Here is a 72,089-nt window from a genome sequence, read left to right on the forward strand (position 1 = left end):
GTCTTTGTATGATTGTGTTTTTGTGAAACCCCCTTACACACATTTGTGGCATTTAAAACCCTACTGTTTCCGAATAACCATGTAGTGTTTTTGTGCAAGATTTCTGAGTTTTGTTTTGTTTGTTTTTTTAAAAAAAGATCACTACTGCACCCAGAAAATAGCCACATATTTTTAATGCAAAATTGCTGTTTTTGCACAGCTCTCATCCCTGACACAAACAGTCATTGATTGATCTTTGGGTGCACCAGGAGAGATTGGTTTTTCACTGCCAGAACAGCTACTTCAGTCCTTTCCAGAAGTAAATTTTAGTCCAATCTAATCTACTTATTGTAGTTACTGGTTGTCACAGTTCTTTGGCACTCCTTCTGTAGCTTCTCAGGCAGGTGAGGATGGATCCCAACAGGAAGAAAAATGAAAAAAGTATTTTCATGTTGGCACTAGACTCTTAAGCATGGAATTCCTTATACAAAGTCAAATAATTGATCCATCTAGCTCAATATGGTCAGTACAGACTGGATATGGCAATTCTCCAGGGTGTCAGAGAGATTTACCAGAACTATCTGGGTATGCAGAGACTGAATCTTGGCCTTTCTGCTTGCCCAGCATGTGCTTTACCTCTAAGCCATGGCTCCCACAAGTCCAAACCTGTACATGGTTGCCCCAGAAACACAGTACATGGCAACAGGAGCTTGGAAAGCCTTGGAAAGAGGATTTTCCTTCTCCACACTATTGCTGCATCACATTTTGTCTGAAATCTCTATCATAACTCATGTTTAAAGGTAGGCCTAAAGATACAGCAGGCAAGCCAGCAAAAGAACTTTTACTTATGTTAAAGCTGGTACACGAGAGTAGGTTGTTCCTATAATGCAGTTGGTCTTCAGCCCAGAAATAAAAACCTGATGTGTGCAATCTCAATGATCTACCAACTGGTGCCCTTGCAATCCATTGCCATTAATGACATAGCATGGGTGCAATAGAGCAGAATTTTCCTGCTGTCTCCAAGCCACCAGGACAGCTGTGGGAAACATATTCCCAATACCTAGAGGTGATATCAAAGAAGCTGGCAGTGGAGACTGCAATAGCAAAATGGCTTTGTTGGCTCCAAAAAGCATGATGTGTTTGCATAGGCCATAATCACTGTCTATTCCAAACGTGATTAAAAACATTTTATGACACCCACACAGAAGTAGAGCACTGAGCGCATTTAACAGATTGTGATTTAAAAGATTATTATGCAAGCTCAGTGCGTTCCTACTGTGAAGGCTTAGGTATAGTATCTCATGGGGCCAAATGTTGCATTCCTACTGAAAAAGCCATGGGAAAGAAAAATAAGCTCTATATTTTCCACATAGGCAACTGCGCCAGAGCCTTTACTGTAATCTGAAAGATTCTGAACACAGCATGGCTGCAGTGCATGTCCTTAAAAGCACTCTAGAGTTTGCAAAAGGAAACAATGAGATACTTCAAATCCATTCCAGTTTCCAAATGCTTCATCACCACTGGAGTATTTGGAAATGGAGTAAGACATAGATGAATATATCTACTCAACAAATCAACTGGTTCTTGATCTCTGATTTGTGGAGCTAAGAGAGGAAGAATTTCCTTCAAAGTCCTATAACACCTGGTGTTCCATGATGTGGAGGGGGCAGTTCTTTTCTTTTCTTTTTTTTAAAATGATTTGTGTTTTTAACTGGTTTTAATTTTTTTTATATAGGTTAATTTCATTTTTCATTTCTGCATGCTGTAAATTTGTAGGTATGATCGTTTTAACTATTGAAAGCCACCCTGAATCCCAAACTGAGGTAAAAGGTAGGATGGAAATGATGGTGGTGGTGGTGGTGGTGACGATACTTTAAAAAACAGTGGAGTATTACCAGTGGCATCGCTGAAGTTGGTATCACCTGGTATGGGGATGTATGTGAACTGCCTTGCCCTCTCTCCTCCCTGGTGGCTGAGGAGGATGGCACTGCAGAGATCCCATTTAGGGTATGGTGCGGCTGCTGGACAACCAGGAAAGTGAGGCAACACCCTTTCTCACTCGCCCAGTAGTTGTGTCAGTCCTTCCAGATGCACTGCCTGACCAGGTAAAACCCCCATCTGGGGCATCACCTGGTATAGTCTGAACCCTCAGCACCTCCTAATGATGCCTGTGAGTATTAGGCATAAGCTGAAAAGATCTTTCATCAGCTACTTAATTACAAATGTGTAACTAAGGCGCTGTATAGACGGGCCGTACAGGGCACCGTCGTTACGTGCGAGGGGCGGTGCTTCCAGATGCAACTCACCCCTCGCACGTGACGAGGGCACCAAAATGGCAGTGCCCTGTACATACGGGCACCACCATTTTGATGTGATGGACATCTAGCATCCGCATGTTCTGGTATCATTGTGACACTGCTAGTGCGCCATTGGCGCACTGCAGCATCACAACCACATCACAGAAAGAATCTGCTTTTTGCGGGGGGGGGGGGGGGTTGCTGCGCAAGGTTGCCGTGCGGTTTGTCCACTTTTTGGGTGGTCTGTATCCCGCCCAGGTAACATTTACTGGCCAGACCCCCTGGTCCATCTTAACAGCCAGCAGCCACATCAAGTGAAATAAATGTGTTATAATAAATAATAAATAGTAAATAAAACTTTTATTTATAGCCTGCTTTTTACCATAAGACAATCAGAGCGGCTTATAGTATAAAAACACCCAATATACAATACAATATATCATAACACCCCCTTAAAAACTGTTCAACTGTCTGCTGGGCCACAAGGAAGACAATACTTCCCTCCGTCCCATCACCCAGTGAGGCTGTGACAATGACTTGTGATGGGAGTCCAGTTTCTGATTGTTGCAGCCTTGCTTACTGGTGGGTGTATTCCACAGTAGTAACACAACCCACTTCTCCTGCTTACTGCTGTAGAGAACTGAGCTCAGATGTACCTCAGTAATATCTAGGAGCAGAAATGCTCATAGTGTCATTGCTGTTCAGTCAAGAAACTGCTTCTATAGCAGCTGCAGCTATTTCTAATAGGTAAAAAAGCATCTTACCCTGGAAATATAGAACCACTGGCATGGCCAATCCTCACAAGAGGCAGTTCACAGCTGCAGTATCTTTCTTTATTGTTACATGAAACATGGGCCGCATGGTTTCCTAACCTCAAATATGTCTTTGCTTTGCTATGTCTGAGTAAGATCAAGAGGACATCTTGGATCTTGACTGTGCTAGAGCAGATCAACTCCATCATGCTTTTCCAGTTAAAAGGTTACTTTTTTTTTACTTTGCTCCCTACCCAGATCCTGGAAATATTGCTTATTTCAGCTACAAATCCCAGAACCACAAGTCAGCATGACCACTGTTCTCTCCTCATTTAGAACTATTGTTTTTACAATGTTGTTTTTATAAATATTAGTGCCCTACAGGAAGACTTCATTTATTTGCCCAAACATGAGAATTTGAAGGAGCACCATTTTTTTCGATTGTTTTAATTGCTTTCATGTTCTTGCCAAGATTTTACTTTTTAAAAAGAAGGAAATAGTTTCCATCCACAGAAAAGAAGGTAATTATACTTTAAGGCCTAAGAAAGCATATGCGGATTACCACACAGGGAGAGGATGTCCTTGTCCCATCCCTGTCATGCCCTTCCCACATGATCACGATAAGATTTTCAGATGACGTCACACTTATCCCGTCCTTCTCCCATCCCTGAAGTGGCATGGCCCTGTCAGTTTGCATTAACTGAAACTCTCATTACTACAATGATGAGTGCCACTGAAGGAAGAGGGACAGGATAAGGGCGGACACTATAAGGATGGGGTAAGGATGGGAGCGATCCCTCCTGCCTCAGATGATAATCTCCTATGAATGAGTGGGACTGCTTTTTTGAAGCATTTGTTGCAATGTACAGTCGGCCCTTCTTATACACGGACTTCTTATACACGGATTCAAGCATACACGGTTTGAAAATGTTCAAAAAAGTATAAATTTCAAATATCAAACCTTGATTTTTCATTTTTTATAAGGGACACCATTTTGCTATGCATTATATATAATAAGACTTGAGCATACACGGATTTTGTTATACACGGAGGATCTTGGAACCAAACCCCAGCGTATAACAAGGGTCCACTGTACTGCCATTTCGGAATTATGAAAACCCTAAGGTGAACATATCACAAGATTTTCTTGGCAAGATTTGTTCAGAGTGGGTTTGCCTTTGCCTTCTTCCATTTAAAGCATTATCTCCACATTATATTTTTAAATATATTTCTTGGATGCTCTTCCAGTGAAGGAAGATAAATGGCCTAAGGATACATGTTCTGTGTTTATTCAGAAAATGTAATCCTTTGTGTATATTCAGCAGAACTTAAAGATCTCAGAAGATGGCTAGTGCAAAACACAGATACTCATACATGAAATATACATTAATGTAGTAATATTTTTAACTTTAATACTTGAGCTCTTCTCACTTCTGGATCATGGACAAATCATTATGCAAAACAGTAGCTAACGTATCATACAATAAGTGAACTGTTGATTACCCGCACTAGTGTAAGCCATGCATACACCAGTGTATTTGCTTCTGGGGCACTATATAAAACCCCTTGTCCCAATACAATACCTTCATACACATTAGCCTTTGTTGCTCCATGCAACTTCAGCTCTGCTACACTCCTCACTGAAAATGGATACAGAAGTGTCCCTTTTGGGAGCATCTGGTTGCCTTTGAGCACCCATTCGAGAAGAGGCAGCCTTACATTGGCCATAGAAGTTGTTCTTTCTTCCCTGGATGCATAAGGGCAGCTAGAACAAGTCCAGATGCATCCCTGAAGCCAAACAATAGCTTTTGGAGGTGAACCTGCACCCAGGAGCCTCCCTCCGCAGTGGCTGTTCCACATCTGTGATCACCAGGTACACAGAATTCTTCTCCTTTCTTATCCTAAATAGTTTGTGGCTTTTCTTCCCTCAGAACTATTTCTCTAGCCCTTGGTCCTCCCACTTACTATAGTTTCTTTATTAAGTGTTTTTAATATTATTGGTAACATGTTTTTGATGTTTTTACTTTATAATCACTTCAAGCTATTCCTTTGTAAACAAGAAGAACATAACTTTTATTTACAGAAATAACCTATGACGGTATCTCTTTTGGTAGTTTGTTCTCAAAGCTTGTGGTTACAATGTGTACATCACTTAACTTGTTATAAATTGACTTTATTCCAGTTCACTCAATAACTTCAGTTACACTTCAACTGTGTTTTAGTTCTTTAAACACACCTTCCACTAAAGCTCATTCATTAGGAGTATAAATAAAACTGTTGCTTTATTCATAAGTTACAGTTCGACAAAATAATGTGGATATGAACGTTTCTTAACTGGCTCTCCACTTCTCAAACAACGTATTACTTTAAACTAATCTTCTTATATGGGAATCTGAATCCCATTCAGGCTGCACTCCAAAGAAGAAGAAAACTCCAAAGGATATCTATGAGTGTGTGATGCAAACACTGAAGAGATTATCACACAGAAAAAGGACATCCTTGTCCCATCCATTCCACATGATCATGGGAAGGACTTTCACACAACATCGCTCTTATCTGGACATTGTCCTATCCGAGAAGCATGGGTGATAGCAATCACTTGAAATACTTCCATATGATGTCGTGTTGATCCTGTCACTGTCCCATACTTGAAGTGGAATTCTCCAGGCATTTTGTATTAATGAGAGTTCATATTAATACAATTTCACTTCAATGACAGAATAATGAAAGGATCCGCACTACGCAGTCATGGATGGGATAACAATGGGAGAGAGATCCTGAACCTGTCCTGTCCACGTATGATACTCTCCAGTGTGACAAATGCCCATCATATTCAACTGTGAAGAAGTGTGTGCCAACTTTCAATATGAAGATTTTGAAAATGAAGATGCAGCAAGATCTGGGAGGCCTTCAACAGGGTCCTGAAACTGTTGAACATGTTCATGATCTGATTTTGACAGACTGGCAAATCTCACCTAAAATAATTGCTGAGACACTAGTGATATCCCAGGAATGCATTGAGTTAATAATCCAGGAACACTTGGCTATGCAGAAGCTGTCAGCCAAGGGGATGCCAAAATGTTGAATGCTGACCAGAAATGATATTGAGTTGATTCTGTGTCATTTTGAGTGATCTAGTGATAATTTTTGGAATGACCCATTATTTTTTATGAAACATAATAATTAATAATAATAATAATAATAATTTGTTTTATTTATATACTGCTATTCCAAAGCTCATAGCGGTGAACAGCAAGTAAGCTAATTAGCAAGTAAGCTAATTTGCCCCCAACAGTCTGGGTACTCATTTTAGCGACCTCGGAAGGATGCAAGCCTGAGTCGAGCTTGGGCCCTTTTGCTGGTCTCGCAACCTTGTGGTTTTGAGTGAATGGCTGCAGTACAGGCATCACTATGATCCAGAGATCAAACAACAGTCCTTGCAAGTGGTGGCACTCAGCAGAAACAGTCATGTCCACAGTTTTTGGGGATAAGGAAGATGTGTTGATGAAGGGCCAAACAGTTAATGCAGAATACTACTCTAATTTGCTGTGCCAATTAAAGGAGGCATGAAAGGAAAAACAGAGAGAAGCTACAGAAATCTGTTCTCTTTTTTTCAGGACAGGGCTAGCAAGATGATGGATGCTTTGAAGAATTTCAGGTTTGAGTGCATAAACTATTCACCCTAATCACAAGATTTTGCTCCATCTGACTATTTCCTGCTTCCTAACCTTAACAACAGTTTGAAAGGAAGGATATTTTTTTAATTCAGGGGAGATAGCAACAGCAGGGCAGTATTTCAATGATCAGGCAGCATTTTTAGCTTAGTTTTGTTTTGTTTTTGTTTTTTGAAAGTTTAAAGAAACTTGACAACAATGTACCAAATGTGTCAAACTTTGCAGTGAATATGTAGAATAGTATGTAAATTTCATGTTTCTGGGTCATTTCTTTCTTGGTCAGGCCGAGAACTTTTCAGCACCCCCTTGTAGACAAATAGGCTTTCTGCCCCTCTGTTTTATTGGCTGATCCTGGCACTTGTATTCTGAAGATGTTTGAATCATTCTCTACAGCTACCCACTTCTACTGGCTTCAGTTTGGAAGGCCCAGCAACCATTATGTACTTTATAACCCAGGGCAAAAGCTTAGGAAGTGAAAACAATAAATGTTTTGAAATGAAAAGATTTGAGTTTTCATTACATTCTGAAGTTTGCTTTATTCAGTGGGAGAATACTCAACTCCCACTAGAAACATATTCATCTTCCTTTAGGACCCATCCGGCTTTGTTAACATGAAAAGCAAGGTGTCAGAAGGTTGTTAGCTCTCTCTGAGAGAAGTGAAAACAAAATAACATTGACCCAGACTAGCTGTGAGCTGAACAGCTGTGGACCGTCTGATGGGAAGAATATGTTCATAGGTCATTCTCCTATGCTCTGTTTCTTTGCAACACAAATATCACTGAGCACACATTTACTTTGTTCAACAAAATTCAAAAGAAAGACTACTGTACCATTTTAAAAGCTTTCATATAGTTTGATTTTATATAAATATTCTGATACTCCAAAACTTCTGAAGTCTCTAGGATGTAATTGAAAAACCTATTCTCCTTAGATTTATTTCTTATGCATGTGTGTATATAAGATATAAATCTATATCTGAGGAGGATAGGTATTCCAATTATATTCTAGTGATTTCAAATGTTTTGAAGTATCAGAATATTTGACTGCATTCTATTTTCTCATAACGCAATTAAAATGTGGACACTGAATAATTTAAGATGAAATAAAATCGTGCCAAGTTGTCAATACGCACATTAAGAATTAAACAATTTTGGTACTCTCAACATTCTTTGGCTTATGCAACAGTAGTACCATATTCAACAAACAGGTGTCAGCAAAATGTGGTAGTCCTGCAACATTTTAAATTAAGGTTACAGTAAAACTTTACCTCAGCCTTTAAGAATCATAGAATCATAGACCTAAAGTTGAATTAATTCATGTCTTCCTCTACAGGCATACACATGCCCTACATAGATTTGTGGGAGACGGTCCTCCTCACTCTACAGTGGTGAGATGAGGAAAAAACCCTACTCAGACCCTCCTACTCAGACTTACTCAGATCACCTAATAGCAGTACTGTTGCTAAACAACCAAAAGACCCTTTTTGACATATCAGATGGCCCAGAAAACATTTTCCCATCTATAAACAAAAGTGACAGGCATCAAAAGAAAGGGGATGAGAGTTTCTAAACTCCATTTCCAAACTTGTTTTTTGTCCCAGGTCATGTGTTGTTGAGAATGGAAGTGTCATGTTGTGATCAATTTATTTTTGTTGGTATGATTGGCAGCTATAATTTATTTGCTCCAGCTCTCCATTGTTATTACAGCTACAATAACACAAGAGAAGGCTATAGAGATGATGCAGCAGATTGGTTGCCTTGGCAACACAATAGACATCACTATGGTATGAAACATTAATGGAATAAGTAAAAGGAGGGGATTCTACCCTGTTTTACGAGAAAATAACATTGTAATAATACCACATTAAATCCACGGAGTGCCTTACTAGTCACATCAATATCATTTGGTCCAATGATTTTGTCAGAGCAAAAACAGACAATGGGATTCATTACTGCATCCATTTCTTCCTGCCATTTTCCAAAATTAGTACATGTAAAAACATTTGAAACTCCAGAACATCAACACTGAAAAGGTCCACATATTTCCACACAAAATTTAAGGCTCGTATCAGGAAAAAGGTACCCTCTAACCTGGAAAGAAAACAACATAATTGAGTTTGGAGGTTTGAATTCTGAGGTAGAAATGATACCTTTCCACAATTGCCCCAATTCCATTGTTTCAGTACTGTACTTCCAGCTCTATCACAAAAAGAAAATGTGGGTCCATACAGTTCAGCAACAATTTTTTTCCATTTTACAAGTCAGTTCTTATGTGTGAAAGCCTCTTCTGCAGTTTCTTACAGCATAAAATAGTATATACATAATACTAAGTCAGAGTATTGGCACTGTTTATCTTATGTCTCAGCAGAGCTGGCATACTAAAATTGAACAGAAATACTTGATCAAAACTCCCAGTTTAGATTTGTTACACATAGAAAATAAATGGACTAATTAGGTAAATAAATCACTGTTCAATTATATAGTTATTAGGTATTCTTGAAGGGTCAGATGCTAATTAGAAAACAACCAGCTTCAGTCCATCCTACACTGGTATTCATTGTGACAGGGAGAAAACTGTTGCTGGCTCATTTTCCATGGGATTCAGTGATCCACCTTAAATTCATTAAAAGTCTACTTGTTTAATAGCCCTTATGAAACATTTCGCCTCCAGGACCTTAAATTACTTTGTATTTCTTAAATAAGCAGCCAAACTAGGCCTTATTTCACAAATGGGAATGCTGTACATATTTTTCAATATCATTTTGTATACATTTTAACTTAATAACACTGATTTTTTCCCCCTTTCAGTTATGGATGCCAGTGTTTGACCCAAAAGCTGTGAGAGTTACTTCAAGTCCAAATGTCACTGTTATCACCACCACCACTAACATCATCTTATTAAAGGTGATGATTTAGGCTGGTTTATACCAGACTTGTTATGCTTTGAGACATTTCTTTCAAGTTACTAAAATGGTCTTTTGCTGCAAACTGTGTTGCTTTTTACAGCAAACTACACTGAGAGTTAGCTCTGTTCATTATATACTGATTGCATGTCCTCAAGCTTAGTTTTCTAATATTGTAAAGCATTGTGGATTCATAATATAGATTATTTTTCTACTGTGTTTTCAATTATAAATTTATTTTAGGGAATTTTTAGTAGTCTGCCCTCCATGTTCACGGGGGTTAGGAGCGCAAGGCCCCTGTGAAAGTAGAAAAAACCTAAATGGGGGGGGGGGGGAGCCCAGAATGGAGGAGAAAAAGAGCAGGCACAGCCTTCCAACCTGCTCCAGTCCTGGGCTTGATTTTTTTTTCCCTCCCACCAAGAGGGGGAAAAGTCCAAGACAGATGAAGAGGAGGAAAAGGAGGAGGAGTGCACACACATCCTTCCAAACTGCTCCCATACTGGGCTTTTTCCCACTTCTGCTGGGTGAAGAGAAAAGCCCAGCACAGGAGAAGGAGCACATGCGAGTGGATTCTTCCAAGCTGCTCCCTGCTAGGAAGAGGAAAAGGCCAAGACAGGAGGAGAAGGAGGAGCATGCATGCACCCTTTGGGGCTGTGCTAGTGGGGAGAGCACAGTGAAACCCACGAATTATCAAATCCACAAATGTTAAACCTGCAAATGTGGAGGACCATCTGTAGTATTATAGGACACAAGCCATTGGAAACTCCTGAGTACATTATATAACATGTTTTCAGGGCCCTACGAAAAACAAGAAGCAAGCTATATAGTGTTTTTAAAACTTCTCCCATTTCTAATCCAGTCAGATTTTTATAAACACAATGAGTTTCCTAGTGGATATCAGTAATGCAAAAGTTAGATTCAGCTCTCACATCAAATTAGGCAATATTTGGAGCATAAGAAAAGAAGTTGTAGACTAATATTAATGAATCTGTTTAAAGTTCCTCTATACACTGGGGATCCTGGTTATCCCCAGTTTTGATTGTTTCCTCACACAGAATAGCTCTATGCATGTATACTGGTATGTAATCAGAATAGAAGCCTCCTTGCTATCCTTCTGCCAGCAAATGAAAGTCTTAAAATCAAAATTTAATGGTAGAAATATAATATAGGCCTTAAAATTCATGAGCCATAACAATTATTCAACACAAGCTGGAAGTGTTGATTGGACTCAAACGGAACTAGATGCACTAGACAGAAAATCCTTAAAAATCGTGACAGTAAACCATTCTTTACACCCATAAGTGATATTAAGTAGATGTATCCACCATCTAATATTGGTGGCCAGGGATTATTACAAGTGAAACAACCTGTTTAAGAAAAGATCTTTGAGTGAACATATCAAGAAAGCAAAGAGAAAATGCTAATAGAGAGAATTTACTAAACATCAAAGAAACAAAAGATGGTTATAAAATGTTGTGAAGGGGAACATATGAATATAATTAGAGAACAGAGCCTTGGAAAAAGAAACTTAGGGATTTGTATTTGTAGCTCAAGAAGAGGCATGTCAGACAAATAGCATTAAGACAAAATATTGTAAAATAACTGATGATGTACTTCTGGTTGGGGAATGGAGGCACGAGGGAGTGTTTCTGAGGGGCTCCGTGCAAACCTCTACAGATTTGGGGTTTTCGATGGATTCAGGGAAGGAGAAAGAGGTCGGGGAAGAACAAAAGAACGAAGAACAATATCGGCGTTTGTTTTGCTTTCTTTCACCACGGAATGGTAGCAGCTGGTGAGGAGAAGACAGAAATGCTAACAGGGGAAGCCAAAGCCCCAAAGTTGACCTTAAAATTTAAGCCTAAACGCCAACGCCTAATTTTTAATGATCTTTTTGTTGTTGATGATGATGATGTGATCACTAGTAAACTGGTGGTCAACGGCATTGAAATCACTTTCTTTTGCTTTGTATTGTGCTTGTATACATAGAGGCTACTCAGAGGAAAAACCTGTGGAACAGAGGATCTGGTCATAGCACTGGACGTTAGAAGCTTTTTGTAAGTGAAGGCTAGTAACAAAAGCTAATTAATGGGATGAGAATGGGACTATTAGTAAGAAATATTTTAACAACAAGGAATCAATTAAAAGAGCTGATAACTTATACAAACCAATAGGATAAGAGACATAGGAGTCTCCTGGAAGAAGAAGGAAAAGAGTACAAAGAGTGGAAGAAAAGAAACATAGAAACAACAGGAAAATTTAGAGAGTGAACAAGTAACTTTTTCCTGGCATCCAATTGTCTCAGAGATGCAGATTATGGTGGGGAGAGGACTAGGAGGAGGAGCCAAAGGTGTGCGCCTCTGGCTCCTTCTCCCCAGCACCATTTTCTGGCTTCCAGCTGTCTTGGAGAGACAGCTGGAAGCCAAGAAAAGGCAGGGAGGAGGAGGAATGGGCACACACTTTCCTGTTTCTCCTTTTTCCTCTCCCATGCCTGGCAAAATGGCATAGGTTCCCCATCACGGATCTACATTCTGCAGTTTCAGGGAAGTACTTTAAGACTTTATTGGGAGGAAAATACTAAAGGAGGTTATTGAAATTAACTCTTTATTTTGAATTAATCATTTATTTCTACGGAATTAACTTTTCTTTACTAAAAATCATTTTCTAGATATGAAATATTACCTGTAAGAGTAAATAAGATAAATTAATTTGGTGCCTTTAAGATTATATCAACTTTTCTTACACTTCATTAACTTATAAATAATAATTTTCATAACATTGGATCTTTCTAATCTTTATATTATTACTACTACTTATAATGAATCAACTCAATATATGAATTTCATACTATAAATTATACAAAAATTGATTGTTTCTTTTTATTGTTAGCTAAATAGATTATTAATTAACTTTTGTAACAAGACATGTTAGATAAAAAAATATCTTTGATTTAGAGCAGGGGTAGGCAACCTTTTTGAGCCGGGGGCCGGGTTGCTGTCCCTCAGACAACTGGGAGGCCGAACTCAAAATGGCGCCCGGAGTGGCGTGGAAGCTGCGGCGGGGGTGGCAATCGGCAGCAGAACCGGGCTGGGGCCGGTCCCAAGGCCTCGACGGGCCGAATCCGGCCCATGGGCCATAGGTTGCCAAACCCTGATTTAGAGTAATCAATTTATAAATTAAGTCTCATTGAATTCTATATTGACTTCACTATTATTTTAGTATAGCTTCTTTCTTTCTCTGTTTCTACTGGTACTTACCCCTTTCTGATTGATTGGTTAATGAAATTTATTTATGATTTGTGAACGTAGCGGACGAAGTGAAGAAATATATTTGTTAATTTTGACTTTTGACTAAATAAATTTTCATAATTCTTAGAGGTATTTCTTAAAGTGCTGGTAAGATTCTAAATATTTGACAAAGATATCAAGTTACTTAATGAGAAGCTTCAAATACTATAAGTAAGTAATCTTAAGTAGAGAATACAGATGAAAGCAGAACTTATCAAATCAGCTTTGGAAGAAAAATTGAAAGAGGACAGGTTACATTACTATTCCTCTGCCTACTTCTCCCTTTTCTTCTCTTTGAGCAACTGGGACCATTCTAAATTAAAATAAATCAAATACAAGCTGATTAAATAAATTAAATTTAAAAAAAATACAAAGCTATTTAAAAACCACTAACTTTACAGAATAAGATGGCTTCCAGGACAAAGAGAACCATTCAGTGGCTGCTATGACACAAAGAAGGAATTCGACAGATGCTACTGCTATTGCTAAAACTCCAGACCCCTCCTCAGATTTTCTTGAAAAATTTAAAAACAAAGAACAAAAAATATTCAAAGAAGAGATGAATCAGGAAATGAAACACAAATTAAAAATGTCTAGAAACTAAAGAAGATATGCATTGAGAACTGATACGTATGGCAAGAAATTAGATAAAATTACCAAAGTCATTGAGGGATTTGACTAAGAAACTATGAAACTGAACACAAAAACAGAAGACTTGGAAAGTTCTACTCAAGATTTACAAGTTGTTCAGAAAAAATAGGAGAATATAATTTTGATACAAGAAATCTATTAAGATGTTTGAAGATGAGAGGAATTCCAGGGGAAATGAATGAAGAATTACATGAAAGAGTTACTCGGGAACTTGCAAATTATGTGGAGATGCCTGAGGAAGAGAAGAGATTACAGAATATTGGGTAAACTCCAAAAAGACTGTTTTAGAAAGATTTTTTAATGTCTTTCTTTTCTGAGTCTAAAAAGTCAATGAGATGATATGTTGACATGGGGCTTGTTATTGAAGGGATGAGGAAAGTCAAATTGAAGAGAAGATTCTGTTTGGGGTTATTTTTCTTTATAACCACCTATTGTATATAACTGAATATTTTGTTTGTTTTACAGTATGTTATTTTAAAATAAAAATATTAAACACTGAAAAAATAAACTAGAAGGTTCTTCTCTTCACAAAACACATCATGAGCAGTTGGGGTGGGGTGAACTAGGAACTTAAGTGTCAACCATCACTTGTGTGTTTCCTACTTACATTGCATTCAGGATAAAATTTGCAGACTTTTATCTATTTATTTGTCAGACCAACTTGGAGATTTTAATATCACCTATCTTTAGATATGACGTGACGAGGACCCAGTTGCAGAGTGTTGTTGTTTTTTTTAAGTTATTCCAAATTTCCCCCTTGCGCTTTTCCTTTGCATAAACAGGATTCCCTTTGGCCCAGTTGTTTGATTATCTAAATGTTTCAGATGTCCTGGGGCAATTTAACCAATACACAGTGCAAAGTTGTGGATGTCAAAATAATATCTGCTGTGGTATATTGAGCTGCCTATTGTCTGTTTCTCATACTAGAATATCACACATTTTACTTTCACTTCAATAAATTCTTCCTATAGACCCATGTACCAATCACCTGCATTTATATCTAGGCTAGATATGCACTTAAAACACCCACATATTTTCAAATGATATTCTTTTCCTTTTCCATTCCCTTTATAACACTAGAATGAACACATTTTGCCTAATTCTGTATGCTTTCCAACATATGAATAAACTCATTTACATTGTCATTTTCTCCCTCTGTCAGCAACTACTCAACTATTTATTCTGTGTTAATCTCATCATTCTCCACTGGCAATTTAAAATAGAGAGCAATGCTCAGATTTCACTTATATTCATCACACTTTTCTTATTCAGTCAGAAATAGCTCTAGAGAAACAGGCACTTCATCCATCAGCAGTTCTCTATTTTCTTCAAAACAAGAAAAGAAATAGAGGGGGAAAGTACATTCAGGACTAGTAGAAAGAGATTACACCTTCAATCTAGCATAATAAATACCTGAACAGAGGGAGAAAAGCTACATAAGAGCAAAAGAAACCAGCTAATGGTGTCTTCTGACGAGTATTGGTTTCACCCAGCTGGAATTTCTTATGCATAATTACTTTGCAAAGTAGATTCTGCTCAGAGGCAAGGGTGCAGTGCATTTGCATGGAGAAAGAGACTGCATAAAATAATATTTCTAGGGAATATTTCTATAATAGCTTTTTTAAATGCAGTTGCGGTGAAACTATATAGGAAATCATTTCACCGCAATTGCTGCACCCATCTCCATTTTATGTGCACTCATACAGGCAAGAGAACTGCCTTCTTTGCTCTAGTCCCAGTGGGCATTAAAGTCTATTGTCCTAGTAATGCCAAGTACAGAATACAAAGACAAAGGCAAGCCAGAATACTGAAACCCTGGCAACCCTGGCGAAACCAATCCCATTAGCCATTATAATTACTATTGCTACATAATACGCCCCTGAGCCAAATTGATCACACAGGGGTGCTTTCCTAACAGCTTTGTCAGTCCTGAGTGCCACATGCTTCAGTGCGGAAATAAAAGGCTGAGCTTTTGTGCAGACTGTTCTTAGCACAGCAGGGACAACACATGCCAAATACCACTTTTCAGCTCTGCTTGACTGAAGGACTAATATTAGCTGAAACAGAAGAAAAACAAACAGTACTAAAACTAATCCAAAAGATTTTAGGCTAACTCAACATTTGGATGCATTATATTTTGTAAGGTAAACTTTTGGTTTGATCAATTCAGAGGCAAATCCCACACTCAGTTCTCCAACCTGTCAACCTGTCATTGTAGTCACTGGAGTTATGACTACATCTTCAGTACCATTAACCCATGAAAGGCAGAAGGTTAAATGAAAGCAAAGTCTCTGCATCCCTCTTATATCCTCAAATCAATCAAAGCTTGTGGTTATTTAACATACAGAAAACATTTAGGCATAGCTGTGTTGGCCATTTAACATATGCAAATTAAATCATAATTCTATTGGCCCTTTAACTTTGCCAGTGTAAGTAGCTGTGGCAGCACCATGGTAGGAGAGGTGAAATGCCCACAGGTGCTATGACGATGAGGGAGAAATAACAAAAACCCTGTCTGCCAGAGGAGAACACTGTCCTAGTTCATGTGTTACTTTGTTAGCTTACTCTGGCAAGACAGACAACTTTAGCTTGCTGATGCTGCTCATACCATCCCCAAAAGTACCTTATACCAGCAAGAATGTCATCACAGTGTAAGCCCAACATGATTCCAGAACATATTTGGTAACTGATGCTACAGAATCTGGCCAATACAGGTTGAGCCTCCCTTAGCCAAAATGCTTGGGACCAACAATGGTTTGGATTTTGGAGATTTTTTTCATATTTTTGAATATTACCGCATACATAATGAGATATCTTGGAGATGGGACCCAAGTCTAAACATGAAATTCATTTATGTTTTATATACACCTTATACACACAGCCTGAAGGTAATTTCAATATACAATATTTTGAATAAATTTGTGCATGAACCAAACTTTGTGTGCACTGAACCATCAGAAAGCAAAAGTACCACTATCTCAGCCACCCATCTGGATGCTTTTGGATTTCTGGATAAGGGAGACTTGATCTGTATAATGTTTAAAGCATCAAAGTAAATATGAGTAAATATGTGGTCTAATTCCTTCTTGTGGTGAATTACAGCATAATTATGTCCCTGGGCAAATTCAGTGGCTTCTATCAAGTGACTTACTGTATCAACTAAAAGATATAATGTCTTTCACTCACATTACAACAGGGGACCACCTAGGGATTTTGGGAAGCTCTGGACAAAGTGATATATACTGAGTCCCCTCTATATGCATGGCTCCCTTTAGGCATATATAGCTGTGAGATTGAAAAAAGGTATGCTCCAAAAAATGGCTGAGAACTACTATTTTAATTTACCCCATTGTCACAGTGCACCCCACATAGTGCTTTTCCAGAAAATTCTGGGCTATTTATATGTCCTGAACTATAAAATGGATAACACCTCATAACTGACAGACAAAAAGATGTAGAGAGTTTTGTGAACATGCTTTTAGCATTCATTGAAAAAAAAGAAAGAAACACCAATAACTTTTTTATTTCTTTGAAGAACTGGAAGAAATTTGAAGGCGTAATTGCCTGTTATGGAATAATCAAAGCTGCCAGATTCCAGATGAGCAGATTCAGGAAGTTTTACTCTGCAGTGTTTAAAGTGCACCAGTTTGTATGGAAGAGGATTCTTCAGATTTGAGAACAGTGGCAGCAATGGCTGACAAGTACACATGAGACAGACAAATCACATCCTTGTCAGTCTCATATATACTTGTCATATATACTTGACTGTCATGCTCTGTTTATAGATCCAAATAGCAATACCAATCCTACAAGGAAAGAAGTAACAATACATATTTATCTCCAATGGCTTTCTCTAACCCACTAAGAAGAACGATATTTGGATCACAAATTTTTTATCGAAATCATAGTCACTCCTCAAAACAGCTATTGGAGAGTCCTCTGATGAGAAAATGTTAAATGTTCCCAAGGATTAGATGATGGGCCTATCTGTTACTTCCTTTTCCTTCTTCCCACCCTGAGGATTTTCACAGAAATGATGCCTAATAGACCATGTTTTTTTTTCCTTTCCTTCCTGAAGGCTATGACCCTTGAGCCAGTTTTAGTTTTTGTGGCCTTGACAAGAAACCCACTTTGCTTCCAAAAGTACCAGAATCTGAATCTGATGAACAACTCTTCCGTAAACAGCTGACACATGTACAGGTATGTACAGAAAAACATGGAGAGGATCCATGGATTCCAGTTACCCTAAAATCAGTGTTAAGTGTGAAAGAACATGTTCACTGATATATGTCTTTACACTTCAAATGACATTCTAACCCTGCACCATTTGCTTTAATAAAACTGAAGTCAATCACAATTACGTTAAAAGATATTTATACAGTCAACCTTCCATTTTTGCGGGGGATCCATTCTGGGGGGGAAAACCCATGAAAATGGAGATTTGCAAGGGGCACGCGCCCACACGTGCGGGAGGGGTGTACACCATGGGGGCACGCCCTGTTGGGGTTAATGGAGGACACTCCTCCATGTATAAGGAAGAACGCGGATCTCAGGTCTGCAAGAAAGGAGGGGCAACTGTAGTATTTTTATCGTATCATTCTCTCTGAGTCCCAGGCAAATAAGAACACCTTACCAACTCAACAATGACTATTACAGTTTAAAAAATTAAAGATTCTAAATGCATTTGTTAAGTTTTGCTATGACAGTTGGTGTGTTTATCACCAAATGAATACATCGTGCTAATCATTTGTTCTGTTTCACAGAAATGAGACAGGTTCTGATAAAGTCAACAAGGATCATCATAAGACATGTCTATTCAAGCTGTTATTAGGTGTGTTATTGTGGCTGAAAGATGTGCGTGCTGTCAAGTAAATGTAATAACCCTAGTGCTTTATTATCTGCAAAAGGCAGAAATTGAAAATGAAAGCTAATGCATTTTTAGTGTTTTGATCAAATTTGGCTCACATAAGCTTTCTGCTATTCAGCTTTTGAAGCCATGACTTCCCCTGAAACATTTGAGGAATAGTCAAAGAACTCTGATGAAATCCTGCACACAACTCAAGGCTGCATCCACACTGCAGAAATAATCCAGGTTGACACCACTTTGACTGCCATGGCTCAATGCTATGGAATTCTGGGAACTGTGGTTTGTTGTGGCACCAGAGCTCTCTGACAGAGAAGGCTAAAGGTGTCCCAAAACTACAATTCCCAGAATTTCATAGCATTGAGCCAATGGTAGTTAAAGTGGTGTAAACCTGGATTATTTCTGCAGTGTGGATGCAGCCTAAGTCACATCAAACTCAGTAGAACTGGTATATCATTTTGCTGTCAGTCAAGTAACTAAAGGTGAATTGCATATCCTAACAACTAACAGCCCATTATTTTTTTCCTATCAAATACTGATGCCATGATAAATACCAAGAGAAAGTATATCATTTCCTGTATTGCTATGTATTTTATATGTATTATCCTACTAGAGAGGCCCCTTCCCCACCACCACTCCCTTTGTGTCGTGTCTTTTTAGATTGTAAGCCTGAGGGCAGGGAACCATCCAATTAAAAAGACTGCATGTACAGCACTGTGTAAATTTACAGCGCTTTATAAATAAAGGTTGATAATAATAATAATAATATCAACTTAGTCTTTCAAACTCACTGTTTATATCTCCGGATATTGCCACACGAGCCTTGTTCTCGCAGCAACTACATCAGTTTCTTAAAAATGGAAACATACTGTATTTAGAGCAGCCATCACCACACAGCTTCCCAACAGTGTGACTGGGACTGCTGCTCCCATCACACTCTCTTTCTGGCTTAAGTCTATGCCCTACCCAGCATGACTTGTTTTCACTTGTTTTCACTCAATTCAAGAGCTCTGCCACTGCAAATTAAGTTTTAAAAAGATAAGAAAAGAAATAGAAAAAAATTAAAGTCTGCTTGGGAATAGTGGGAGGGGAAGAGGAGAGTAGGGGACAGTGACACCATGTGACTGTCAATCTTGTAACTGCCCTGGCATTGACATTTTGCACCTGGGAACTTGCATGACTGGGAGGCCATTGATGGGTTTCCTCCATCATGAAAAGGGATACAGCAGCTATGGGTTGGAGGCAACATTGTGCAATAAGTATCACCAGAACAATTTTTCTTGGTTTAATCACAGTTTAAAGGCCACATTTAGTAATCTCCTCAGTGTCTCTTGATCATTACTGATAACAAGTTAGCTAGGAGAATTCCCCATTTATTTTTACCACAAGCAAGTATTCAAGAAATGAAATCAGAAATATAACCAGAGGGAAGCTTAGCAGCAGCAATTGTAAAAGCCTATCGAGAGAAGATAGCTAGCACTTTTGTATATATGTTTCTCTGGGGCAAACTCCTCTTAGTCCTCATCCACACTGTAGAAATAATCCAGTTTGACACCATTTTCCTAGGAATTGTGGTTTTGTGAGGCATTTAGCTTTCTCTCTCAGAGAGTTCTAATGCCACAACAAACTATAAATCCCAAAATTCCATAACATTTAGCCATGGCAGTTAAAACATGGTCAAACTACATTATTTCTTCAGTGAGGATACAGCCTTGGACAGCAGTTTCACATCATCTCAGCAAACTCCTTGTCTCCTGTAATGGTAATACAGTACTGTTCTTAACACTAGCTCAAACACAGCTTAGGTGTGGTAAGCAATTTGAAGCTCAGAATCAATGTTGTTTCTACTGTACCACAAATCTACCAAGAGTGGGATTAACTTTGCTCAAGAAGTGGTCCAGGCTCCAGAGCCAGGAGCAAAGCAACCCACAAGACATCACTAAGACACATACACACCACTGAGAAAGAGGAGAAGAACTGCAACAAAAGCTTGTTCCTTGTCCCTACTCGCTTGCCCACCTTCTTGTTGTTAACTGCCTTCAAGTCAACTTTGATTTATGGCAACCCTATGAATAAGAAACCTCCAAGACCTCCTATCATCAACAACCCTGCAGAGGTCTTACAGACTCAGGGCCAGGGCAGTAAGGGTGGAGGTAACAACAGTCAAAGCACTTGCATTAATGGCTCTGTAAGCTGGAGGTTTCCTGAGCATCTGACTCTGAGTTTTGGGATGCAGGTTCTGTAAGACTGGCAAGAAGTACCTAAGAAATCATCTTAGATACTTCTGTCTCGCTCATAGAACTTGTCTGTCAAGTTCCATGGCCAGACTCTCATGCAGCTTTACACCAATGGCACAAATGCTTTGGCTGTTTTCACCCCAACCTCATTGCCACAGGCTCTCCATTGCTGCCATCCCCATCCTCTCCCTCCTTTCTGAAAAAGAGAAAGCTGTTCAGACCATTGGTAAGAGTGTGAGCAGGGACAAAGAATTTCAGCTGGAATAGGGCATCTTACCAGCAGCTCCCCAAAATGGCAAGGGCCCTACCGTGGTGGGGCAAAGAGTGGCAAATTTGCCATCTAAGGCAATTATGTTAATGAGACTAATAGTACACCTTCCTAAATCTGGCTCCTTTTGTTTAAAAGCTTCTAATGTGAATATGACAGATGGTATTTTCAAGTTTTTTTGTGTTGGGGGGGAGTAATTGGCTAGGGAGTCTTGCTCTCACACTACAACAGAATGCAGATTGCCAAATGTGCAGTAACAAAAGCGCGAGTGCTGTCCGATAACAAATGGCTTGAAGTCAACAGCTGTAAATCACGACAGAGTCCATGTAGGAGCAGCAAGATATCGGAATCAAAAAACAGTCCAAGGTGATAAATCACAGGGTCATACCTTGCACTAGACACAAGCTGAGGGAGAAACCAAGTTTGCTTCCAAAGCTCCCAACTTTGAAAAATGGCCATCAAAGTGCATTAAGGGACCTGGGTTGCAGCTGGGCTGTACTCAGATGGGAGATTTGGAGACAAAAACCATGCAATAGGACCAGGATGCAGCCCAAATTAGAATTCAGTTCAGAAGCGGTAAGTTGCTTTTTAAAGCAATGTGATAAGGTCCTAACTCTCAAGGTGGGGGCAGCTTAACATGAGGCATGTACTGTAAGTACAGTGCCCTTAAAACAGGTTTAGCAAGCCCTCAGCAGATCATGTCCACATTGTGAAAAGCATCAGAATGTAGAAACCCAACTAGCAAAAGCATAGCTTAAGTTAAACTTTCAATTTTGCAAGGAAGGGCCCAATAAAATTGTCCTTGGCTCATTCCTGGAAAAGGATATTGGAATTGTCCCACAACAGATGAACACCCACAACTCCAGTGGCTGTTTTCAGTAGGCTACCTGTATTAACAGGCCATTCCACAAAGAGAGCTATTTTATGGCCTTCCTTCCCCACTTTAATTTGGGCATTATCATTTATGTCCCACCATCTGCCAAAGCATTCCAGAAGGCATATACATTAAAATATGTATAAAAAATAAACATTGTGCCTAAAACAATAAAGCCACCGATAAAACAAAAACATCAAAGTAACTCAGTCATAGTAGGTAATTAGTTTCAAATGAGATAATAGAAAAAAAGGCTGGATAAATACAATAAAAGGGGTTGCATCTTTTTCTTTTCTTCCAGGCAGACTTCATCTAATAGTTCTGGAGATGGGTCAAAAAAGGAGGGGGCACATTACCATTGAGGGACTGGGACTGTTTATTTCCTAGGTATATAACAGCAAGCACTTTCTCTTCCAAAGTTTACAGGGAAGTGTCTTAGACAATTCGGACACATTCTCAATAGAATTCAGTGACAGACGAAACAATTTCTGGCCAGATAGCACAAAAGCTTCAATTTCTTTGAATTAAGAATTACCTTTTGGGTTCCCCTCTCCTATTTCTCCCCTCTCATTTGTATATGTAAATTAAAGCATGCATCTTACAAGTAAGACAAAATACCACATCCTCCTGCATTCCATTGACAATATCTGGGACACATATGGCCAAGCAACATCACAAATGTGGTCAAGGTAGTTATTAAGGAGTAAGAACACACAAGACAGGCGAGTCTGCAGCATTTTGCTGTCACCTAATGGGAAGCACAAGATTTCTTCTTCCTCTCCTCTTCCTTCTGCTGAATTGCTTCAATACAAACTAGTTTTGCACTTTGCATTTAATCTACAGCTGACAACAAAGGGGGAAAGTGGGATGAGGAGAGAGAAACAGGAACATTTTAAAAGCAGCTGAAACAGTACAGTGACAGAGGTTTAATTGGAACTGTACCTGACAAATCAGTACATTTGGAGGGTATGAATTACTGAATTACAAGCAACTGTTGAATTCCCAATGCTAGACATGCCTCCATAGACTCATAGATAAAATCACAGCGTTGGAAGAGACCACAAGGACCATCAAGTTCAAATGCCTGCCATGCAGGAACACAGAATCAAAGCACCCCAAAGAGATGGCCATCCAGTCTCTGTTTAAAAACCTCCAAAGGACACGCTACTACACACTGAGGGAGTGTGTTCCACTGCCAAACACTTACTTATAGCAATAGCAAGTACATTTCTATACCGCTTATCAGTGCATTTAAGCACTCCCTAAGCAACCACAATGGGTACTCATTTTAGCGACCTACAAAAAGATGCAAGACTGAGTAGACCTTCAATTCATGTAATGAATAATACTAGCTTAGGAATGGTTTCCATTTTGTCTGTTAGCGAGTGCCTTTTTTTCTGTCTTGAATACCCTCTCAAAGTTTTTGTATTTAAAACTGCTTTATTACACATTACTTTCTCCTGTATCCTATACCATTCATCTCAAAGGCCTTGATTTTTTATTAAAATATAATGAGCCAGCCTTTTAAAACATGCATAATATATGCAGAGTGAAAGTGGGGAGGCATTCCAAACAGTAGGATTCTTCAGTTTTCTCTCCGTTACACACTAGATTTAACAACAGCAAGAAGAACCAGACTGATGGCTTCTTGAATTAACCCCAAGAACAATCCAGCCTCAAAGAACCAAAACTCAAGACAGGCAGGCAATGCTTAGGTCTTCATGGTGCAGTAGGTCTTCCTATGCTTTCCATATGGGAATTCTTTCCAAATCAAAAACATACATTTTAAGTGCTCTTTTTTCCCTTGCATTTTAAAAGATAAGTTCTTTATGACACAACATACATGGACTGAGTCAATTTGTAAAGAGACATAAATTAGACTGTTTTCATCATTGGTTTAGGAATCTATCTATGATTTGTTGAGTGAGAGAGCTGAAATAGCTCTGTTGTCACAGATCAGTCATCTACTCATACATGGCCTACTGGCCACTCCAAGCCCTTTCAAGAGGCATCCATTTCAAGAGACTGATATAAGCAGATAAGAGTTTATTGCATGCACTTTTCAGCCAGGGATGGGACGGAATTGAGCTGGAATGGGGGGAAACAGGTTTTATTGCACACAAAATTGCTGCTGTGCTGCCACCCAACCACCACTTGTCCCTCAGCCACACTTCTCCCAGTGATTTTGGTACCATGGAAGCTCTCTGTAGTATCAAAATCATCCGACAGAGCACGGCTGAGGGACGGATGGCAGTACAGCAGCAATTTTGTGTGCAGTAAAACCTCCCATTCCAGCCCGATTCTGTCCCATGCTCAGATTGAGCTGAAAGGTGCATGCAATAAACTCCATAGATTCCTAAAGCTTCTTGGGAAGGGATGGAAAGGAAATGTCTTCAGCTTGACAGTCTTGATGAAAGTAGAAAGTGAAAATTTTGCCCCTTTTAAAATTTATTGTGAAAAAATACAGATCCCATCTATGACATTCACCTTATTGTGTGGTTCTCAAGACAGAAACACAACAATATCAGAAGTGAAATATTGTCTCTATTATTTTAAAATGGACCACAAAGACTTGGGTTAGTCTAGGCTGCTTTTAATTTAATGTAAGGCCATCTTTTATAATCCATTTTTTTACTACAGTATCTATTTTAAATGTACTCTATTATTTTGATCATTGGTGTTTTATATTTTAATGTCTTAATTTCTTGCTTTGTCAAACACATTTCAGAGCCTGGTGCTATAGAAACATTTCAAATAAATAAATAATGCCTGTAATTCCATTATGCTGTTTTATTATACTGAATCATCCAACTCCTGTTTACATCAGCAAGGATTCTTGATATGTTTGAGCCACCATTCCTTGCTCAGGCTACCCACAGGTCACCACAATGAATTTCACCCTCTATACACAAGACAGATTGCCTCTTGTTTCTTGCATGATCACATACTGAGTCATGGAACAAAAATCCACATGTTATAATAACAATCTCTTTTGGTTAGAGTTAACCCTCCTGTCCAAAGGAAGATATTAACCCTAGAGGGAGTAACCCTTGGCATTAACCCTTTTGTGGTAACATATAAAATTATAGGAAGTTAAGGAGCCTGCCCCAGTATGAGTTTTAACTAGTGATCATATTTTATTTATTTTCAGAGTGGATGTGTCTGTCAGTTCACTCCAGTGGTATTAACATAGCTTTGATAACACTGCTTAGCTGTATCATTCCAAATTTTCTCTTCCAGAGCTTTGATTTTGTTAAATCAATTATCCTTCTACAAAGAAAATGAGAAAGGGGAAAAGAAATATGTTATTTTACTGTCATATAAAATTATTTTTCTCTTAATGTGAATTTTAAAGGATTGCACCAGGTACAAAGAAAGCCTACATTTTAAAAAAATCATTTTGAATTTTTTGAGAAAGTATTGTTTTATTTTTATTTTTGTAGATTAGTTTACACTTACATTTTCACATTGACTGAAATGTTAAAAATGCCTCCAAAATGGAAATGTTCTGAGCATTGTATAGTTTCATACATCTCATTAAAATTATGCTCAGGGTATAGTTTCACAATTGTCACTAAGCTTGTTGCTCAGGTGGTATAATAAAAAACATGTCAGCCAGGTCAAACAATGTCTGCATGCAGATCTTGTCTAGCTGCAAATCTGATGTAAACCCCCCCCCCCCCCCCGAGAAAATATATTGGAATAGTGAGCCAAAGACCAGGTGTGTTGCAGTGTGTTTGTTGTTAACTGCCCTCAAGTCATAGCAACCTTGCTGATGAGACATTTCCAAGGTATTCTGTCCTCTGCTGCTCTGCCCAGCTCCTGCAAATTCATACTTGTGATTTCTTTAATAGAAACCATCCATATAGCATGCAGCCATCCTCTCTTTCTGCTTTCCTCTATGTTTGGTAGCATTATTGTTTTTTCCAGTGATTCATGCGTTCTCATGATGTGTCCAAAATATGACAGCCTAAGTTTTGTCATCTTGGCTTCTAGGGAGATTTCTGGCTTGATCTGTGCTAGAACCCATTTGTTTGTCTTTTTGGCTGTCCATATAATCTTCAGCACTCTTCTCCAGCATCACATCTCAAATGAGTTTATTTTTCTTCTATCGTCTTTCTTAACTGTCCAGCTCTCACTTACAGTGTGTACACATACATATATAAGGACACACACCATAAAATAACAATCATTTGAAAATGTGCTAGGGTCAATAATAAAGATTCAAATAAACATAGATATGTATACTAAATAAGTTATAAAGAAATACAACATGTGTTGATTAACATAATATATAAGCAATTCAAACATGTTACACTTACCAATTTGTGCAGTTGGTCCACTGTCCCTAATCCTTTTATCGCCGGTGGCACACCGCTTTGGGACCATCTGTCCCGGGTCTAAGACTGCACATTCACTGCAGAAATAAAGCCATTTGACACTACTTTAACTACCATGGCTCCATGCAATGGAATCCTAGGATTTGTAGGTTGTTGTGGCATCAGAGCTCTCTGACAGTGAAATATCTCACAAAACTTCAAATCTCAGAATTCCATAGCACTGAGCCATGGTAGTTAAAGTGGTGTCAAATGATTCTATGATTCTATGAACTGCATTATTTCTGATGTCCAGATGCAGCCTAAGATGGTGATGCAGAATTTCAGCCACAGATATTATTGACTGTATAGGAGGAGGGGAAGTCTTGGGGGGGGGGGGGGGAAGGATTGTGAGAGACACACCAAAAAGATAAAGTAGTCTGGTTGAAAGAAGGGAAGGGATAGTTCAAGATGGCCTAAACAAAAAGTGGTGAGATCCATAAAGCCAGGATCTATATGCAATCTAATTAATTTTTAACATTTTAACAAATGTATTTTTGGCCAGATATAGAGAACTGTATATCAGAATTTTTTTAAACTTGTAGATCTATTTGTCCAACTTGGATTCTTTAAAAAGAAATGTATTTATTTCTAAGGAATAGAACTGCTACTCAGAAAAGTCATTTTAAACCATTTCTGCTAGCCATTATAATTAAATTAAGTTGTGGGTTTTGGAACTTAGGGAGCATTTCAATGCAGTATTAATTTTAAATATAGCCCTCTCTATCTAAATGAGAATATAAAGTGTGATAAAATCCACTTAAAAAATCATATAAGCATGTGAGTGTGCCTAATTATTAATTTCAACACCAATTGTTAATAAGCTCAAATGGATATGTGAACGTTTATTCCAGTACATGATTATATTATGTTTATTTAGGATACTCATCTTTACCATATGTTCCTGTCCTGATGCTTAGTCCAAGAAAAAACCCTCCCACAAGGAGGGAAGCCTCATAATGAGATACAGACTTTCAGCTTCTACCTAAAACACACATTGTGAAGTGTGTACTGCAGTATATGTACACAGCCAGATGTGGTGCAAAAATGGGAATCAGAGGCTGTAAACCTGTTGGTGTAACCTTCTGTTACTTCACTTTATATACTTTTCTGGACATTGCATGAGAGGATATCAGGTACTTCCTTGGTCAATGCACAACCCTCTCCATGCACAAATTCAACTTGGGAGCAGCAGTGTGCACACTGCACCAGTGGCCATGAGTGCACTGGAGGTCAGGGGAGTGATGACTCTTCCTTTTTTCTGGCTACACAACAAATATACACCCAAAACTCACTCATTCACACATGCACACACATAGGGAGAAAGAAAAACCTTTTTTCGCATAAAGAAATATAGCAAGATTTCAAATGAGTGTATGGGCTGCATAAAAATATTGCTTCGATGCATTGCCCTTACATGCACTGCCAACAAATTGCAGTATATAAGGATTCTTTGAGTATGAGATTCAACAGTTAGAGTAGAAAATCTTTTCAGGAATATCTGATGAAAATAGGCTCCACACCAAGATACAGTACATGTGCAGTCCTTGAGTCTGCCTTTCCACAGACCTTGCAGTTATTTCCATTTTTCTAATGTATATAATGCTATAACTAAATTACATTGTGACTGTAACTTAGTAAATGGAAAACTTAACTGTTTTTTGCAGTGTAATTATGATTTCTAGTTACTTTTACAGTTACAAATATGTGGTCTAACTAGATGATGAAAGAGTGATATCTCATTGTTCAAATGCTGGCATGTGCTGTGCCTCTTGCTGCTACTTCATTCTGTTTCAGGTGTTGAGATAACAAAGAGCTAGTTATGAAGAGAGTGTCAGATGGTCTTTAAAATAACCATTTAGTAACTCTACTATTCAATAAATGTGTTTCCTACTTTACAAGGTAACTAGTTATAATTAACTTTTGATAGTTATTTTTACAAAATTGTAACTACAGTGGCAACTATTTATGGATCTCTGAGCTGTAATGATAGCTAATTTCTTTCTGAAAAGTAAATTTCCAAGATATGGATTTTCAGACTGTAATATCACCATCTACTGTCTGAAAAATAGCAGCAGAACAGCACTTTCTATTTTGTTTGCAGATTTCCCACACCATTAGATCACTGACATTTTTCTCTGATTGATCTTAATAATTTAGTATTTCAGAATACTGAAAATACCAAGAGAAAATTATGTCATGCTTATTCAATAAATGATTCAGAATCCTTGCCATTTCCTAAAGTATCTAATCTCCATTCTCACATTAAGCCCAACCCATCCTAGCCTGCCTAGCCCCCAAAATGTTAAAAAAAAACCACAAATATACCTCAGTTAAATATGTGGAATGTTCCTGGGAATTGGGTATTTAACAGAAAATTGGAGAGAGGGTAAACACACATGCTTCCAAGTCTCCTGTCGACTTCTGGCAACCCCAGGAATTTCATAGGGTTTTATTAGGCAAGGAATATTCATAGGTGGTTTTGCCAGTTCCTTTCTCTGAAATGTAGCCTACAGAAGTTGGTGTTCATAGGCAGTCTCCCATCCAAGTACTAACCAGCAATGTCCTGCTTAGCTTCCAAGATCAGACAGGATCTAGTGCCTTTGGGGTATTTAGTCCCTAAAAATTTGGTACCAGAAGCAAGAATAACATGGAAAGAAAAAGGATAGGTTCCTACATCCCCAAAAAGAAGAGCATTTCAATGCATTTCAGCACATTTTTCATTTGAAACTAGCAATATTCACATGTCAAATGAAACAACAAGGTCAGGTAACCCTTATATAACAAAAACTTTTTGAACCTTCTAGAGACCACAATAAAGTCTTTTGCCAATGTCCCCCCGAAAGTTCACTGTATCTTTCTCACCAGCTTCCACATTTCTTACGATTTCAATTTTAATTATCAAATTTATAGATCTATGCTTTTTTTAACATGCCAGGAGTAGCCTATTATCTGCCCTCCTCTTTTCTCTCTGGTTAGCTGTGAACACATGCTCAATAAGGGATTCTGGTGGCAGCTGCTGTTTACTTTGCCTGTTTTAGGTTGACACACACAGAGCTACAGTAGGATTAGCTAGAATCCCACCCTTTCCCAGCACAAGTTTTATTGCCGAGACACTGCATTGCATTACACCGCTGCAACTCAACATCAAATGTCTGTGCTTCTCCAGCCCTCCTTTATCATCTGCTGAAAGCTGATGCTGCTAAAAAGCAACTTCCAGCTAAACTGATGAAGAGTAGGAAAAGGGGGCACTGTACACTTTGTAAAAAGGAGCTTCTTTGTTAGAGGTAGTCTGTTTTAGAGAAGTCGATGGAATAATCTGTTCTCTTATGTGCTCTATAACTGAATAAAAATTCAATGTTTAAATGTGGTGGTGGTAAAGAGTGTAAAATATACTGGATAGAAAAAAAATAAGAATTTAAAGTTGTTTTTCTAATAACTATTTTTACTGGATGATTAAAAAGAAGGTTAAAAGATGGTGACTTGGTTTGACACCTTATCAAGTATTTTTTTCACCCTGATGACTGATGTAAAGGAGGAGAGTAGAATCATGAAGTATCAGCATGTGAACACAGAAAAGCGGGATCTTGAATGTACTTGTATGTAAGCCAAACAGTACACAAAGGAATATTCTTCTGTATAAGGATGCATAGAACTGTGCTGTTGTGAAAATGGTTTACTAAATTGCAGTGTGTTTACAGTCAAAAGATGCTTCATCAGCTGTATCTTTTGTATTAGTCCTGAAGCAGGGATGGTCATCATGCACTCCTCCAGATGTCACTGAACTTCAGTTTCCACCCAACAGCACTAGCCAACATGTTGAGCAATGCTGGAAGATGAATTCTAACAACATTTGGAAAGGAGGCATGATTCCCAACATGTTCTAAAGTAAGCCTATTTCAGTTTGTCCTGAAGAGGAACCCTCCAGTCATATCCACTGAGTTTTAAGATAATATTTTGGTCCAAATTCTCTGCTCATTATGTTAGTGTAACAATAGTTGTGTCAGCAATTGCATTTTTTCAGAGGATGCATAAATTCAGCCTCCAGTGCAGCCAATTATTTCTTTTAACATTCGTTATTAATTGTCCATATTTATAACCTGCTTTTCATTGAATTGAAGCAACATAAGTGGCTTTCCTCCCCTCCACCTTTGCTCATAACAGTTGTATGGTGTAGGATAAGGTGAAAGAGAATGAATAATGCAAGATCAACCAGTGAGTTTCATGGCTCAGTGTCAATGTAACACTGGATATTCAACACCCCAGTATAAAACTCTAACCACTCATCCATCGAAGAGTGCTACTGCCTCACAAAATAAGTCCCATGGTTCTGAAGGATAGAGCCATGGCAGTTCAAGGTTGTTATACTCCATTATGTCTACAGTATAGATATACCTTAATAGGTAGCTTAAGAAGCAGTGCTATCAGCTAAGTGTGGATGCGTCATTCAGTGGCATTTTGAATTTAACTGCAAATCATATATTATACTAAAAAAAAATACTTAACATTCCTGGGGCTTTGAAAAACTATTATAGTGTCACAAAATGGGCAGAGAAGACAATAGTGCACATTGAGATGAGGTGGAGAGGTTAATAAAAGCAAAAAGCAAATATGGAGGGAAACAGTGAAAGACAAAGCTCACTCCACAATTATCTTTATAACAATGCACAAAGGGCTTATAAAAAAAATTCCACAGATAGTCTAGGTGACTTGTTCTTCGTGCAGCTAAATGGTGCTGTTTTTAAAAGTTCAATAGTAAAGGAGACGGAGTATTAACAGTTATTGTTTTCAGTGTGGCTGTCATAGCAGCAGATTGCCAACAGTGTGCCCATTACTGGTAATGGAAACCACAGTTCGAATCCAATGTATGCCACACTCTGAAAAAAGCCCTCTGGGCTTGACTTTAAAATACCTGACATAAAGCAGCAATTGTTTCTGGATTCCTCATTGCTTTTAGTCTGGGCAATGTTGATGTTGTCGTTGTTGTTTTCATTTATGTCTATCTCAGTTTCCAAAGTTTTCGGAAGTACTTAAATACACAGCCAGAACAAAGTAAAAACCAATTAGCTGCACAAATTGGAATGTCTCGACAGAGATCGCCCTAAACCCCTACACTCTTATGGCTGAGCAGTCTGTTTCTCACCTAATGAAAGCGATGGCCTTTGAGACCCCCACCAGCAGATAAAGGGATTCTTCTTCCTTGGTGTTGCAGACTCAATTCTTCTTGAACTAAGCATGCCTGCACTGAAAACCCAGCTTACCACTGAGGCTTCCAGATCTGCAGAAAAGATTAGCTGTCTTCACAACCAGAATCCACAATGGGCCAATATCAGCAGCATGGTCTGCACACTTCCGTCTTCCATCCTGGCCCCAACCTAGTGAAAACAGAGTATGCACTGTAGGAACTACGCAAATTTGAAAGTGACAGTGATGTGGTGGAAGTTGAAATTGTCGGATGGAAAGAGGTCAGAAGCTCATCCAACCTAGGGTGCCTCCTGACCTCTTCTGCCCACTTGCCAACACTCTTCCTCTGTCCCTGTACTGGTTGGTGTGCAGTCCATTCACTCAGGGGATTCTCCAGAGTTGCCAGCCTGATTTGGAGAAAACAAGGAATCTTTTGACATCAGAGAATCACCCTGGTGTGTGGATTAGCCTCATGTTTCATCTGTTTAGGCCCCATGCATCATAAACAAGTCAATGCAGAAATAGGGGTAGGGATATTTCTTTTCCTCCATGTGGACACAGCCTTACTTAAGACTCTGCTGACAAGATTAGAAAGGTGCATTTACTTTGGATCAACTGCACACAGAATTAGACCAATTTCAGCGTAGGGAGACTGGATGCATGTGGAATGGAACAAGTGTCCTCCAAATCTGTCCCTTTCCAAATCTTTTGGTGTAGCATGGAAATCCAGAGGGACATAGACAGACTGATGGCCCATTTGCAAAAACTGATACATCATCCACCAAAACTATTCAGGTCCATTGTGAGGAAAATACCAGGATGGAGAGTGAAGAAAGGAGAGTTTAAAAAAAAAGGAGAGTATGTAGGGTATGTAGACAGCTCTAGCTTCCAATCAGGGAATAAATTTGCCAAGATACTTTTTTTAAACAATTGTTAATGAAAAAATGTTTCCTTCCCCCATTTCTTTTATCTGCATCGCTTTCATCATCATGTACTGCAATGCAATGTTTTCTACAAGTTCATACATAAATATCTCTAAATTTCAGGGGCAGTAACACAGCCATAGATTCCTCTGAGACCAAGAAGTCTGCCATCGCAATGGTGTTACTGTCTGTGGACCAGGAAAATCCAATACCAGCAGATTCCATGCCAGATTTGGACAGCATTCCCAGTCAAAGCAACAGATCAGAGCCTTCTCTGTGGCATCAGAAGGGCCCAGAGCTTGTAGGAATTTAATCGAAGAGGACTGTCCCCATTACTGTCTATTCAGTAGGTGATGGGCGCTCACATTAGCCTTCCTGGTAGGCAAGCAGAGTTTCACCAAACCCCTCTCACCCACGTCAAGCTCCGTAACACTTTCTCCTTGGCTACTGGTCTCTGCATACTTGTCTGGAAAAGGGAAAAAAGGGGACCAAGTGCAAGCTTCAGAAAGACAGGGAGAAGAGAGTGGAAGAATTCCTTTCCAGCACTGCCAGGTGAGTCTGGAAGCTGAATTCCAAATAAGCAAGAACCTTTCCCAACCCTATATTAAGAGCAGTGCACTGGGGGATGGATGATTGGGGGGGGGGGGGGGATCTCTTTCAGGCACTAACTGTCTTCAAGACCTTACAGGCAGAAGTTTTTAAAAACAGACAATTTACCAAAGTGACTCCAAGTAAAAATCGGGTAGAAGGACAAGGTCATTTTGCAGCAAAAACAATTATTTCTTTATTCAAAAGCCCAGTATGCTTTCTTAACAATTTGTGCATACTCTGGCAACAGACAGCTTCCCTATCTAATGCATCGAAGCATTGGATATAATGTGTAACTCTAGCTGGAGATGCTAAAACATTCTGTGTGTAAAGCATTTGGTCTACCATTGGTTTATGATTCTTCCCTTTAAAATGGGATTGGGGAATCATGTGGCCCTCAAGATATTGTTGGACTGCCACCAGCCCTAGCCAGCACATCCTATAATAAGGAATGATAGGATCTGCAGTCCATAAATCTGATCCTCCCCCCCCCCCCCCACACACCTTAAAACCTGGGGTAATGTCAAGTCATGTGTGGGCAGAAACATTTAGAAACTCGTATCACATTTCAAAAACAAAAAGTGAGTTGGATCTAAGCAAGTTTAAAGCAGAAGTGGTATGGAGTTTTTATTCTTTGCCAAAAGACTATAATGGCAGAGGGAGCAACGCACAGAATACCATAAAGCTACTAAAAATTTTTAAACTTCCCTTTCCTTTGGAATGTTGATCTAGCAACAATAGCTTCAGGACACAATCTTTCCCTTCAACTTTATGGATTGTCCTCTGACATCTCTGTGAAACTGGTACAATAAGATCCAGTTGACAAGGATATGGTAGGAGGTTTATCAGTATTTTTCTAATGGTGATTCAGACTTTAGGATGAAAGGCACCACATAAATGAAAACTGCTATCATATCAAGTATACCTTTCAAGTTGCCTAGTTTTTAAATGGGAGCTTCAACAGTAGAGGAAGCACTTATCCACAAAAAACTTTTTAACTGTATTATATACCAAACTCAGTATGAATCATGGGAACGTTATGATTCCATCTCTCTCAGGAGCACAATACTGCTTCCAGAATTACTTCTGCCCAAAATGACAAGATACATTTCTCGACTAAAGCCATGCCTCACATCCTCCAAATAAAAAACCCCTTCATCTTAAAACCTGGTTATAGTTGCTTTGATAATGCTAGTTACTTGATATGTTATTTAAAATACCCAGTGCCTTATGGAAATGAATAAAGCCTTACACTGCAATTCTACATGCACTTAGGAGAAAGTCTAATTGAACTCAGTGGGGCTTGCCTTGTGGGACTTATCTTTGAGTAAAAATGCACAGGGCTGAGCTCTTATTCTTCTAAATTGGCAAGGCTACAAAAATATTCTTTCCCAGCATCTACACATTTTGAATTAATACTACTCTCTTAGACTCATAGATTTTTCGTACATGTCTATAACAGAACATTCTGGCAATTCATAAACCTGAACATCAGAGTAAAATCAATCATATTTCTTGGACATTTTCTTTCAAAGCAGAGTGCAATGTACCAGTTTAACAAGAAGGAGGAACTTTAAAAGCAATGAGGGGAACATTCACTCTGGGCATTTATTTTAAACTTCAGCAACATGTTAGAATGAAAAATATATAATTTTAAATGAACAAAATATGCCCCTATATCACAAAGTACCTATTGCCAGAATCTATCTATATGCAATTGAAAGTGTGCACCTGTTTGAAATATCTATATCCAGAATCCTCTTGGTTACTTGGTTACTTACATTGGTATCATGTTCTGCGTAGGGTGCTTTGTGGTATGTGCAGCTGGGACAGAGGGACAGCCAAAAATGCCATTTCCATTTTCTGGGTTCTTTTTGGTCCAGAGGGACGCTGCACAGTTTGGAGGGAGGGAAACTGGGTGCTTTTTAGTTCCTGAGTTTGTGGACTGAATAATTTAGGCTTAATTCAGACAAAACATATTTTCCTTTAGTAAAACAGAAAAATAAAACTGTGATTGGGATTACAACCTATTCTAGAGAGGTTTTTCATGTCAGGGATGATGGGAGTTGTAGCTCTTCACCTCTGGCTCGAACTCACCACCTTGTTGCGCACCGACGCTGACCAGTTTTGGCCAGTGGATAAAGCTTTGCTCTAAAGCAGCAGAGTTACAGAGAATAGGCTGAAGACCCTGACAAGCTCTCCAAGCCTTCTCACTCTTGCTTCCACTGAAGTCTTCCCACTTCTTCAGGATCCAGCTGGTTCTTGTTTCTTCACTCAAGACACCAGACAACTCAGTAGTCTTATATAAAAGATCTACTTTATTCTACTATATACAGCTCCAAAACTATCCAACACAACTCCTCGCTACTATCCACTACTACCCACAAAACACATTGGGAATCATAGTCATTATTATAGTCCTTGGATCATACCACCCACTCTTGTCAGTATCCCCCCAGTGGGCGTGTACAACCACTTTCATTGGCTCTCTTGTTTCTACCCAGAATTGATGATTTCATCATCTCAGCCTTGACTACTTAACAATTCTCAGGTGTGTTCAATTAACCACTTTACATTTCTTGTCCTTGGCATTCAGGACTTGCTAATTGTATTACCATGTACACCTGTGTGGTTGCTACTTGCTTCTGCTGAGTCACCCTGACTCTCACATACATGTTTTATTTCAATCACTGTATGTCCCATGTTGCTTTTTCCTTAACATTTCATTCCCTCAGGTGAGTCAGGTTCACAGCTTGGGACACTCTTGGGTCCAGCAATGCTTCTGGAAGACCAAGTGACTGCTCTGTCCAGGAATGTTTTTGTCTCCTAGGGAAGCCAGCCTTGGCCACAGTCATCCATATTGTAATTATTAATTGATTATATTGCAAGTATACCTCCATTAATGAAATGAAAATGTTCCTGGATAATTTGGTACCAGAGGCAGAAATAACATGGGAAGAACAGGGATAGATTTCTACACCACATAAGAGAAGAGCAGTTCAAGAAGTTTAAATGAACTTTTTATTCAATACTATGCAGCTTATCCCATGAACAAATAAACCGGCTTACCTCTTCCAGCTTGAATTCAGGATCCAGGATGCCCCCGGACATTATCGTACCTAAATCACCACCTATCTAGCTCGGATGCCGCCTCCAGATGCATCCCGAGTTAAAGCCTCACTCAGCTGGCCAATTTTTGAAGTCGGAAGCTCCCTGACTTTGAAAAAGTGCTGGCTGAGCAAAGCTTTGATGCAAGATGCATCCAGGTGGTGGCATCCTAGCTAGATAGGTGGTGATTTAGGAGTAATCCTGAATTCAAGCCGGAAGAGGTAAGCTGGTTTAATTTTTCATGGGATAAGATCCTATGTTTGTTTGATATGGAATAAAACAACCAGGTTAGGCAAACCTTGCATGAGTAAATAAAAACATTTGGTCCCTTCGAAAGACTAATTGAAAGCCTATTCCAAAACATATCCAGGGATCTTTTTTTTTTCTTTTTTTTTAAACCACCCTCTATTTTTTTAATGATTTTCATTTTGTCAGATCTATCTGTTAACTGAGATATGCCTGTACTGTACTGTATGCTACATGAGGGGCCATCAGTAGGGGGGCTTGGGGGACACCAACTATACCAAGTGACACTCTAAGAGGGCGTGACACCATTGCTCCCCAAATAGATCTGCTTTTTGGCAGAACAGGCTGTAGTATTCACCTGCATCCCTTTAAAATGCTGAAGAGATGGGGTGAATGAGGCAAGGCTCAGTGGAAGGAGAAAGGAGAAGCCCCAGGTTTTTTTAAAGTAAAAATTAAAAAAAATTAAAAGTTAATTATTTTAAAATTTTCTTTAAATACATCACATCTTACCAAATTTTCACTTTAACCACATGAAACTATGTACAGGTAAATACATTTAGGCTGTGCATATGATACTGTAATTTAAATATATAATTTTAATTTTAATAGTTTATGCCACAACTATTACCTTTACATTCAATGAATTACCATTTATGAGCAACATTAGTACAAAAAAAATTATTAAAGATTCTGTATGGTGTGATATGGGAGGAAATTGGGGAGGAACACCATGAGTTACTGCCAACCTCATGGCACTGCTCTACATGTGGCTGCCCTTGAACAGTGTTTAACACTGCTACAACTTGGAGCAAAATGCAGCAGGCAGACTGTTTTCTGTCATTTACTTTAGAGATCATATATCACCAGTTTTAAACAAACTAAATTGGCTTCGGGTTGATTTCTGGGCTCTATCAAAGCTGCCAGTTTTGAGCTACCAAGTCCCATACAGCTTGGAGCAAGGAAATCTAAAACATTGGAGATCCTCCTAAGATAGGAGACCACACAGGACAAAACTTTCTTTGTAGCAGCACCTTGATTGTGGAACTTCCTCCCAAGTAAAGTAAGCTTGGTTCCATCTTTGTTTGCCCAATTCTATATGGTCTTTGGTTTTTAAAACTACTTTTTGAAATTACTTTTAATCAATTATATTGTACATTTTTTTAGAGCCTTGATGGGCTATAATGTGATTAGTTTATAAATAATAAGCTCAACCATTTCAAAGGTCCTGCTGTAAACACTAGCTGAAATTTGCCTGTTGATTCACACTAGCATAACTGGGTGTTATGCTAGCCTAACAACTTTTTCCAGTTTTGCACAAGGATGTATACAGTACTTCATTACACCCAGGTGCATTTCTACCTCCAAACCTATATGCTACCAGGAAAGTGTCCAGGTGCCATCACCTAACTGATAGTCATCACTCTCCCAGACCTCATATAAAGAGACTGGTAAAATGTTACTTTCCACCAGTGGGAAATAGGTTCCTTTCAGACGAAATAGAGGCAAAGGAGTGGATTCACACCACTTGGGTTTTGTGATCCCATGATGGCAACTTGGGAGAAGGAGGGATGAACAGTTCAAGCATGTGGGACATCATGTCATGGATGAGGTGTTGTTCAAAGAGCTGAACAGAAGGAAAAGCAACAAAACTGATGCAGGATGTAGCTGCATTTCTTGCTCTGCTAGAACATATTGGGAAGGGGAGACTTTACAGCATCTCCTGTGTTACTATTGTACCATGAAAAGGGACTCTAAATCAATCTATGAGCAAGTTCACATGTGGCAAATTTGCCACTCATCATTTCTGTGCAGTGAGGCATTTCTATGAGAAAACATTTAAAAATACCACATGTTGAAGAAAATGAAGCACGATAACTTTGGGAGCTGTTATTTGGAGGAACTTTCACACAAATGCTTCTCTATGTGAAACCGAGGCATGAAATTAATGTATGCAGACTTCACTGTTTCAAAACAAATTAGTTGCACTAGACCACAAATCGACCAACAAAGACCCCTTAATAACTTGACACGAGTCAGTTGTTTCCCAAATTGATCTGGTAAGTGGAATTGTCCTTAAATAAGGCTATATGACAGGACATCTGGTTAAACAATCAATATTTCTCTCTGGGGATTCTGTTTTAGAATCTGCTGTATATCAATCTTTAGTCGGCACAGTAAACACTGAAGTGAATTTGACTGGGATGACAAGGATTTTAAATGGGCTTCTCTAGCTTAAATCATCCCTAACTGTCATTTTAACATTTCCCACTCATTCCTCACTAGCAGATTCAAGAGAACACCTGTGAACCAGATTTATGTGGCTTGGGCCACTTTCCCAGAGAAGAATTAGAAATGCACCAACCAATTGATTCTTTCTGGGGAAATGGGTCAAGTACAAAGTCATGTTGTGCTTCCAATCTATCTCCACCCAGTAAAATAGGCTTCAGATGCACTGATGAGGTAAAACAAAACACAAGAAGATGCTTGCTATAAGTTAGAGACATAGTCATAGTCAGGGCATATTAGGACACAGAAGAGACGAGGTATTTTTCTAAATCCTTTAAAGATCTTTTACAATACTGTTTGCATATTTTAACTAGACTCATGTTGATGACATATGCAGATGTTACCGAGGCATTATAACTGTATTTTGGGGGCATGTTGTGGAACAAGGTATTTTGAAGATCTTGTTGTGGTCCTATTGTGGTCTTCCTGATCCTGTGTATTCAACAGCAGCCAGGTGTCTCTGGTCACAGTCAGCTAGGGAGTGTGCATGGCCACATTCTTTCTGCCTTGATACACCCAGGGAAGGAGGAACAGATTTATGTTGGAGATGGAGGTGGCTACGTCTTCCCATGTGCACACCTGATCAGTAACCAAAATGATGAAGTGGTGTAGCCAAGGAGTTAGGATAGGGGACCAGGGCCCCACACATTACCAGACAGCGTAAGTATGGTCGTGGACACCAGCTCTCCACCAGTTTGCTTTTTAATTTCAGCCTCTGACTCCAATGCTAAATTTATTCAAGGGTTTATTCTACTCACCACCATACTTACCAGCCTACCATGCTTACACAAAAACATATGAAAGAGAAAACATCATGTGGAAACCAGGTGATCATAGAATCATAGAGTTGGAAGAGACCACAATGGTCATCCAGTCCAATCCCCTGCCCTACAGGAATGTGAAATCAAATCACTTCTGGACATTATTTCTTTAACAGGAAATTTGCTACCAGTGGAAGAAATAACTTGAGAAGAAAAGGGATAGATTCCTATACCACGAAAGAGAAGAGTAGTTCAACCAGCTTTAACAAACTTTTTTATTCAAAACTAACAAAATACACATAAGAAATCCAAACAAGCAGGTTAGGCAAGCCTTGCATAAGTAAATAAAAGCATATGGACCCTAGAGACTGGCCATCCAGCCTCCGTTTAAAAACCAGAGGAGAAGAGGAAGACTGCATCAAACTCCAAGGCAGCATATTTCACTGTGGAAGAGCAACCACCATCAGTAAGTTCTTCCTAATGTTTAGGTGGAATCTCTTTTCCTATTGTTGTAATCCATTGCTTCATGTCCTAGTCTCTGGAGCAGCACAAAAGAAACTTGTTCCTTCTTCAATATGGCATCATTTCATACACTTAAACATAGCTATCATGTCACCCCTTAAATTTAATATCTTTCAGTTTTGAGGCACAGTTGGTGCCAATGTTGGTTTCATTTAGGGGCCAAGGAAAAACCTGGCTACTGTACTTATTAAAGCCTTTAGGGCTCACGGGTTTATCTCAAAATGCTAATGCACATTGCTTTTAAATGACTTTTATATTTTAAACCCATTTTTAATTTATTGGTTGTGTGTGTGTTTGTGTTCAAGCATGCATGTGTATGTCTATTATTGTTTCAAATTGTTTCATTTGTTTGTAGTGGTCTTACTTGTATAATGCCGTGAAATCTTTGATATACAAGAGGATAGAAATGTTTTAATCTATTAATAAAATTAAGCATTTTCATTCTAATATTTGTATTGTAAAATCCTGGCTAGATGATAATCTCTAGTTTTAAATAATGGAAATCTTTTCATTTGTATTTGCTAAAGTTATATTGGTACTGGAAAATTAGAGAATACTGTAAGGCGGGTTACAAACCGCCACTTATGACGCACTCCGTGCGTGCTAGGGTTAGGAAGGGGCGTGTTAGGGTTAGGAAGAGTCGCCCCTTCCTAACCAGTCCTGGCCCCAACACGCGCGGAGCGCATCGTAAATGGCAGCACCCATCCACATGGGCGCTGCCATTTTGATGTCTTGGACGCATAGCGTCCAGACGTGTCGCTGCGGAAGTGATGCCGTGAGGGTGCGCTTTGCCCCTCACAGCACCACTTCCGCATTTTGAAAAGGAGCGCCATTTTGGCACTCCTTTTTCGCTGCACCGGGAAGCCTCGCGGTCTGGCCGCTGGGGCTTCCCTCCGCAGCGAATGGTGGCAGCGGGAGAACGGCCGCTTGAGGGCGGTCTGTAACCCGCCTAAGTGCTATTGGTTTTGTCCCACTGTAATTGTGATGAATATGTTTGTAGCCAGCCCACAGACAGATGGTGGCTAGTGTGACTTCTACCCCAGTCACAGGATTGCAAAGCAGCCATCCACTCCAGCCAAGGGACATTGCCATGTAATTGGTACACAAATTAGTCCATGCATGGTATGCACACACATTTTTTCAATAAACTAAATAAACAGCTACAAGACTCCAGCCTAGGTTTTAGGTTGTCTATGGCAGTATCCAGACCGGTGCAAAGCCTCGCAACCCTAGTACGTTGTGATGGCGGCACCCTTTCTACATGGGCGCTGCCATTATGACATCATGGCCACGCCACAGCCAAACGTCGCGTCGCAGACATGATGTCCTGGTGCCGCTGGAGGGCGCTTGTGGTGCCCTTTCAGCGGCGCCAGAAGGAGCTCCATTTTGGAGCTCCTTCGGCCATGCGTATTGCTGGTGCGGCCTTTAAACGGCCATGCCAGTAATACAAAGAGAAAGGGCCCAAGCGGCCCCTATCTCCCTTCCCCTGCCGCATGAAGCCCCAATGGCCCCCCTTTCCTGGCCATGGGGAAGTGGCATTTTGCCGCTTCCCCAAGGCCAGGAAAAGCGGCTGCCGCTGTGGCAGCTGAGGCCCTGATCCGTCAGGGAAAGGGTGGGTGCAGGCCACCCCAAAGGGGCAGTCTGTATCCCGCCATTGAGTCTCCTTCTAACATACCATCCTTTGATGGTGGTGCTAACAAGCAATATCCACAAATAAACTAATCATTCTGGTGTGGTGATCCACTGTAAGTATCAGTAATACTCTTTTCTGGATAGACCATGGAACAGATGGAAACAGTTTTTTAACTTTTGACCTGAAATTCTGTCTTGGGACTTTGCAAATTGTTCTGCTGCACCTTATCAAGATTTAAGTTGGAAACACATTGGTAAACTAGAAGCAAGAGGTCTCATCACATATTATCAGTTTTTTCAGCCATCTGTTAAAAGGGGAGGACGGGACTGTTGAGCCAGCACTGTTGTGGTAGATAATGTGGGTTAATTTCATTCTCTTCCTAAAATGAATATTCACCTGTTCCATAGTAGCAGCTAAATATAAGGCTGGAAAGAATATTGTCTCTCCTAAATGTTCAAAACTGCAAAAAAGTTTTGGAATTTTCTATATATGTTATGGGTTTTAAAATAACTCTTTTTTGGCATACAACAATACTGTTATATCAGTATTCAGTTTAACTGTGTCTGTTTTCAATATTAATTCCAAACACTGACACATTCATGTCTACAAAACACAAAAACTAACCTTAATATCTATTCATAGCATAATTGGGAAAATAAGTAATGCTATAAATCTAGCAGGTTGGCTGTCATCACTACTTCAATACATTTTTGTTTGTTTGTTTACAAACAAGCAGTGTTATTTGTTCACTTCAAAAGTCCTACAAAAACCTACATCATTTTTCAAATTAGTCTAGTGACTAAATCCGTTTACACAATATTAGGAAAAGTTTTATACTGATGGAATTTTTAGTTACTAATACATAACTACCTAAGTTTTACAACTACATAGTAACTCCCCACCCCCCATTCACCACTTACTGGGCAACAACCACTGCAATCCATGGGAATTTGTTGCCCTATCATTGAGGAAGCAGCTGGCTGCTCTTCCCACCCCCTACCATGAGTGATCTTCTTGCTATAGGCAGAAGCGCTGTCCCTGTCACAATTTCCCTCTTGCACCAGAGATTGCTCATGCAAGGGAAGGTAGAAATGTCATTCTGCTGCTTCCTGATCAATAGTGAAAGCAGACCCTCACTGAAGATTTCCGTACCTGGCTCAATCACTGGTCAATCCTTAAAAGGTGGAGGAAGCACGCGTGTCCGGAAGCCAGGTGTGCTTCCCCAATTGTGAGGGAATCATTGCTCCCTCTAACATCCTTGAATCATCACAAGAGGAGTGGATTTCTTATGAACTCAAATTTTGCGTTCATAAGAAATCCACTCCCCAGGAATGATTCAGGGACGCTAAGGAGGGAGCGACGATTCCCTGACGATTGAGGAAGCGAGCCTGGCTTCCAGACACGTGCGCTTACTCCACCTTTTTAAGGATGTTTGAGCCACGTTTGACCAGCGATGGAGCCAGGTATGGAAATCTTCATTGACTCAGTGGGGTTTACTAGTGTTATGTAGTAAGTGCGGGCTGAGGGACTTTTATGATCCCCACATATTCCTGAAATTAGAGAATATCTAGGGACTGTGAATATGAATCAGTAAGGAATGCAAACTTCTAGGTTACACATTCATATCTACTTTAGTGGATTCCCACCAACTTTTCCAAACTCTGGAATTGGATTGCCCACTTAAAACTGTGGACAGCATGCTGGCTTGGACCAAGTAACCATCTTTCCTCTCAAAACATAACTTCAAGTAGCTGCAGTCTTGAAGTGCACTCCAGTGGTTCTCATAAAAGAAAATTTACTGTGGTGGAAAGAAAAGGCCATAATTAGAAAAAGGAGTAAATTAGTTTGAATGATATTTTCCCCTCCTGTGCCTGTCCATTGATTCACCTTAGGGCTCCTGCTGAAACAGCTGATTTTGCTCAATGCTAAGAAAATCTCAACTTAAAATTAATTAATTAATTAATTTTAAAAAACTTTTTCATTGCTCTAAAACAAAGCAGTATTTTGGGCAGGCTCCCTGCTTCATTTGTTCTGAAAATAAACCTTTGCTCCAATCAATGCATCTCTCATGCTCTCTGCTGTATTTTGCTTTTTGAAAGGGTATCAAAAAAAGTAGTAATGGAGATGAGAGTCTCAGTAAAAATTGACTTTGATTAATATCACCAATAGAGAATGGGAGGGAAGCAGTTCCCCAATAAATATTAAATCAAATAGCCCAGCATCTTTTTCTGTAAGCCAGAGTTTCTTCTTAAAACAAAACTACCAATATTGACTGTAAAAATGTTTGTGTATTATTGATCATTTGGGACCTGCAGGTCTTATGAAATACTCGAAACTGCAAATTCGCTGTGCTTTAGGAGTCTGGCATTGAGCATTATTACAGCAAAAGAGTGCAGACAGAATCTTTTTTTTTAAAGATATGTATTTATCAGATTTTTTTTCTTTTATCAAAGCTTATTTCTGAAACTCCTGCCCTCACTTGTATTAAGAGGAGCTCTTACTCCCCAGAAAATTTCCCCAATACAATATGAGGATTGTTATAAATTAATACATGAAATTGAGAGGCCAACCCCCTCATATCAATCAAAAGTATGGCCTATTTAATTATGGATGGAATTTTGAAGTGGGAGAAGAGCAACAGAGAGAAGCCAAGAAAAGTTCTCAAAGTAGAGTTAAATAGCAGAGAGAACAAAGCCAATTATTATAAAATGTTAAATCACACAGTGTTTGAAGAATAAGTCCTGATAGTATATGGTTGGAAATACAGGGCTGAGTCTAATGGTGGCTTTCAGGACCATTTCAAGATATTTTGCTGCTTTAGGTGAATAACATGTTGCATTCCCTCCAACATTTCACAGATGAAAACTGGAACTCCTGTGACCAAGCAACACCTGAGTATGGTCAAGATGACAACAGTTATTGAAAAAGAATACACAGACTAGGAGAGGCTGCAGCAGCTTCCTCCCAGCTATGTCTACTGGGAAGGGTAAGATTTCCCCCCTCTTCCTTCTGCTGAGTTAATTCAATACAAGCTACTTTTACACTGAACTTATTTTGCAGCAACTGAAGTAAGCTGAGGATAAGAGGGAAAAATGGGAAGAGGAGAGAGAAACTGGGACATTAAAAAAGCAGCTGAAAAGTATAACAAGAGAGGATTAATGGAGACTGTGGGTGACAAATCAATACACATGAAGGATATGTATGATGGCAGTCCCATCTCATTCCACATACAAAAGATGGCTGGATTGGCAGATGCATTTTCTTCAACACTTTGATGGGATGACATAATTCACTGCACCAGAAAGCAGAAGACTACCCTAGGGGATGCAATGTGGGTTGCATGTAGAGGGTTTCCCTATGCAAACCTGTCACAGTCCTCAGGGGAAGGCTCTCTCTCAGTCCCACCACCATCACAGGGCCATCTATTAAGAGATTTCTCAGTGGCTGCTTCCGGGTTCTGGAATTCCACAAGAAGCTAGGCTGCCCCCACTGTCTGCTTCCCTTTTCATTTACTTTTTCTTTAAAAATTATTCAGTGATAAGATTCTTAAGTATGTTACACGATATCTGACAATCACAAGCTTTCTGCATTTTCAAATACATATCTTCAGTTACATTTCATACATCGCATTACTTCTTGTTATTTTCCCTTTTACATAAATTCTCCTCCCATCCAGCCCAACACTGTTATATATAGTTTCGTTTGGCTCTTGTTAGAGCAATTTTATAGCTGTATGCTTTATATCCTCTATTCAAAGAATAGTTTCAATAGTTGTTGTTTAAATATGTGATTGGCAAAAGTATATAAAAGTTTTATACATCCATATCAATTTAATTCCATTTACCTGTGCACATAGTAAAGTCTATTAATCAGTATCATCTTTTTCACTTTTTAGAAGGATATTGACTTGATAGAATGTTGGTGCAAGACTCCGAATGATCGTAATATATTTTTAGATTTACTGTTTCCATAGTGCTAGCAAATGTTTAGAAGATAATGTCAGATACTTTCTAATGTGTCTTTTGGCTTTTCCTATCTTATAGAAAATTTGATAATGGTGTTCATATCTATGTATAATTTTAATTATAACATATATAACTCGATTTGTATAGATGCATATATGTACAAATATTTAAAGTATTGGTGCATATAATGTGTTTATAATTCAATGTATATAGATATATAGCTATATATAATTCAATTTAAATGTCTGTACATACAGCTATGACCAGTAATTTTTACAAAATCCTTGTTTGGATTTTCAATCCAATTTCTCCCTATGAGATTTGTTAATCTGTCAAGCTCCTTCATTTCAAGACTTTTTCTTAACCATTCATCCATTGATGGTATCTCTTTAGCTTTCCATTTCTTTGCATAAACCACCCTGACTGCTGTGATTAAGTACAGTGTGCTCGTTTTTTATGCGGAGGATCCGTTCTGGACCCCCCTGCGTAAAAAAAAGCGTGTGTGCTCGAGCCCCATTGAACGTAACAGGGCTTGTGCATGTGGCAGCGGCGTGGTGGTGCACACGCTCCACAGGTGTGTGCCCCATTAATCTAAATGGGACCCCTTGTGCCCCGCATGCTCCCACATATGCTGAAAGCCACGTATAGTACGTCCGCTTATGACGTGGGTGCACTGTATAATAAAGTTTTTAGATGATTTCTTTTTTCCTTTTCCTCAAATATATTTAGTAAAAAAAACTTTCTGGTTTAAATTTCATTTGAATTTGAAGTATTATTTGAATTAAATTGTGGATTTTTTTCCAGAAAAGATTTGCTTTTGGGCAAGTCTACCAAATATGATATAGTGATTCTTCATTTTTATCACAGTTCGAACATTTACCTTTTTCTTTCCTTTTGATTTTAGCAAGTTTGTTTGGTGAGAGATACCAGCGATGGATCATTTTGTACAGATTTTCTTTTATATCCATTGACAGTGTAAGCTTTAGGTCTTGGCCCCATGCTCTTTCCCAATTTTCTAATTTAATTGTGTGGCCTATATTTCTGGCCCATTTGATAGTACACTCTTTTACTGTTTCATCTTCCAATTCTCTTTTCAATAGCAGCGAGTATAGTTTTGAAATTGTAGATTTATTTGATTTTAAGATAATTTCATCTAGTTCATTTTCAATTTTTGTGAGACCTTCCAACTAAGGAGCCCTGGTGGTGCAGTGGTCAAATGCCTGTACTGCAGCCATTCACTCGAAACCACAAGGTTGCGAGTTCAAGACCAGCAAAAGGGCCCAAGCTCGACTCAGGCTTGCATCCTTCCGAGGAGGGAGCTAAAATGAGTACCCAGACTGTTGGGGGCAAATTAGCTTACTTGCTAATTAGCTTACTTGCTGTTCACCACTATGATCTTTGGAATAGCAGTATATAAATAAAATAAATTATTATTATTATTATTAAGTCAATTTTAAATTTTTCTTTGATTTGTCTATAGGGGAACCAGGGACATTTATGTCCATTATCTTCCAGTTCTTTGTTTGATTTTAAGCTTGTTATCATGTCCTTCCATTTAATTAAGTCTGAATATCTTCCCTTTTTATTTAAACAAGGTTTAAATGATTAATTGAGTGCAAAGAGCTTTTTATGGAGATATGTCTTATTTTTAATTTTATTGTGTTTTTTTTAATTATACTTTTAAATTTTTAATGATGTTTTAATGTGGTGATTGTTTAATTGCATTTTAACCTTTTTTATCAAGTTTTTAGATGAGATTTTGTTTAGTCTTTGAGAGCCACCTTGATTCTCATACCAGGATAATTTTGGCATATGAACAAATTAAACAAAATAATAATGATGATAACAAAATAATAGATAAATTCACAAAGTTCTATTTTGAAGAGACATCTTGTAATTGGGAGCTGAAAGCCCTTTCCGGTGCAAGAAGGATAGAGGTTTCCCCAAATGTCATGTTTTTGATCCAGTGAAAGCAAGAAGAGTAGGTTCCAGTCATTGTCACCAGAGATCAACCCTTGGTATGCAGCAAAATGGCCTCAAATTCCATACTAAATGCTATGAGCATTAGGATTGCCAGTTCAGGATCATCCCAAACCCTGAGCTTTCAGGGCCATAATCTGACACTGAAGCAGTGTCTGTGGGGCCAAAATATTCCGGTGGCAGCACTGTTCACAGCTTGTCATTCAAACACACACAAAGAGAGAATGTATCTTCTTGTTTGGAATTAAGATGAAAATCAAAGCTAAGAGCCTTGTCCTGACTTCAGAGTGAGCGACCTGTAATGGTAGACAAGTTGGAATCTCAGCAGGATACCCATGCAGACAGCCACCCCAGCACAGGAATGGGGGGCTCCGGCTCTTCCTGGAAGATCCAGAGTAAAAAGTACATTTTTAAAATTTGTTTTAAGGGTGTTCTACCCCCGTTCTAGTCATGAACGTGCTGGACATTGTCTAGACTTTTCGCACCAGAACTGGGGTTTGAGTCATACTTCATCTGAATAGGAAGCCACCAGAATGAAGGGGGAAGACGGGCCTTTTGGCAACCATTAGAGGTACAAGAGCTCTCTCCAATTTTTACTCTGACCGCTCTACTAGCCACAGAGTATACAGCTCTTTCCTCCAAGATCTTACTACCACCTCCTAGCATCTCCATCAGAAACAAGCATCTCTTTCTGCCTTTGCAGAAAGCACATTCACTTCATGCAAGCCAAAACCTCCCAACTTCCCTGGGCTACCTCAGCCCTCTCTACCATGTCCCAGTCTACTCCAAAAGTTTGCATGACCCTCAGAAAAGCGGTTGAAGGGATGAATGGTTCTTAAGGGGGAGGATAAAGATTGGGTGCCCTGCCTTGTGTAAACAGAGGTGTTTTCTGCCAAAGCAGGAGTGGGCAGCAGCTCCTCCCCAAACTATTTTGCTGCACCACCTGCCCTAAATGCCATGCTTGTGAAATCTGGTAGTGAACTATGCTGTCAAAATTCAGTGGCAAACCAGTGGAATCCATTCAAAATAAGCACCCCAAAAAAACTGCAAACATTTATTTTAAAGGGCTATTTGTAATCTGCCACAGAATGTCAATGAAAAAATGTAAGAAGCCTTTAAAACAAGCACTTCCTGCTTGTTCAAAGGAGCATTTATTGGCTGTGCACTGAATTTCAGCAATGAAACAGTAACAGAGGAAGAGGTAAAACTACCAAAGTTGCCCAGCCCAAAACTAGAGTAAAGCTATTAAGGGCTATAACCCATATTATTGAAATTCCATTCAGATGGTATGCAGGCTGGACAACATTGGATTATCATTGTTTTAATTTCAGAGGAATAGAAAAAAGTCTGCTATACATGTCTGCTGTTCCTGTTTGTGGTTGTTGTTGCAAGATACTGCTGGTATCCTGTTCAGCACTTACAAGATTCAGGATTCACCCCAACCAAAGAGCTGCAGATCAAGGGAGAGCCACTGTAGTCTAGTAGTTTTAGTGTTGCACTAGGACTGTGGAGACCAGGGTTTGAATCCTTGGCCATGCCATGGAAATTCATTGGGTGACCTTGGGCAAGTCACACCATCTCTGTCACTAAAGAAAGCAAGAGCAAATCTTGTAAGGAAAAACCCATGATAGAGTTGCCTTAGGACTTGAAGCCACACAACAACAACAACAACAACAACAGACCAAATTGCTAGGAAATATGTCCAGAGCTCTCCCAGTTATAGAGTGTGTTGAGAGAAGCAGCTGCAGCAGGATCTGAGAGATGTCGCCAACAGCCTTTTCTCAATGCACCCTGCAACTAGGAGAGCACTGCGGATGTCATTTCCCAATACCTCAACACATTGTGCCCCAGAAGCCCTTCAGCTGGGGCAATGCCTGGCATAAGAGGTAGCTTTATTGTGGATAGCATCATCAGATGTAGCTACAGCAACACAACTCCATTGTCATAGTTATGTCTGATGATGCAGGATCTTGCCCCCCCCCCCCACACACACACACACAAACATCATTGTCCTAGCCAAGCCTAGTACAGTGGACCTTTTGTATATGTGGGGGATCCATTCTGGACCCCTCCAACATATGAGAAAAACATGGGACCTCAAGCCCTGTTGTTTGCTTCAACCACATGCCCCTGTGTGTGGTGCTGCACACACACGCACCATTTTAATGCCCAGGGCTTGCCATCCACTTGAACTTGCATCTGCCAATGGCAAGCCCACAGATGGGGCAGGTGCACTGCATTGTCTACTCTGATGAACACAATTCTTCAGCATCACAGAGAAGGTCTTTATTGTTCCTGCTTGTGGTTGTTTTTTCTTTAAAATGGGTATTGAGGCTGCTTTCTTCTTCATCTTTTTTACAATAGTACCATGAGTCTGCCAAACACACAGTAATATTTCTACACAAACAACATATTTGAGAAGGTCTACAACACCAAAAACACAGCTTGAAGTGCTTTCCTAAAATGTGATATGCATTTCTTATGCCTACTTAAAATAGACAGGGTTATGTTGGGCCAGCACATGCATTATTTAGAGCACTAATTTTGAATAAGAGATGCAGCCACATCCAACCTCTGGGTGCATGTAGACCACTACGTTCAGGCACAGCCATTTAGGCATTACATTGGCTGTCTGGTGCATCCATACATACACATAAATGTTTTCTGCTAGTAGCAAACTGACCACTACAATGCTTAAATCAAATCACACACTTGTGAACATTGTAACAGGAACAACTCCTGAACAATTCCACTTCTAAAGAGAGAGACCATTAGATAGTTCTCTTCTTCCAACTTAAAAATAATTAATCCTGCAAAGCAAATAAATTCCACAATGCATCTTTTTAAATGGAAATAAATTGCTCATGAGGTCCTCACATACTTGTGTCTTCATTTTCTCCTGTGTCACCTACAAGCTTCTTTTCCTATCTGAAAGACAACTATCCTGTCTGAGATAATGGTCATTAAAAGAGATATTGCTTGGTTCAGTCTGTATAATCAATCATTCAGGACTACAGCTGTAATTTCCTTCCATAGTAACTCTGCAGTGTGATTTCTACCAAAGCAGTAGCTACCTGTAAGCATTTAAATCATGATGTTATCCATTGTCATATTTAGTGGCATGATTGTTCAGTTACAATTTTTCCTGACACCTCAAAAGGGCAGGGTTTCAATATGTATTTTAACCTAGAGAGAGCAGTAAAAGTCAAGCAGAATAATTACAGGTTGAAGATTTTAAAATCACATGCTGAATTGTGAATATATTGTAGTTTGACAGTTTGGAAGACTGATGCATTACTTATGGAATCTCTCTCTCTCTCTTTCACACACACACAGACACAGACACACACACACAAAATTAATAACCACAGACCAAAGAAGAATATTTAAACACCCTTAGCAATACTATAGCATAGGTCAACAAAGGCCAAGGAACTGTAGAAAAGTTTAGTCATGGTGCAATAAGCTTTGTACAGTTGCATTCTTGATTTAGGTTTTTCTCTCTTTTGCCAACTTATATTATTGCCTCTGAAGTAGTTGATAGACTAGGGAGAAGAAATTCCCAGAGTGCAGTCTGCAATATATATGCTTGGCTTTCAGACCTAAGTATGTGAAGCAGAAACTTTTTGTAGCCATCCCTAGGACATATTCCATAATTTTCCTTTTGTGCTATAACATCCAGACAAAATGACAGAAAACTGCCATCTGGGCATGTTCTTAGAAATAATTCTTTTACACACATACACACACCAATTCTCCTTAGAACTGGTAACTGTTGATGGAAACTCTCACAGATCATAGCTCCCAGGCAGTGTCTGTGCACAGGAGCTAGAGACAAACAATGGGAGTCTCAAGTAGTCACTCTATCAACCAGCGAGCACTGCCACTGAAGATGCCAGCCACAGATGCAGGCAAAATGTCAGGAATAAACTCTTCTAGAACATGGCCACATAGCCTGAAAAACCCACAAAAAACTATGGATGCTGGCCATGAAACCCTTCAACTTCACACTGCCAAGAAGTTCAATCTTCAGATTAGACACCTTGGCCATAAAACAATGGTAGGCAACTTTTGCCCAACAGATGTTGTTTGAACCGTAGCTCTCATCAGCATTGTCAATAGTGGAGAATTAGCCAGGGTGCAAAACAAAAACATTTGGAGGGGCAAAGTTGTCCTTGTTTGAATAAAGAAATTTAACAAAAAAATAGATATTGGATAGAATTCTAATGGTGACATGTGCACAAAAAACTCAGAGTTACATGTATTTCCAGATGTTGTGCAAGGTCAAGCTTCTCACTAGCTTCTCATGCAATGTCCTCCACCATCTTCTAGCAGGTGGGAGCCCCTGGGAAGACTGCCACAGCCATTTACTGGCTGAGGGCAAAGGGAAAAATAACCAGGTAGCACTTTTCAAACTGAAGTTCTACAGCTAGGGAAAAGGAATGAGGTTGCTCTTTCAGATCTGGAAATCCAGAAGAGTGACTCCATTCTTCTTCCGCCCATGAAGAACTGAAGCAAGAATGGCTGTTTTCTGCATACTTTCCCCCAACCAGTAGACGCCCATGACAGCATCCCCGAGGTTGACCACTGTATTGAAGGGAGAGGAGCAGAACTGCATATGTGCACTGTTACTGCCCATACTCCATGGAGCTCCATTTTATTTTATTTATGAGTCCATGACTATACTCAAGCTACAAACATGAGATTTCAGAGGAAGTGCAGTTCCATTCAATATAGGTTGAACTGGATGGAATTGCACTTTCTCTGAAATCTCATGTTCCCTAATTTCCCTTTATGCCGACCATGGGCCCTGCTGTTTTGGCTGAATTAAGATGCAGTTTATTTTGCCCTATCTGATTACTGGTTTAGTACTGACAAGGGTTCCTTGGACCTTTGTATTTGTTCCATTGTCATGACTGAATCTTACAGTTTTTCACCCATAAAGACCGGATGAGCTGCATTAGCAGACATGCACACGGCTATGAGCTTGTAAGTATGCAAGGCATTTCATTTAGGATATGTACAGGAACTATCCCTGGTGAAGTACTCCACATAATTGTTCCAAAGAAAGACTTTTCCTTGTTTACTAAAGAAAGGTGCATTAGAACCCCTCAGTAAGTTATAATGACATCTCTTTGAAAGTGGTCAGGTCCAGATGCTTTAGGAAATTTTAACATTAGGCATTAGTTCTAAATTTAGAGTATGTGTAAAGATTGTTAGATTATTCTCATCCCTCCCCATTAGCCTTAGCTTAGTACCTTCCAGATATTTTGGGCTACAATTTCTACCAGAGAATATTTCCAATTGACAGGGATTGTGGTAGCTGTAGTCCAAATAGATGTGTTGAACAATGGATAACCTTCTATAGGTTTTGGACTACAATTACCACAATCCCTGTCAATTGGAAGTGCTCTCTAGTAGAAACTGTAGCCCAAAACATCTGAATGGTACTAACTTTAGCTTTTTGCCTTTTGTAAAAATGGCTTCTCCCACATATACATACAATGAAAAACTACAACTGAGAACTTTAAAAAAAAAAGGAATACTGTACTATCATTTCATTGTTTTAGAGGCACTTTGGTCAACAAATCATTGGTGTTTCATCTGCACAGGTTTAAAACAAGCATGAGCAACTGTCAGGAGTTGGGGGGCTACAATGACACACATAGCAATAGCAATAGCAAGTGGAATGCTGCAAACTGCTCTAATTGCAAGAACTGTGTCCAGCTTCAGTATCACAGATAAAGTAATAAAAACAATTCTGAAACTGACTCCTATCCTGAGAACATTCGTTCATTCTCAGGAATGATGATGTTACAAAGACTGCTCTCTTTAGAGATAAGAAATTACATTTGTGCAATAGAGTGAAAGTATTAGCTTTATTCATGCAATACACAAAGTGACAAATGTCTCAGGAGAGTGTAGGGCTTAGGCAACCCTTTCCCAACCTTGGGGCCTCCAGAGCACCACTCTAGCTATCCCTAGCCAATTAACAAAATGCCTGGGGATAATGGAAGTGGTAATCCAAAGCAAATACAAACGTGCTTGTACACAGGTAGGGTCGCTTGAGTTGTTAATCACTGGATATACTAGAGGAGCAGTTTGTCATTATCATTTTCCTCTTCTTCCTTTCCATAGGTATTTGTCTCAAAAACATTTGGATTTCCCATTTTTAGCCTGGTGTAGGTTATCTTAGCTGCCTGGCATACTCTGACTGTTTTGCCTAATTTGAGCTCCACTTCTTTTCTTCACTTTTCTCCGCTCAAAATGCCAGTCACAACCTGATCTCTGTTCTCTGGCCAGAGTTACAGTTCTGACTCATCAGCTTCAGCTCTTTTAGAATTATTTAACGCTTACCTTCCCAATGAATCTTCCCTTGAGAGATCATTTCCTGTTTCTTTGGAATGCAAAACTCCACAAACCTGAGAAGATTGTGAAGTACTGTGTGGTCCTGTGTTTGCAATGTATTGTAACAAGTTATCATTGCAAAAATTTATTGTCAAACATCCCCAGGCCATCTCTGGATCCTGCCATCTCAGTACCAACAGTTGAAAGTTTAGTGATGCAATAGTCCCATCATGCAGCCTCTAGTCAGGGGTGTAGCTACACAGGGCATAAAATGAAAACTTTGCCTCCAGTAAGAATTCTGTCCTCTCCCACCTAGTTTTCTTTCAGTCCCCAAGTTTCTAGCAATCTGTAGACCTCAGCTGAGCATTCAAGGGCTCAAGGGCTATACACAGCATCGCTCCCAAGCGCCCTCTCAGGCCCGCTTCCAAATGTAAGCCCTGGTACACGGAAGATCTCCGGGCAAGGAAGCGGGAACTGCGACGGCTAGAGTACCGTTGGCGGAAACACCTTCGCTTAGACGACAAGGCTCTCCTAGACCAACTATTAGAGGACTACGGAGAGGCAATACGAGCAGCAAAGAACTCGTTCTATGGTGCTCGTATTGCGTCCGCAGAGTCGCGTCCGGCAGAGTTGTTCAGGGTGGTTAGGGAGCTAACTCAGCTCCCCCCCGCCCTGAACCAGATCCTTGAACCTTCGAAGGCCTGCTGTGACCGTTTTAACGACTTTTTCGCGGATAAAACCTCTCGGATAAGCGAAGGTCTTGATGCCGACATTCAAGCAGAACCTAGAGTAGAGGTATCCAGAGCCTCCGCGGACTCCATTAAACTGGATCAGTTTGAGCTGGTAAGTACCGATGATGTGGACAAGATCCTCGGAAGTGTTCGGAAGACAACCTGCTCTCTCGATCCCTGTCCCTCGTGGCTTGCGGCCCAGGGGGGACCGGCAGTAACCTTGTTGCTACGCCGGATTATTAATACATCTTTGAGGGAGGGCCAATTTCCATCAGAACTTAAATTGGCCATTATAAAACCCATCTTAAAAAAGCCCTCCCTCGACCCCCTGGTTTATAATAATTATCGGCCAGTTTCGCTGCTGCCATTTCTGGGAAAGGTTATCGAGAGGGCGGTTGCAATCCAACTTCAGGCGATCTTGGATGAAACGGATTATCTGGACCCATTTCAAACTGGCTTTCGGACGGGTTACGGGGTTGAGGCGGCCATGGTCGCCCTGGTCGATGATCTCCGTCTGAGCATTGACGGGGGAAGCGTGTCCCTGTTGGTGCTCTTGGACATCTCAGCGGCTTTCGATACCATAGACCATGGTATCCTTCTGGGACGCCTGGCAGAGGTGGGAATCGGGGGCACTGCGCTCCAGTGGTTCCGGTCCTACCTCTCTGGGAGGTCCCAGATGGTGCAGCTGGGAGACGTGTGTTCTGATGAGCGGACCCTTAAAACTGGGGTCCCTCAAGGAGCCATTCTGTCTCCCATGCTATTTAACATTTACATGAAACCGCTGGGAGAGATCATCCGGAGACATGGGGCGCGGGGTTATCAGTACGCTGATGACACCCAAATCATTTTCTCTATGTCTCCGACTGATGCAGTGACTGGGGATGGCGTCTCTCCTCTCGTGGCTTGTCTAGAGTCAGTAATGGGCTGGATGAGGGAAAACCGACTCAAGCTGAATCCAGAGAAAACGGAGGTACTAGTGATAGGTTCCCCTGGGTCAGGAATGGCGGTGGTTCCACCCGTCCTGAACGGGGTCACGCTCCCTGTGAAGGACACCGTGCGCAGTTTGGGGGTGCTTCTTGATTCGTCGCTTCACCTGACTGCTCAGGTGAATGCGACGGTCAAGAGCACCTGTTATCAGCTGCGGCTTATTCGCCAGCTGCGCCCATACCTGACCCAGGGGGACCTAGAAACTGTTGTACATGCTCTGGTAACCTCGAGACTGGATTTCTGCAATGTACTCTACATGGGGCAACCCTTATACCAAACCCGGAAACTACAGATGGTGCAAAATATGGCAGCCAGGCTGGTCACTGGTGTTCCCAGGACCAGCCATATAACACCGGTGCTTAAAGATCTTCATTGGCTGCCTATTCGTTTCCGGGCCCAATATAAGGCGTTGGTGATTACCTATAAAGCCCTAAATGGCTTGGGTCCAGGGTACTTGAAGGACCGCCTCTCCCCATACATTCCGTCCCGCACCCTCAGAACATCCGGGCAGCTATTACTGAAGGTGCCAGGGGCTAGGCTTACCTCCGTCGCAAGGCGGACATTTTCCATCGCCGCCCCGGCCCTTTGGAACATGCTGCCCGCCGAGCTCCGCTCGATCACCTCCCTGGCCCAATTTAAAAGGGAGTTGAAAACCTTTTTTTTCCAGCTAGCATTCCCCGCATAAAAACCCTGCGGGCCTCCCTCCTCTTCCGTGGCTCTGAGGATGGGCTACTGGGGTTTTAGCTAGTGTTATTTTACTCTTATTCTTGAACTTTGTATGGTGTTGTTTTTAACTATTGTATGTGTATTGTAATTTTATGTAAACCGCCCTGATCTATGGAAGGCGCGGTATATAAATAAAAGCTTTATTATTATTTATTATTATTATTCAGAAATACATTTTGGGCATTCAAAGTAAAGGAGTGGGCAAAGTTTCCAAGGGAATCCAAACACAGCAAATATAAGGGTTCTAGGAGTGAATGATTTTTAGTGTCTCAAGTTCTGCAGTGCTAGAAATCTGGGGGCTAAAGGGAAATTTCATTGATGCAGCAGAATTCTTATATAGAGGGCCAATGCCATCATTTTACCACCACCCAAACCTGCATCTCTGCCTCTACTTGTGCCCTATCTATTTTATGGGCCTCCACCTCTCAGGCCAGTGGTCAATGCAAAATTTTGCCTAGTAACAAGCCAGATTGGTTTGTTCTTTATTCCTTAGTTTTCCCATACATAGGCAAGCAACTGAAAGTAACTGATTAATAACCTCATTCTACTAAGAGGAGCTTTTGCTTTTATTAGTAGACTGTCAAAACTCCGATTTTCTGGAACTTCCCAAACTTCCATTTCTGTTTTCCCCCTGTTTGTGTCATAGCATGCCAGTAATTATTTTGACAATTCAAACTGAGGTGCTTCACAAATCTGTATCTTGACACTCATTTGTTTCTATATCTATCTCACTTTTTCCCCCTTAGTCTCTGCTTGTATTATCTTCTGGCTCAATAGCACACTGTGGAAGTTCACTTAATTAGCATGCATTTAGAAAAAGGTGCTGTTTGATAGTTGTTTTTAAACCAGTGAGTGAGGCTGGTTCAGTGTGATGCCAAGCCATATTCAAGAGAGACATCTGTTGGCGGGACAATGGAAAGACAGGCACTGTCTGTGAGCCATCATGAAAGCTTTCCACATTTAATTACACCGATAGCTACTTATCCATGAAAATGAACTATTCGGGGCTAATTATGAATACCCAATCTACTAAAATCATATGTTTATTTTTGTTACTACATTTTCCAGATGCATTCCATTTCCTTTATAATGTGTAGCATCTGTTTATGTAGCCTTTGATTTGTTGTGTGATGGGGCTTTGCAAATGTTTTTCGTGCAGGAATATCTTAATTCAACAAATCACAAGGTTCAAGTGTTAATTCCAGACAGTCAAAGTATATGAGAACTGGGGGAAAAAAACCAAACAAACAGAGAGAGAGAGAAAAAAAAAACATATTTACATTAGTAGATACTTTTCTCATTTTTGGGATTATCATAGCCAATCAGTTATGTTAATATAATTTATATGCTGGTAGAATGTATTCTGCATGCTTTGTGTCAATTAATCATTGTCAGATAAGATTATCTCACTTGGATCATTGTATAACCCATGTTAATACGACAATTCAAATTTAAGTTGGTGCGACTGGTGCAGTTTACAATTCTATGCATTTACAACAAGGTTCCTCAATTGGATACACTATAAAAACTAATTTTGCTTATCCTTTGTGAAGCTGATTACTTTAAAATGCAAAACTGGAGCTGTTCTTAGTGCACACAGAGAATATTTTGAACGATTAAACATCAGGAACCCAAGATTTTTTAAAATCCAAATTAATTTGTTACCTATAGCACATTTAATGTAGTCAGGGAAGAGGTCTGTTACAACAATCAATTTGGTAATGTAGTACTTTCATTCAATCCAAATCCAAAAGGGTGTGATCTATCACGTTTAGTCACACATTTGGAATGCTGTAAATCTTTCTATATCACATTGATATTTCCCTCCCTGCTGGTATAACAGAATACAAAAAATAAAATGAAACCCAATAACAGAATGTTTACAAATTCAGTGAACAGTCTGTCTTATATGTTCGTAACAGATTATCAGAGCTAGCATAGTCACATAGAATAAGGTGAATATCTCTGTATCTGGTCCCTTAGTGCTTAGTATTATCTAACAAATGTGTCACCTGTTGGTTTCTGAGTTTATTTACTTGTTTTGAACAATATCAAAATGCTAGTGTGACAGGGACTTGATGGATCACACTGAATCTCAAAAAGCATTTACATGTTTCATTCTATCTGGAATGGTGTGACTTCTCTTACTTTGATTTGGTGACAATCTTTGCACACTCCTGTCTTTCAGATACAGATACAGGAGAAAGTATCTTCATTCCTATGAGGCTTACGTGATGGTTTTAAGCAACTTGATGATAGTCTGAAGAACTAGATCTAAGAAACAAGAATGTTTTATTCTTGCTGCTACTTGCTGCTTTGACTAGCCTTCACCATACATAACCTCATTTCATTTGGCACAGCTGAATGAGTTTATGGAGTCCAATGTGCATGCAACTGGGTTTGTGATCAAGGACACTGCTTTTCTCAGGGTTCAAAATCATGCATATAATTGTATGTATCTATGCTGAATAGTAAGGGGAACTAATTTTGTTAGGCTCAACAGTTTTGAAGAAAGTAGAATCTTTACAATGCCTAAGACAATAAGCACCTTAACTCAAGTATCTGTGATGTTTACAAGCTGTTTCTGAGAAATAAAGTGTATTTGAAGCAATGTAAATATGCCTAAATACCCTGAAAGCACCAGATCCAATTGGATCCTGGAAGCTGCCTGGTTAGAATTTGGATGATGGACCAAAAAGGAATACCACTAAGTGGAGTAAATTGTGGCCACATCTGGTACTGGCCATTTAATCTAGGCATTATGCCCTGGACCATCCCTGGACTGACCATGATGGCAACCAGACTGAATCTGGTGTGACACTGCATTGTTGTGTATATGGGCCAGTTGGCCCCACACTACATCACCCCCACTGGCCTGTTTTTGAGCTGCCACCACTGCTTCCTCATGGGAAGGAGTTCCTTGTAATGTCTGCCCTGCATTCTGCTGCTTCTCCTGAGGACAAAAACAGCTCCCTGTGCATGTGATCAACAAAGAATCCAGGCAACCATTTCTGTCCTCAGCTGAAGTGGCAGTATACCAGGCAGGTTTTACACAGAGCTCCTACCTGTGAGGATACGGTGACTCCGAAAACAGACCACCTTCTTTCCCTGTGCTGCTCAGTCCAGGGAAGGGTGCTGGTGTAGCTACATGCAAAAGAACCTGTGATTACTCTAGATTTCTGGGAAACACCATGATTTTCTCCATGTTTGTTTAGCTTTGAGCGGTTGGGTTAAGGGCAGAAAAACACAGATCTTCCCCAGAAGTAGCTGTACATTGTCAGAACTGCCAGCATTGGTTTCAGGGTGAGTTAAGCATTTTTCACCTGTACAGACAAGCCTGATATTGGACTATAATAATAATAATAATAATAATAATAATAATAATAATAATAATAAATATTTATTTATAACCCGGCTCTTCCACTTTGAGGATTGAGGCTGGTAACAACAAAGTTCATACAATACACAATAATAAAAACAACAAGCTCCACAAGACCCCAGCCCAACCCTCCCTCCCAACTATAAAATTAAACAGTAAAACATGGTTAAAAGGCACATAACAATACATCAAAATTAAAAAAAACAAATCGCAAATAAGAAAAATAATAATAGGAAAATAATAAAAGGAGGGGGATTCAAATGGTTCTGGACATTATCAATCGGGGAAGGCCTGCTGGAAGAGAAAGGTTTTTGTTGCCTTTTTAAAAGCCTTGAGTGAGGATAATTGGCGAATCTCTTCCAGCAGGTCATTCCAGGTTTTTGGAGCGGTGGCAGAGAAGGACCTCCGGGAGGTCACTGCCAGTCTAGTTTTTCTAGATTGTAAAAGGTTTTTCCCGGAGGATCGGCGTGTACGGGACTATATTTCAGAGGAAGGCAATGGCAAATCACTTATGAGTATGCCTTGCCTAAGAAAGCCCTATGAAATACATGAGTTGCCATAAATCTACAAGCAAACTGGAGGTATATATATACACACATAAAGCAATCCATATATTTTAAAATGTGAACAGTTAAAATGAGCATAACTGGGGGGACCCTAAAAATATGCTTTAGCCAATGCGGGAAAGTTGCATAAATTAATTGGATTCAGCAAATGACAAATTAGGAAAAATAAAAAATATTTTAGTGTGGAAAGAAAACACAATTTGTGCAGCCAATTACAAAAGAAATGGGGGAGGCAAGTAGAATTCGGAGGAATCAACAACATTCAAACAAGGATATTTTCCCATTCCCAGTGATAACTTCATGGAGTTGTAGCACATGGAAGGCCAGATTGCTCCCTCATACTCCCTCCATATACTAGCTGAAGATACAAAATACTCAGAAGGCAGACAATATCAGGTAAAGAATTATCCTGTACAGACCCATTAGAGGAAACTGTGGCCTTAAACTGGCTAGGTAAATTGCCATGCACACAACCTACACTTGAGGCAGTCAATTTCTGATGTTTGTCATATATGTATAAGCTACTTACATATATGGTAGGGTACTGTTACTTACTTATTTACATATCTAGATTGGAGATTATTCATGTAAATAGCTGAATGCAAGGACAAACTTTTTGTGCACTGCCAAGAAAATGTAAACATCATGTAGAATAGCATGTGTTCTCATCACATATGGAGTACAAACCAACTGTGGTTTGTGGTTGCTGTTTCTCATGCCATCCACAATGTTTTTCACAGAAAAAGAGTCATGGATCTCCTCTGGAGAAAGCAGTGTAGCCAGATAGTGGTGTCGTTACCCCTAATAATATGGGGAGTTCAGACCTTACCACATGACACCTCAAAGAGGGCTACCACCTGGTCTGTTGGTGGGAAGGGAGCTCAGCTGACCAGGCAGTAAAGCAAGTTACTTATTTTCCCACCCAGCTAGCAAATCCAGAAAAGGCTGTTGAAAAGAGGAGGATGTTTTTAAAAAATGATCTGATCTAGGTATCTAATATACTAGATACACAATTACAGCCAGAAATGGTGCAATGCAATTTTATTTCTGGTACAATGAATCAAAGGCACACAGTATTTTATACCAGCTACTTAGTTAATCATTTTAACTAAATAACATTTCCTTGTCTGTCCCCCGGTTCCAAATCTGTCAGGAACATTCCTCCATTGGATGAGGCCTTCTCTGTTAAATGGAATTTAGTAGCTTTTGATTGTGACAACATGGAGTTGACAGCTACTCAGTCTGATTTTAGAGCTATTGCTCTGAGAATCTGAGGATGCCAGTGCAATCTCCAGATAGGGATGACAAGAGGCCCTGTGGCTTTTCTAGAAATGAGCAAGGCCTGAGGATATAAGAATCTCAAGATGTGCTTCTGGGTCTCTATTCTCTCTTAAAGACTGTCTATATCAGAGTTTCTTTCCATGAAAGGAGCAGGGGGATCAGAATTCTGAATCTTGACATTAATGTACTGTATAAGCATCACCAAATAACAACTTTGTCATATACACATCTTCTTTATGTACATCATCTTCATAACAGAACCTATCCTGTTGTTTTCTTGACAAGATTCATTCAGAGGGGGTGTTTCCTTTGCCTCCCTCTGAGGCTGAGAGAATGTGAATTGCCCAAGGTCAATAGGTTTGCATGGCTGAGCAGGACATCAGACTTTGGTCTCCAGAGTCACAGACCAGTGCTCAAATCACTACACCACAATGGCTCTGTGAGCACACACACACCCCTATGCTAATGCAGCTAGTCCCACAGCCTTGCTTCTATCCTAAGCGCGTCTAGTAGATAAGACAAAGTTTTCATTATCAATATTTGATTGGTCTCGAAGTGCTGCAGTGGGTGTAAGGAAAAAAAACAGATAAAAGGCTCTGTAACCCCTTTGTTCTTTGTCCTAGAGCACATGGCACCCTAACACACATGTCAATCTGTACCTGTAAATAAAAGCTCTGTTGATTTGAATCAAGAAATGCCTGGTCTTTGCCTCATTCTTTGCCTCAGTCTTCTCAGAAAAGGCAAAGGGTGCTCAACCTGAGGATAATGGAGCAGAGGACAGAATAGGGGAAATTCAGCACAAAATAAGTAAAGAGATAGTACAGGAATACCTGTTAAACCTAAATGAATTTAAGTCTCTAGGACCAGATGAGCTACATCCAAGGGTATTAAAAGAACTGGCAAATGTAATATCAGAGCCATTGGCAATAATCTTTGAAAACTCCTGGAGAACAGGAGAAGTCCCAGCAGACTGGAGGAGGGCAAATGTTGTCCCCATCTTCAAAAAGGGGAAGAAAGATGATCCCAACAATTATTGTCCAGTTAGTCTGACATCAATCCCAGGAAAGATTCTGGAGCAGATCATTAAACAGAGAGTCTGTGAATATCTAGAAGGCAATGGCATAATCACAAAAAGTCAACATGGGTTTCAGAGAAACAAGTCATGCCAGACAAATCTAATCTCTTTCTTTGATAAAATTACCAGCTTGGTAGATGAAGGGAATGCTGTGGATATAGTATATCTTGAATTCAGTAAGGCCTTTGACAGGGTTCCCCATGACATTCTCACAAACAAGCTTGTAAAATGTGGGCTGGACAAGGCAACTGTTAAGTGGATTTGTAATTGGTTGACCGGCCGAACCCAAAGGGTGCTCAACAATGGCACCTTTTCATCCTGGAGAGAAGTGACCAGTGGGGTCCCACAGGGCTCTGTCCTGGGCCCAGTACTGTTCAACATCTTTATCAATGACTTGGAGGAAAAAATTGGGGGAATACTTATCAAATTTGCAGATGACACCAAATTAGGAGGAATAGCTAATACTCCAGAGGACAGGATCAAAATTCAAAATGACCTGAATAGACTAGAAAGCTGGGCCAGAGCTAACAGAATGAACTTCAACAGGGAGAAATGTAAGGTACTGCACTTAGGGCGAAAAAATGAAATGCACAGATATAGGATGGGGGACACCTGGCTTAAGGAGACAACATGTGAAAGGGATCTAGGAGTCCAAGTAGACCACAAGCTGAACATGAGTCAACAGTGCGATGCAGCAGCTAACAAGGCCAATGCGATTTTAGGCTGCATCAATAGAAGTATCGTATCTTGATCCAGGGAAGTAATAGTGCCACTATATTCTGCTCTGGTCAGGCCCCACCTGGAATATTGTGTCCAGTTCTGGGCGCCACAATTCAGAAAGGACATTGAGAAACTGGAGCGTGTCCAAAGGAGGGCGACTAAAATGGTGAAAGGCCTGGAAACCTTGCCCTATGAGGAACGACTTAGGGAGCTGGGGATGTTTAGCCTGGAGAAGAGAAGGTTAAGAGGTGATATGATAGCCCTATTTAAATACTTGAAGGGATGTCATATTGAGGAGGGAGCAAGCTTGTTTTCTGCTGCTCCAGAGACTAGGACCCGGAGCAATGGATGCAAGCTGCAGGAAAAGAGATTCCACCTCAACATTAGGAGGAATTTCCTGACAGTAAGGGCTGTTCAACAGTGGAACACACTTCCTCGGAGTGTAGTGGAGTCTCCCTCCTTGGAGGTCTTCAAACGGAGGCTGGATGGCCATCTGTCGGCGATGCTTTGATCTGGATTTCCTGCATGGCAGGGGGTTGGACTGGATGGCCCTTGCAGTCTCTTCCAACTCTATGATTCTATGATTCTATGATTCTATGGTCTTTGCCTGCCTGATCCTGAGACTGAGACGATTAGGTGACAACTCCCACTACACATTTATAGCACTATAATCCCGCATTCACAGCCATGGCTATTTCCTATGGAATCCTGGAGATGATAATTTGTTGAAGTACCAGAGCTCCCTAGGAGAAAATTCTAAGTACCCATCCCTAAACTCCAAATCCCAGGACTCCATAGAATGTAACCAAGGTAAAATGGAATCATAGCACCATAACTGTGTAGTGGGAAAGCCTCCTTCCACACCTTCCTTCAAGCCAGTCGACAAGGTTAACACAGGGTACAATGGCTTACTTGTTACTCCAAATTTTCCAGAAGGACCCAGAGCCCTGCATTCCTGCTCTGCAGTGGCTATCTGCATAGACATCCTGCTGGGCTGCCAGATATGTCTGGCACCACCATGGGTCATTTGTTCTGTCCTCCAAACTGAGAGACCCATGACTGGCAGCAAAAATGCTGGGTGGCCCAGTGGGGTGCCCAAAGCAGACAACTGTCATGATGCAGAAACAGAGGCTGAGGTCACAGAGCAATGTTGGGGCAACTGTGAGGCCAGGTTGCCCCTGGAGTATCCTGGCCATTACAAAGGCCTTAGCCACCTCTCAGAAACATGCAGAAAATGCAGCAGAGTGCCTTTAATTTACATCTGTAAATAGGTGTTAAGGCTTTGACAGATTCTTTCATTTTTCAAACTTTAAATTATGTGAAAGAAGCCTGACGTATAGGTTTTACGTAGGGTAAAAATTGCTCCTGGTGTACAAAAACGGGTACTGTACCTTAAGACACAGAGACCCACTCCAACGTGTTAACAATATTTTACTCAGCAATTGATTCTCCACACTCCAGATTTTCCCTCTCAGTTAGTTAGCCACAGTTGTCAACAACAATTACACAGTCCATGTAATTATTATTATTAGAATCATAGAATCATAGAATCGTAGAGTTGGAAGAGACCACTAGGGCCATCCAGTCCAACCCCCTGCCATGCAGGAAATCCAAATCAAAGCATCCCTGACAGATGGCCATCCAGCCTCTGTTTAAAGACCTCCATTATTATTATGTTTTTTCTCAGAGGAATCAAAGCAGATTACAGCAATATGAAAATAAAATAGTATACAATAAAAAAATACAATTGAAAACCCCCAAACCACCCAACCCTCCCTCCAATCGTAAAAAATCATTAATCAACCCCTAAAAAGAACTTAAACAGTGAGAAAATGTAAAACATTCCAACACCAATACAGTGACAAGTTTCAGGGAGATTCGGGCACGACCCACTAGTAAAGCTTATATGACAATGGACATTTCCTATATACAGTGGTACCTCGGGATACGAAATACCCAGGTTACGAAATTTTCAGGATACGAAAAAATCCCATTGGAAAACATTGTTCCGGGTTGCGAAAGTTTTTTCGGGTTACGAAAAAACTTTTGGTGCTTTTCGGCGCGATTTCACACCAAATCGCGGCTTTTCCCCATTAGCGCCTATGGGAATTCGGCTTGCGAAAGCCTTTCGGGTTACGAAATTGACAGCGGAACGAATTAATTTCGTAACCCGAGGCACCACTGTACTTAGATTTCTCATATTCTAATGAGATGAGAGTCCAATCTATGACAAAGCACATTGGAAAAGTTGCTTTTCAATGTTCAGAAGGCCTTGGCATGTTAGCCCCCAGCTATTGTAAAAAAAAAAACCTATAAAGTGAATTTCATAAACATATTTCAGAGCTGTCATACCTTTCCATTAACATCTAATGGAGGTATGCCAGGAAATTGCACACACAGGCAATAAAGTCAGGCTGACTTTGATAGGGCTTATCAAGACAACGTAATTAATTTTTCAAGGCTAAAGTCTTTATTCTCCTTTTGATAGATGAGGATTTACTCATGTAACTCCCAGCATATCAAGATGCGAATATGATTGCTCTGAGTGAGAGATGATCTCTCACTCCCTCTCATGCCTGTAAAAAATTCCCTCACAGCAGTACACAGTGTTATCAAAATGAGTTCCAAATATGTGGTGCAATAATGTAAACATTAAAAATATCTCCTGTTTTAAATTTAATATAAAACTTTGCTGGTCCAAATGAATGTTCTATGTCACCTATCATCCTGTTTAGAAAACAAGTCAGCTTGGTGTTTCAGGGCATTCACAAGAAGAGGATAAAAGGAAGAAACTATCTTCTTTATCCTCAGCATCCAATATTTAGAAGTTTATTGCCCCTGTACATGGGGGTTCCATTTATCCCAGAGCTAAGTAAAGATATTTTTATTGGACTACAGCTCTCAAAACCACCATGACTTACTAACATGGCCAAAACAAGAAGTTGCAAGTATTAGGCAAGCAAAAATAAATAGCAGCTAGTTTGTTTTCATTTTGGTTGTTCAGGGCTTACCCTAGTATATGTCTTTATTTTTATTTATTTAATATATTTCTTTTTTATATAAATTTGGCCAAATTGATCACCAACAATGGTCTGCCCTGGCCTCGCATTGGTAGGCATGGAGATGCACTATCCACGATGCTGCAGCTTTTTTTGAAAGCTCACGCCGAACGAGTCTTGAAGAGAAACAACAGCGCAGAAAGAACCGCAACCCAGAAACATCACCCAAAGAGACTTTCCGCTGTGCTTTCTGCAACCGGACCTGTTTGTCCCGGATTGGCCTTTTTAGTCACCAACGCACTTGTACAAAGCGCGGGATGAGTCCTTCCTGAATCTTCATTCGCAAAGCAAAGCCAGAGAGAGAGAGAGATTTATATTCTGCCTTTCTCCCCACACAGGATTCAATGTGCCATGTGTAGAGTTCATGAACATTTCATATCTCTGTTAATCTGTGCAGCCTTATGAAAAGGAACAGTCTGAAAAGTAGCCAGCAAGAGCACTGTTACTGCATGCACCCTCTAAATGGGATATAGGAGCAGCACATTACAAGTAATGGTGTGAATTCTCCAAATATAAGTAACCTCTCCTGGCCTGACACCTCCCCCCACAAAACTGAAGCAAATGTTATTGACCCCTGCTCCAGTTGCCAGCTCCTATGCAGCTGATGCCTTGTGTAGTAGGTTGGGCAGGAATTATGATCATGGCAATAGTGTCAAAATTGTGACTAAGTAGTGATCATGAATACAAAACAGTTATCTAAATTACTCATCCATTGTTGTTTTTGCTGCATGCCTTCAAGTCATTTCAAACTTATGGAGACCCTAAGGTGGACTTATCATGGGGTTTTCTTGGCAAGATTTGGTTGGAGGAGGCTTGCCATTGTGTTCCCCTGAGGCTGAGAAAGTGTGACTTGCCCAAGGTCACCCAGTGGGTTTCATGGCCAAGCAGGGAACTGAACCCTGGCTTCCAGAGTCATAACCCAATACTCAAACCACTACACCATGCTGAGCCCTGCTCTTCTGTAACTATTCCATATTCACAATCAAAGGATGGGGTTGACATTAGTCTGCTGCAGTCTTACTGATAGAACAGACCTTTGTCATTTGCCACTGCCAGGTGAGTCATGATTGGGCGACTTTGACTGATTCCCTATACTGTTGAATATGTAAGGATTATGCACACGAATCACTTATGAATGTGTAATTAGCTTACACATTTGTACCTGCCGTCATTTAAAAGACAACAAATTACAGTTACTGTAGAAGCTGGGCAGACAACCTATAGAAATGATAACAGCAGCAGAATAACTCAAGCTTCACAAGCTCACGTCCTGGCACTGACCATAGCAATTTTAAAGCTTCAGATTGCCCTGAAGCACATTCCAGTTTGGCTGACCTATTGCTCAGAGTGTCCAGGCTGCAGCTGCTAACTTGTAAGAATCACAGTAGACACAGGGGATGTATCCAGATGGATGGCTCTTAGCCAGAGGTTGGAAGTGTTACACTTTTGGACTGCAACTCCCAAAATCCCATTGAGCATACAGCCTGGGGGATTCTGAGTGCTATTGTGCAAAAAAGTAACTTTTAAAAGGTCTATCCCTAGTGTCAGATCAAAAGACATGGTGCAGCTATTCTGTTTTTTCTTCTTTATCAGGTTTTAAAGAAGGAAGCAGCACCAGGAAAACATGGAAGGTCTATAAATTGAAGATAACATTATTTGGAAACCACCTATCAACCCTATTAACATTTTTTGATTGAAACAGGTGCTTGCCTGACAAATGAGATACTGGGGAGAAGAACAATTATTCTTTATTATTCTAGGGCCCTTTTTTAATTATTGTGTTGCAGTAAACATGTGTTTGACATGTTATGCTCCTGGTGTTTGAAAGGTGTGAAAATTCACTCAGTCAGAATCAGTCCCACAGGTTTTCTATATGGGTGCTCAGGTGAGAAATATTCTTCACAATTTATGAAAGGCCCAAGAATAGCATACTGCATGCCTTTTGTATTTATGGCTGTGGTATTTAATCCTTGTAGCATTTTGCAAGAAATTCATGATACATTTTTAATAACCTGCAGGGCAATGTGAGGCTATGGCATTTGAAACAAGTGACCTTGCTTTGGAAACCAATCTCAGATGTGAACCACCCAAAATAATGGAGTGTTTAAAAGTGGTTTTCAATTTAGTATATGATCTTATTTTAAATAAGACAAATTGGGGGGGGGGGGCAAGAGCTTGGGGGAAATGTCTGAGAAACAAGAATGTTTGCCACTGACTGTTTGTTTCTACAATGAAAAAACAGCACTGAAGAGAATATTATTGTCCACACAAGTGGTCAGTTTGTATTACCAATGTAAGTTCAGAACAATTAGCTCAGTTGAAACCAGGGCTCAAAAAATTTACATTTTAGACTGCCACTCTCAAAAATGGCCAAGTGATATGATCAAAAGCTATGTTGGCAGCAAAATTCTGAACACTGTGGTCAAAAAGTAACTTTACCAAGCTCAAGATGAAATCATCCCAGCTCTTCTTGTTTGAACAAGAAAATAACTTCAAAACATTTCTTGACTGTGAAAAACATATCTAAGACAAAAATCAAGTACTGAATCCTATTGTTAGTCCAAACCAGAGAAGACCTATTAAGCCAACAGATATACCTACATGTTGACTCATCAAGCAACAATTGATTCTATGGATTTACCCTAGTCAGGATTCCTGCCCAAGTCTTCTACTAGTGGCGCAGGAGCAAATGGAAATCCCTTTCCAACCAGATCAATGTGTATACAGAGCTAGGGAAGTTATTTTGATACATGAGATTTGTTGTTCTTTATTAAAGGCACAGCTCCACTTCCTCTGGCAGTAAAAATACAATAGTCACAAATTTTGTAACTACATAATCATTTACTGCCCCTTCATGAAGCCCTTTCTGCCATTTTCTTATGACTCCAAGCAGCTGAAAAGATATTATTATTCCAGTAACCACTTTATTGTGATATATGGTGGGATTGCTGAGAAACTGTAAGTCTGTTTTTAGAGGCTCCCTCTGGACTGGGATATTTAAATCCTGATTGCTATCACGTCTTGTGAATCACTTGATTTAAAGAGAAAGAACTAGAGCTTTTAGATGATTTTTTTAAAAATCACTCATCTCAACTTTGAAATTTCTAATTGTGCATCATGCTCGCTAGCAATTAAAGCTCCATCTTTTTAATCTCCTTTTAATTAGCTTTCCTTTTAACCAGTGTAATTTTAATTAGTTCCTCACTGGTGATTTTAAGTTCACTGGCATTGTGCTCAGAGACTTTGCAAGTCTCCACTGCACGATTCCATGTTGTTCTCATGCAATAATAAATCTAAGGCACAAGGGGAAGAATCCTCAACTTGCTTGTTCAGAGTAGTCCAGCCCCATTCAAAATGACATGAACATGCATGTACAGAAAAGGCAAGTAATGGGTTGCAACACAACACTGCACATGATAGTATCACTAGAGCAGAGCAGAGATCTGGCAAGTGATTCACAGGAGAATCAAGGGGCAATCAATTACAGTCACAGTAACGTTCCCTCCAGTTTCCAAAGAATAAGTAACTACACAAGATAGGAAATGGCTGTATTTGTAATCACTAGACAAACCACAAAGAGGGGGAAATGAACACCAGGCAAAGCTATGAGGAGTCAAAATAATGGCACTGACTCCCCCAAATAAAAATTCTAACATTCCCACTCCTTCAGGCTCCACATTTTTAACATTGTGGAGAGTGAGGCACTGACAATCATTCACACCTCAAACCCTTACATTTGCTGTGTTCATTTCCCAAACTCTGTCGCTTTATTTTGGATGCCTAAATTGTAATTTCTAAATCATCAGCTGAAGTTTTAAATTACTACAGTGCTAGAAATGTCAGGCATGAAGTAAAATTTAATTTGGAGAGAGCAGAATTCTTAAATTATGGCAGAGCCCTAATTTTGCTCCCTGACTATAGCTGCTGCCATACTGTAAAATTAATAGTTTAATACCACTTTAAATATCATGGCTATGGAATTCTAGGATATGTAGTTTGTTGCAGCATCAAAGCTCACTGACAGAGAAGGCTAAATAAATCACAAAACTAAGAATCCCAGAATTCCATAGCACTGAGTCATGACAAAGGCCCCATTCAGACTGGTCTAAAAGACGTGGAAGGAACTGGGCTGATCCGGATGCCCCTCCCCCGAATCGCTCCGTTAGCAAGTGCCCACTACAAATTTGAAATCGAATGCATTTTGACCTGCAAATTAGAAATCGAATGCATTCTGTGTCTGCTGGCGAGGTGGCTGCTGCCAATCAAGCTATCGTCATGGTGACGTTTGCAGGGCATCGGGGAAAGTGTCCTCCCTTTTTAAAGAGCCAGGCACAGGGGTTTCAGCGGCTGAAGCAGGGAGAGAGATGCCTCTCTCTCTCTCTCTCTTTTTATAAACCTGTGGGCTTTTGGGTCAGATCTGCCCCTGTCCCAGGCAAAGGATGGGATTGCCATGCATTTTTTAATGCTTTTAAAAGCAACATTAGCTTTCCCTTTGCTTCCCTTGCTGTATCTGCTCAAGAAGACAAATCATGTGCATATTTGCTCCAAAAAAATTGTTAAAAATGTAACATTGATTGTTTGCAACATTTGTAGCTTCCCCCTCTGCAGAAGGCAAGGAGATCCAAGGATATAAAGTGCAAGCCCAGCTCCATCTGCCTCTGGAATACAAACATAATGTATTCAATGCACATATTTGCTCCAAAAAAATTGTTTTAATTTGAAAAGGGGGGGGGGGGGTTTGCCTGACATGAGCTCCGTTCGTGACCTGAATTTTTTCCTTCTGCAAGGGAAGGAATGCCCAGCGACAGAGGGCTTTGGGCAGGGGATGCAGGGAAAAGAGGCTCCTAAAGAATGCCTTCCCTTGCTCCCTTCTTCCCAGGGCTCTTTCCTCCTCCCCCTCCCCTCCGATGAGGGGAGGAAATGCCTTGCCCTTTGCCCACCCTCTGACCTAAATCCCTCCCTCAATTTGCCTCGATCGTGATCGAGGCCAAGTTCTCATTCCCAGGACCCGCGGTTTTCCAAAAGAAACGGTATTTGCGCCGATTTCAAAAACACCGCGCTAGGGGCCATTTAACACGGAATGGGTGTGCAAGCCCCAGATTCGCTTGTGTGAGATTCGGGGTGAATAGGAACTTCACGTGATTGAATCGGTTTCAGAACCGATTTTTTTTGTAATGTGAATGGGCCCAAAGTTGTGTCAAACTGCTTTAATTCTGGAGTATAGATGCAGCCTACATCCAAATTCCCAATTCATATGGGATTCTAAGGTTTGTAATCCAAAATAAAAGTAAATTTTCTTAAATTTTCACAGCATCAAGCAAAACCATAAGAACTGCTGCTTTTACTTCTCATTCATTCATTTGCTTAATATATTTCCTACACCTTCAGCATAATTTTATGTTCTCATAGTGATTGATGAAGTAGTAAGACAGAGCAAAAATTACAATAAGAATAAATTATTTCAAAGAATTAAAACACCAAAAAAATATTAAATCGGGGTGGGCAAAATATTTGATACCCTCCCCATCAAAAAAGGTAACATTCACTGACAAAAATAGGTGAATTGCCTCTCCCAGAGATATCCACAAAAGGCAGTTCATCTTTAAAACAGGTTTTTGGGACTACATTATTTAACTGCCAAAAAATAGTCATTTTTCAAAAGCAGAAACAGATTTTCACATCATATTGTCTTGGTTTTTTGGTTTGGTTTGGTTTTTTGGCAGTCCATTGTTGTTCATGGGAGGGCAACTGAGCCTCAACAGGAGAATCTTAAGCAAGAGAGAGCTAAGAAATGGGTCTCTGAATTTTCTTCCCCCATAAACATGCAAACTTGGCCATGTGCATGTCAGCATCCACTGATGGT

Source organism: Sceloporus occidentalis, unplaced genomic scaffold, assembly GCF_023333645.1.
Source record: "Sceloporus occidentalis isolate IW3139 unplaced genomic scaffold, rSceOcc1.0.p SCAF_4, whole genome shotgun sequence".
Classification (NCBI taxonomy): domain Eukaryota; kingdom Metazoa; phylum Chordata; class Lepidosauria; order Squamata; family Phrynosomatidae; genus Sceloporus; species Sceloporus occidentalis.